The 72089-nt window shown below is 36.6% G+C and overlaps 2 protein-coding genes across 2 annotated transcripts; both read right to left on the reverse strand.

Annotated features, from left to right (window-relative positions):
• Positions 1 to 45904: 45904 nt before the first annotated feature.
• Positions 45905 to 50587, reverse strand: LOC25488855 (cyclin-dependent kinase C-2). The gene is made up of 11 exons (XM_013604009.3): positions 50342 to 50587; positions 50159 to 50240; positions 49942 to 50062; positions 48753 to 48862; positions 48602 to 48674; positions 48371 to 48491; positions 48125 to 48242; positions 47522 to 47661; positions 47321 to 47378; positions 46845 to 46915; positions 45905 to 46666 (listed from the first exon to the last, which is right to left on the reverse strand). Exons 1-11 carry the CDS (start codon positions 50449 to 50451, stop codon positions 46141 to 46143), a joined length of 1530 nt encoding a protein of 509 aa, XP_013459463.1. The 5' UTR covers positions 50452 to 50587; the 3' UTR covers positions 45905 to 46140.
• Positions 50588 to 52421: 1834 nt separating this feature from the next.
• LOC25488856 (RINT1-like protein MAG2L) lies at positions 52422 to 58286 on the reverse strand. The gene is made up of 5 exons (XM_024780004.2): positions 57916 to 58286; positions 57590 to 57688; positions 55214 to 55332; positions 52800 to 55116; positions 52422 to 52703 (listed from the first exon to the last, which is right to left on the reverse strand). Exons 1-4 carry the CDS (start codon positions 58229 to 58231, stop codon positions 53155 to 53157), a joined length of 2496 nt encoding a protein of 831 aa, XP_024635772.1. The 5' UTR covers positions 58232 to 58286; the 3' UTR covers positions 52422 to 52703; positions 52800 to 53154.
• Positions 58287 to 72089: the final 13803 nt, after the last annotated feature.

A 72089-nucleotide genomic window follows, 5' to 3' on the forward strand; every position in this document is an offset into this window, starting at 1 on the left:
TTCATCTAGTTCTGCACCTGTATCATCTTCAAACATGCAACAACAAGAGGCTCATGCCTACGAGATTAAAGGAAGAATCATGTCCTTGGAGGAATGGGATTTGAAAATTCAGTCAGAAAGTCCAGTAGATTTCAACTCATTGGCTGCTCACAACTGTGATGTTGGAAAATTCTACGAAGCTCAAGGTTTGGGGAGCTACTTCAACTTCTTGAACGGTCCAACTTATCAAACGCTGGTGCGTCACTTCTGGGTTAGAGCAAGCATCCATGATCGAGATGCTGCAAAGGTTGAAGAAGCTGAGAAAGTGCTTCTCAATCCAGAACTTGAAGGAAAATCTAGAATGGAAATGGGATTGGAACCATTTTCTCAGACTGAGATTAGGTCAAGCATCATGGGGATTCCAGTCCGCATTACTGAGGATGTAATTGCTTTCGTCCTCAGAAGGCCAGTAGAAGGAGAATACAAAGCTGGCATTACAAAAGTCAAGGAGAGCCCTTGGAATGACATTGTGAATCACACTCTCTTCAACAAAATCAAAAAATTTGCTTATTCTGATATGCCACCTCAAACCAAAATTATGCTAAAAATTCAGAACGAAAATCTACTACCAAAAGGTGGTGGTAATGATCAACCTTCACTGGAGCACAAGATTCTTCTACACTTCTTCATTACTAGTGTAAAGGCAAATGTGCCCAGATACATTTTTAGGCATATGGTTCAACAGCTCAGAGAGAGCCAGCTGAAAAATAGGTGGTGGGTGCCCTATGGGAGGCTTCTCTCTGAAATCTTCCACCAAGGAGGGATTATCAAACTACTGAAGGAAGTGGACTTATTCACTGATGAACAGTTCGGAACTGTTAGAGGGAAAATTATCAATGGAGAAACTCTGAGGTCCATGCGTCTGATTGATGTAAAGGATCTTAAGAAGCTGAGCACAGATTTGACAGAATCTGATGCTAAATCAGCTTTAATGCCTAACTTTCCCCCCATCTGCAAACAAGACCCTCTGGAGGTTCAGATGAACTTCATCAGAGAGCATTTTGAAAGGACCAAGGAGAAAATCAGCCTGAAGGATGTACCTGAGCAAATGTATGGAGGAGTTCTTCCTGTTGCCAAGAGCAGGAAAACAAAAAGCAAGGCCCTTTCAAAGGAAGAATACTTGGAAGAAGAAGCTCAAAGAAAACCTTCCAAGAGGTCAAGAAAAGCTTATCAGGTTGAGGTTGCAGCACCAAAACCCAAGAAAGTTAAATCAGCCAAAACTGAAAGCTCAAATGTTCCTGCTTCTGAAGAAGTTGTTCTGAAGAAAAGAAACAAAGAGCCTGAGGTTCAAGCTGATGCTACTAGAAGGAAAGCTGCTCTTGATGTAATCAGAAGCAAAAGAGCTAAGGGTGAGACAAGCATTCAGGAGCGTATCAAGGAAGCTGCTGAACAGCTAAGGAAAGAAGAAGCTGATCCTAGGCTAAAGAAGGCTCAGAAGCCTGTTTCTTTGGAATCACCTTGCTTCAGACTCACTCCTGAACAAGAGCAAGAAACTAGAGATTATGTTGCTGCTGAGATAGCAAGGAGGAAGGAAATGAGGAAACAGTATGAGAAGCAAAGAGATGAACAGCTCAAGGCAGCAGGGTATGAGCTTGCTCCTGAGAAAGCTGCAGAAATTTCTTCATTAGCTGCTGAAATTGCAGAAGAAATTGTCAAGGAAGGAGCAGCTTTGTTAAGACAAACTTTGAAAGGAAAGCATGCTTCAGGAGCTACTTCTTCAGAACCAGCTTCAGAAGCTGCTCAACCAGAAGCTCATTCTTCAGGTATTCCTTCTCAACCTAAAGCTAAAGTCAATATTCAGATTCCTGACCTTCCATCTTCACCCTCCTCATCATCTTCCACTAACTCGGATGATGTTCCTCTGAGTCAGCACCTTAGTAAATTCCTTACTGGCTTCAAACCTACCAAATCTAAAATTTCTGGTACTATAGACTTTGAGCAGACGCAAATCAATTTTTCTGAGCAGAGGATAAAAATCTGTGAAAATTTGAATTTGCCTGCTGATCATTTCTTTCAACCACCATTGATTGAACCTGTCAGTATCCAACATCCAGAAACCAACCCTGAAAACAACCCTGTAACAAACCCACAAAATAACCAAACCCCACAAAGAGCCTCTGAAGTTGTTTCAGAAGCAACTTCAGAAGACCGCCAACAACAAGAAACCTCCACGCTTCACAACCTAGAAAAACATTTAGGAGGAAAAATGCAACCAACTCCCACAAAGGCCTCTAAAACAGTCCCTGAAAACACTGTTTTGGAAAACCAACAAACAAACACCCAACAAGAAACTCAAACCGTCCCTGAGAAAATTGTTCCTGAACAAGTTGCTTCTGACCAAGAGCAAAGTGTTCCTGAACAAACTGTTCCTAAACACATTGTTTCTGACCAACCACACAACCAGAACAAGAACAACAACAAGAACAACAACCAGAATCACCAACCATCAATCTAACTTCTCCTGAACAACAAACAGCTTATGACCAACCTTCTTCATCTCAAACAACCATCCCTGAACCTACACCTATTCCAGACACCATCCTGGAATCTGAATATATTGATGAAGAGCTTATAAGGTTAAGTGATGAGATTTAGAGAGTGATTCTTCTCAGAACAGTTCCTATACCTCCAATTCACTATCTTGATCAATGGATGGATCTGAAGAAGGATTTTATTGAGTTGCTGGATCAACTTAGTAAAAATGCATCTCAACTCATTCTGATATACTGAAGAATATGCTGGATGAACTTCATGAAGCTGCAAGAGTAAAAGAACTTGATTATGTGCCTCTGTTAGCCAATACTCCTTTCTATCCAGAGAGTGACTACATCTCAAGGGCTGACAGAATTCGTGAAGGGCTGAGAAGAAGACTGAGAGCCAAGGAAGAAATGGTAAACAAGCAACAAGAAGAACTCAAGAAGCAGTCTAAGCAGATTAAGTACTTAATGGAACAAGTGTCTAAGCTAGCCAAACCTTAGTTGCACACCAATTTTGCTTGTTTAGATTTTGTTTTAAGTATTATATTGCTTTGACTTTGTACTTTGACTTGTCTATCATTACTTCTGAATCAATTGATAATTTCTCATGCTAATTACAATTTTTTGCTCTGATTATAATTGCTGTATTTTTTTTTATTTGTTTTTGCTCTGATACGTATGTTAATTACAGTTTTACACAAACTCTTTCTTTTGTTTTATTTACTTTTTGTTGATGACAAAAGGGGGAGTAGTTGTATAGTATTTTTAGGCTCTGAGCCCCATTAAATTAACGTAATTAAGTTAACTTTTTGATGAGCTTTGCTCTGAACCATTTTTGTGCTCTGAACCTTTTTTTAAATACTTCTGATATTTCATTATCTTGTGCGTATTTTATTGAAATTTAATTAATGAGTATAGAACTCAGGGGGAGCTTACAAACCTCACCTTAAAGATCTATTAGACTCAGGGGGAGAGCTTACAAACCTCTATCCCAGTAGTCAACTTATTAATTAGATCAACAACAATTGAACATTTTAAATACTATTGTTTGTCATCATCAAAAAGGGGGAGATTGTTGGAACAAAATGTGTTTCACAATAAACCTTAATAAGTTTTGATGATAACAAGGTATTAAAAATTGTCAATTGGTTATTGCTAATAATTGTTCAAGTGTACAGGACCAAAGGCAAGTCAATTAATTTCAATAGGTCTTCGAAGAACAATGGAGAGCAAAGGAATTTTAAAGCATCTGAAGAAAACTGCGTCTGAAGCTAAAGTGCTTCTGAAGTAATGACGTCATCAGAAGCAGAAGCTCACCAGAAGCAGAAGGTCATCAGAAGCAAGGTTTTCATCAGAAGCAAAATCATCACAAGAAGTTACATTTGAACAGTAAAATTCAAACTAAAGATTCAAAGTAGTTGTTAAACATTTCAACCTCGTCTAAGAAGAACGAAGAATTGAAAGGGAGGTATCAACGGTCATTTCGAGAGCACTGAGTACTTGTCCTTCGTTAACAGAGTTGACAAAGTACAAGTGTACAACCACTACCTCCACTACTCTGTTTTTGTCTACGCTACAAGACAAGACAACAGCCATGCCTGTAGAAATGTTCCTTCAAGATGGGAATAAATTTGAAGCTAATTCTTCAAAGGACTACACCCAAATCAGGAAAAGGATTACTGGTGGATGATCAAAGGAACTCAAAGACTCTTTAGACGTGCTAATCATCTCAACGTCTCTTTCACACCTCTATATAAAGAAGTGAAGACTTGAAGATTGTAGATAGAGATATACAAGTTAAAAAAAGCGCCAAAACTCTGTCAGTTTGATTCTAAAAAGCACATTGAATTTCTGCACTGATTTGATACATCTTAGAAATTCACAAGTCTAGAGTCTTTATTGTATTGTATTGTGAACACCACTGATTGTATATCAAGTGTTCAAGTCAAACATATTTTCCCTGTATTTTTTGTTTGATCAGAAGACTCTTGCCTGCGTGCTTGAGCATTTGAAGACTCTTGCTTAGTGCTTGAGCATTGGAAGACTCTTGCCTGTGTGCTTGAGCATTTTGAGAAGTCTCATACTTAGAGAGTATTCAGCATTTGTAATCTTTGTGATTATTGTAACGCCTACTTTCGTTTAATCGTTTATTTAATCGAGTTTAGGCGATTATATTATATTTATATAATATATGCATGATTTTGATATGTTTTTATGATTTGCGATGATTTTGGTGATTTGATGGATGACGTGATAAGTTATGAGCTTTGGAAGATTTGATAAGGATATGAGAATTATTTTATTGTTAAATAAAAATAAAGATTTGAAAATAATATAAAATATTTAGTTGAGGGCTGTTTTGATATTTTAGATAGTTTTGGGGGAGAAAGTGAGATAAGATAAGTTATTAGAAAGAGATATAAATAGGGAAGACCTAATATTTTTAGAAAAACTTTTGTACGTGAAAACTTTTGGAAAAAGGGAGAAAAGCTTAGAGAGGAGCAAGAGACCAAGAGTGCTGCGATTTTCTTCAAACAAGGTAAGGGTGAGACTAATGATTCAATAGCATTGATTGTTGTAATTCTGATGATTAAATGACAAAGTTAGGATTGATTTAGAAAAGTTTGGAAATTAGGTCAAAACCCTAAAAATTGATGATCAAACGGTAAAACTTGTTTAGATTGATGTAGAAACCATCCTTTAACCTTAGAACATGTTGAGGATGGATTATGGAATCAAAATTAGGCTTTGAACCATGTTGTTTGTTGGATTTTTGAGAAAAACCCTAGTCTGCCCGTGCTTCTGTTCATCGCTCGCCACGCGAGCCCTTTCCCTTCGCCTCGCGAGTTGTTTGGTGCAACTCGCCATGGCGAGCAACCCTTTCTCGCCTCGCGAGCTTAGGCAGAGTGCATGTCATATTTTGTGTTTCGACCTTTTTAGTTGGACCTTGGATGCCATAGAGTGCCTGAACATACCTAGTATTGATTAGGAATGAATGTAGGATCAGAGGGAACCCAGAACAACATTAGTTTGGGAGATGAGTGGTACTCGCCATGGCGAGTAAGAACTCTCGCCTCGCGAGTACAACCAGAATTTAGTTGCTTGAGTGTTTGTGCGATCTGTGTCGCACGTGTTGATCAAGAGCGAACCCCTAATTGGTATTGAGACCTAATGATGACGTTTAATGCAGTCTGTAGAGATGTTTAAGTTATGTTGTTATTAATTGAACATGAACTAATGTATTGTATATTCATGCAAGATATGAAAGTTTGATAATGATGCAATTTATGTGCTATTGATATAATAATATCATCTCATTTATGTGATCTGTTTATGCTGCTTCCGTTATTTAACTAACTGCATAAGTATATGATGAAGTTAGCTCCAAATTATTGGATGCATGTTGATATGTTGATTACGATGTTTTATTCATAAGTGTCCATGCATAGCATCTCATTGAGCTTAGTCCTCACCACGAATATTAGGAGCTTTGTCCTCCGCACGTTTTATAGGAGCTTTGTCCTCCGCACGATTAAAGTATATTAATACTTATGATGACGATTGGTACCACATGCATATAAGGAGTCTAAGAGCATTGTCGCATTGTCATGATTAAGATGCCTTGTTGATAATGATTGATTACGTGATTATGTGATAAGTGATTATCGAATATGTTATGTTGTTCATGATAATTGGATATATGATTATGTTATAATTGTTTAGCAATTATGCAATGTTATTTAAGGATGATTATGATGTTAATTTATGATTCGCAATTACATTGATTAATGTTATTTGATTATGAAATCTCACCCCTTCTGCTTGAAAATGTTGCCCTTCGTATGGGTAACTTGCAGGTGATCGTGCTTAGTGTGCAGTTTGCTTTCGTGAGTTGGCCTTGCCTTCACTGTGTCGTCTAGGTCGCTCTGATACGTAACGGGATGGGGTTTATGTTTAAGCATGCTTCATTCTCTTACGTGACTATTATGTTATTTTTATAATGTTATGGATTATGATATGAACTATTTGATGGGGCCTACGTGCCAAAACATTTTATGAATTATGAATTATGTTTATGATTTTCCGCTGCAATGTTTAAGATATTGGTTAAATTATTATTTAACTGTTGGATTACGTTATATGTGATATCCCGTTGTTTTGATGTTTACTCTGATAAATGTTATGTTTTAAGAATTTTTGAATATTGGGAAAATAGGGTGTTACAATTGGTATCAGAGCAGGTCGGTCCGTCCGGTCAATTAGAGAGTCGTGTCGAGTCTTAGTAATATTTATATTACTATCTTATGTTGTTGTTGCTACTTTTGTAGAATATCAGGAATGGCTGGAAGAGACGATGCTGCGTTAGCTGCTGCTCTACAAGCTGTTGCCCAAGCTGTGGGACAACAACCTAACGCGAATGCTGGTGCGAATGCTGAGGCTAGGATGTTGGAGACTTTCATGAAGAAGAACCCTCCGACTTTCAAAGGACGTTATGACCCTGATGGAGCCCAGACGTGGCTTAAGGAGATTGAGAGGATTTTCCGGGTTATGCAGTGCACTGAAGATCAGAAGGTACGGTTTGGTACTCATCAGCTAGCCGAGGAAGCTGACGACTGGTGGGTTGCTCTTCTGCCTACCCTTGGGCAGGAGGGAGCTGTTGTGACTTGGGCTGTTTTCAGGAGAGAGTTCCTGAAAAGATACTTTCTGGAAGATGTTCGCGGGAAGAAGGAGATCGAGTTCCTTGAGTTGAAGCAAGGAAACATGTCTGTGACAGAGTATGCTGCCAAGTTTGTGGAGCTGTCAAAGTTCTACCCGCACTATACTGCTGAGAATGCTGAGTTCTCGAGATGCATCAAGTTCGAGAACGGTTTGAGGCCCGACATCAAGAGGGCGATTGGATACCAACAGCTGAGAGTTTTTCAGGATTTGGTTAATAGCTGCAGGATCTACGAAGAGGATACGAAGGCTCACTACAAGGTAGTGAATGAGAGGAAGGGCAAGGGACAGCAGAGTCGTCCTAAGCCGTACAGTGCCCCCGCTGATAAAGGGAAACAGAGGATGGTCGATGATAGGCGGCCTAAGAAGAAGGATGCTACAGAGATTGTGTGTTTCAATTGTGGTGGGAAAGGCCACAAAAGCAACGTCTGCCCTGAAGAAATCAAGAAGTGTGTTCGGTGTGGCAAGAAAGGTCATATTGTAGCTGAATGCAAGCGTACGGACATCGTGTGTTTTAACTGCAATGGAGAGGGTCACATTAGTTCACAGTGTACTCAGCCTAAGAGGGCGCCGACTACTGGTAGAGTCTTTGCTTTGACTGGTACTCAGACAGAGAACGAGGATCGTTTGATCAGAGGTACTTGCTATATGAATAATACTCCTTTAGTTGCTATTATTGATACTGGTGCTACGCATTGTTTTATTGCTTTCGATTGTGTTTCTGCTTTGGGACTTGATTTGTCTGATATGAATGGAGAGATGGTTGTCGAAACTCCAGCTAAGGGTTCGGTGACTACCTCTCTCATATGTTTGAAATGTCCTTTGTCTATGTTTGGTCGTGATTTCGAAATGGATTTAGTTTGTCTACCTTTGAGCGGTATGGATGTGATTCTGGGTATGAACTGGTTAGAGTACAACCACGTTCTTATTAATTGTTTTAGCAAGTCAGTGCATTTCTCTTCCGTCGAAGAGGAAAGTGGTGTAGAGTTTTTATCTACTAAGCAGCTGAAGCAACTGGAACGCGACGGTATCTTGATGTTTTCGTTAATGGCTACTTTATCTTTTGAGAATCAAGCAGTGATTGATAGGTTACCAGTGGTGTGTGATTTTCCTGAAGTTTTTCCAGATGAGATTCCTGATGTGCCTCCAGAGAGAGAAGTTGATTTTTCTATTGATCTTGTTCCTGGAACGAAGCCGGTCTCGATGGCACCTTATCGTATGTCTGCTTCCGAGTTATCTGAGTTGAAGAAACAGTTGGAGGACTTGCTTGAGAAGAAGTTTGTTAGACCAAGTGTTTCACCTTGGGGAGCGCCGGTTTTGTTAGTAAAGAAGAAAGATGGTAGTATGCGGTTATGTATTGATTATCGGCAGTTGAACAAGGTAACTATCAAGAATAGGTATCCACTTCCGAGAATTGATGATTTGATGGATCAGTTAGTGGGTGCACGAGTTTTCAGCAAGATTGATTTGAGGTCAGGTTATCACCAGATTAAAGTGAAAGATGAAGATATGCAGAAGACAGCTTTCAGAACGCGTTATGGTCACTATGAATATAAAGTTATGGCTTTTGGTGTTACCAATGCACCGGGAGTGTTTATGGAGTATATGAATCGCATCTTCCATGCATTTTTGGATCGGTTTGTGGTTGTGTTTATCGACGATATTTTGATTTACTCCAAGACTGAAGAAGAACATGCTGAGCATCTGAAGATTGTTTTGCAAGTGTTGAAAGAGAAGAAACTTTATGCTAAATTGTCTAAGTGTGAATTCTGGTTGAAAGAAGTGAGTTTTCTTGGCCATGTTATTTCTGGTGATGGTATTGCAGTGGATCCGTCTAAAGTTGAAGCGGTATCACAGTGGGAGACTCCTAAGTTAGTTACTGAGATTAGAAGTTTCTTGGGTTTAGCTGGTTACTGTAGAAGGTTTATTGAAGGATTTTCCTAGTTAGCTCTTCCGCTTACGCAGTTGACTTGTAAAGGTAAAGTGGTAGCTTATGCTTCAAGACAGTTGAGAATTCATGAGAAGAATTATCCTACGCATGATCTCGAGTTAGCGGCCGTAGTCTTTGTATTGAAGATATGGAGACATTACTTGTATGGTTCGAGATTTGAGGTGTTTAGTGATCACAAGAGTTTGAAGTATTTGTTCGATCAGAAGGAACTGAATATGAGACAGCCAAGATGGCTAGAATTGTTGAAGGATTACGACTTTGGTTTGAATTATCATCCAGGTAAAGCTAATGTTGTTGCAGATGCCTTGAGTAGGAAGACATTGCATATGTCCGCTATGATGGTCAGAGAGTTCGAATTGCTTGAACAGTTTAGAGATATGAGTTTGGTTTGCGAATGGTCACCTCAGAGTGTGAAATTGGGTATGCTGAAGATTGATAGCGAATTCCTGAAAAGTATCAAGGAAGCACAGAAAGTTGATGTAAAGTTTGTGGACTTGTTGGTTGCTAGAGATCAGACTGAAGACAGTGATTTTAAAATCGACAATCAAGGTGTGTTGAGATTCCGAGGAAGAATTTGTATCCCAGACAATGAAGAGATTAAGAAGATGATTCTTGAAGAGAGTCATAGAAGTAGCTTGAGTATTCATCCGGGAGCTACGAAGATGTATCATGATTTGAAGAAGATTTTCTGGTGGTCTGGTTTGAAACGAGATGTGGCACAGTTTGTGTATTCCTGTTTAGTTTGCCAGAAGTCGAAAGTTGAGCATCAGAAACCTGCTGGAATGATGGCTTTAGATGTGCCAGAATGGAAATGGGATAGTATATCCATGGATTTTGTGACGAGTTTGCCAAATACTCCTAGAGGGAACGACGCGATTTGGGTTATTGTTGATAGATTGACGAAGTCGGCTCATTTTCTACCGATTAATATTAGTTTCCCTGTTGCCCAGTTGGCAGAGATTTATATCAAGGAGATTGTGAAGTTGCATGGTGTTCCTTCGAGCATTGTGTCAGATAGAGATCCAAGATTTACTTCTAGATTTTGGAAAAGTTTGCAAGAGGCTTTGGGTTCGAAGTTGAGGTTGAGTTCGGCGTATCATCCGCAGACAGATGGTCAGTCGGAAAGGACAATTCAGTCGCTAGAGGATTTGTTGAGAATTTGTGTTCTTGAGCAAGGAGGAACTTGGGATAGTCATCTTCCGTTGATCGAGTTCACATACAATAATAGTTATCATTCAAGTATTGGAATGGCACCTTTCGAGGCTTTATATGGTCGGAGATGCAGAACTCCGTTGTGCTGGTTTGAGTCAGGTGAAAGAGTGGTCTTAGGACCAGAGATTGTTCAGCAAACTACTGAGAAAGTTCAGATGATCCAAGAGAAAATGAAAGCGTCGCAGAGTCGACAAAAGAGTTATCATGATAAGCGTAGGAAAGATCTTGAGTTTCAAGAAGGAGACCACGTGTTTTTGAGAGTCACTCCTATGACTGGTGTAGGACGTGCCTTGAAGTCAAAGAAGTTGACCCCGAAGTTCATTGGTCCGTATCAGATATTGGAAAGAGTTGGAACGGTGGCTTACCGAGTGGGTTTACCGCCGCATCTTTCGAATTTGCACAACGTTTTCCATGTGTCGCAACTTCGAAAGTATGTTTCGGATCCATCTCATGTAATCCAAAGTGATGATGTGCAAGTTAGAGACAACCTTACGGTAGAAACTTTACCGGTGAGGATTGATGATCGTAAAGTGAAGACGTTGAGAGGCAAGGAGATACCTCTCGTAAGAGTCGTTTGGTCGGGAGCGACTGGTGAAAGCTTGACGTGGGAGCTTGAGAGTAAGATGCTGGAGTCTTATCCAGAGTTGTTTGCTTGAGGTAAAATTTTCGAGGACGAAAATCTTTTAAGTGGGGGAGAGTTGTAACGCCCACTTTCGTTTAATCGTTTATTTAATCGAGTTTAGGCGATTATATTATATTTATATAATATATGCATGATTTTGATATGTTTTGATGATTTGCGATGATTTTGGTGATTTGATGGATGACGTGATAAGTTATGAGCTTTGGAAGATTTGATAAGGATATGAGAATTATTTTATTGTTAAATAAAAATAAAGATTTGAAAATAATATAAAATATTTAGTTGAGGGCTGTTTTGATATTTTAGATAGTTTTGGGGGAGAAAGTGAGATAAGATAAGTTATTAGAAAGAGATATAAATAGGGAAGACCTAATATTTTTAGAAAAACTTTTGTACGTGAAAACTTTTGGAAAAAGGGAGAAAAGCTTAGAGAGGAGCAAGAGACCAAGAGTGCTGCGATTTTCTTCAAACAAGGTAAGGGTGAGACTAATGATTCAATAGCATTGATTGTTGTAATTCTGATGATTAAATGACAAAGTTAGGATTGATTTAGAAAAGTTTGGAAATTAGGTCAAAACCCTAAAAATTGATGATCAAACGGTAAAACTTGTTTAGATTGATGTAGAAACCATCCTTTAACCTTAGAACATGTTTAGGATGGATTATGGAATCAAAATTAGGCTTTGAACCATGTTGTTTGTTGGATTTTTGAGAAAAACCCTAGTCTGCCCGTGCTTCTGTTCATCGCTCGCCACGGCGAGTGATGATCCTCGCCTCGCGAGTGATGACCTTCATCGCTCGCCACGCGAGCCCTTTCCCTTCGCCTCGCGAGTTGTTTGGTGCAACTCGCCATGGCGAGCAACCCTTTCTCGCCTCGCGAGCTTAGGCAGAGTGCATGTCATATTTTGTGTTTCGACCTTTTTAGTTGGACCTTGGATGCCATAGAGTGCCTGAACATACCTAGTATTGATTAGGAATGAATGTAGGATCAGAGGGAACCCAGAACAACATTAGTTTGGGAGATGAGTGGTACTCGCCATGGCGAGTAAGAACTCTCGCCTCGCGAGTACAACCAGAATTTAGTTGCTTGAGTGTTTGTGCGATCTGTGTCGCACGTGTTGATCAAGAGCGAACCCCTAATTGGTATTGAGACCTAATGATGACGTTTAATGCAGTCTGTAGAGATGTTTAAGTTATGTTGTTATTAATTGAACATGAACTAATGTATTGTATATTCATGCAAGATATGAAAGTTTGATAATGATGCAATTTATGTGCTATTGATATAATAATATCATCTCGTTTATGTGATTTGTTTATGCTGCTTCCGTTATTTAACTAAGTGCATAAGTATATGATGAAGTTAGCTCCAAATTATTGGATGCATGTTGATATGTTGATTACGATGTTTTATTCATAAGTGTCCATGCATAGCATCTCATTGAGCTTAGTCCTCACCACGAATATTAGGAGCTTTGTCCTCCGCACGTTTTATAGGAGCTTTGTCCTCCGCACGATTAAAGTATATTAATACTTATGATGACGATTGGTACCACATGCATATAAGGAGTCTAAGAGCATTGTCGCACTGTCATGATTAAGATGCCTTGTTAATAATGATTGATTACGTGATTATGTGATAAGTGATTATCGAATATGTTATGTTGTTCATGATAATTGGATATATGATTATGTTATAATTGTTTAGCAATTATGCAATGTTATTTAAGGATGATTATGGTGTTAATTTATGATTCGCAATTACATTGATTAATGTTATTTGATTATGAAATCTCACCCCTTCTGCTTGAAAATGTTGCCCTTCGTATGGGTAACTTGCAGGTGATCGTGCTTAGTGTGCAGTTTGCTTTCGTGACTTGGCCTTGCCTTCACTGTGTCGTCTAGGTCGCTCTGATACGTAACGGGATGGGGTTTATGTTTAAGCATGCTTCATTCTCTTACGTGACTATTATGTTATTTTTATAATGTTATGGATTATGATATGAACTATTTGATGGGGCCTACGTGCCAAAACGTTTTATGAATTATGTTTATGATTTTCCGCTGCAATGTTTAAGATATTGGTTAAATTATTATTTAACTGTTGGATTACGTTATATGTGATATCCCGTTGTTTTGATGTTTACTCTGATAAATGTTATGTTTTAAGAATTTTTGAATATTGGGAAAACGGGGTGTTACAATTATAGTGAAATCTCCTTGGAAGTGCAAGGGGGACTGGACTACTTCCGATTAGTGGAAGGAACCAGGATAACTGCTTGTGTCTTATTCTTCTTTTCTCTACTTTGATCTTTTCCGCTGCATATCTGATTCTGGTCATTACATCAGAAGCATTCCCAAACTGCTTCTGAAGTATTATCAGAAGAAGTAATTTTTGCGAGAAAAAGAAAACACAATTCAACCCCCCCCCCCCCCCTTCTTGTGTTTTTCTCACCTTCAATTGGTATCAGAGCTTGTTCTGTTATCATAGCACTTAACCGTGTGACAGATCAAGATCCAAGAAGAACATGTCTGATGGAGAGGAATCAACTACTTCTATAAAATACAATAGTGTCAAACATGACTATGATACTGCTGAAAGGAAATCAGATTCTGGAAAAGCTCCAAAGTTCAATGGAGATCCAGAAGAGTTTTCATGGTGGAATACCAATATGTACAGCTATATCATGGGATTGGATGAAGAATTATGGGATATTCTTGAAGATGGAGTTGATGATTTGGATTTGGATGAAGAAGGAACTGCTATTGACAGAAAAATACACACTCCTGCTCAGAAGAAGCTTTATAAAAAGCATCACAAGATCAGAGGGATTATTGTTGCTTCTATTCCTCGTACTGAATACATGAAGATGAGTGATAAATCCACTGCTAAGGCAATGTTTGCATCACTCTGTGCCAACTACGAAGGAAGCAAGAAGGTTAGAGAAGCAAAGGCCCTAATGCTAGTTCATCAGTATGAGCTGTTCAAGATGAAGGATGATGAGAGTATAGAGGAGATGTACTCAAGATTTCAAACTTTTGTATCTGGACTGCAAATACTGAAGAAGAGCTATGTTACTTCTGATCATGTTAGCAAGATTCTGAGAAGCTTGCCTTCTAGATGGAGACCCAAAGTAACTGCTATTGAGGAAGCCAAGGATCTAAACACTTTGAGTGTTGAAGATCTTGTCAGTTCCCTCAAGGTACATGAAATGAGTCTGAATGAGCATGAGTCCTCTAAAAGGAGTACATCTATTGCTCTACCATCTAAAGGAAAGTCTTCTAAATCTTCCAAAGCTTACAAGGCCAGTGAATCTGAAGAAGAATCACCAGATGGAGATTCTGATGAAGATCATTCTGTGAAGATGGCTATGCTGTCCAACAAGCTTGAGTATCTGGCAAGGAAGCAGAAGAAGTTTTTGAGCAAGAGGGGTGGCTATAAGAACTCCAGGAAAGAAGATCAGAAGGGGTGCTTCAACTGTAAGAAGCCTGGTCATTTCATTGCTGATTGCCCTGATCTTCAGAAGGAGAAGTCTAAAAGCAGACCCAAGAAACCAAGCTTCAGCTCTAGCAAATTCAGAAAGCAAATCAAAAAGAGTTTGATGGCAACCTGGGAAGATCTGGACAGTGAATCTGGTTCTGATAAAGAAGAAGCAGATGATGATGCAAAAGCAGCCATGGGGTTAGTGGCAACAGTATCATCAGAAGCAGTATTAGAAGCTGAATCAGATTCAGAAGATGAAAATGAGGTATATTCCAAGATCCCCAGACAAGAACTTGTTGATTCTCTAAAAGAACTCTTATCACTATTTGAACACAGAACCAATGAGTTGTCTGATTTAAAAGAAAAATATGTTGATTTAATGAAACAACAAAAAACAACTCTATTGGAACTGAAAGCTTATGAAGAAGAACTCAAAGGGTTTAACTTCATATCAACAACATATGAAGACAGACTCAAGATTCTTTGTCATAAGCTACAAGAAAAATGTGATAAAGGTTCAGGCAATAAACATGAAATTTCCTTGGATGATTTTATTATGGCTGGCATAGACAGAAGCAAAGTAGCTTCTATGATCTACAGCACATACAAGAACAATGGCAAAGGGATTGGATATTCTGAGGAGAAATCCAAAGAATATAGTCTCAAGAGCTACTGTGATTGTATCAAGGATGGATTGAAATCCACCTTTGTGCCTGAAGGTACTGATGATGTAACTACTGTTCAGTCAGAACCTGAAGCTTCTGGTTCTAAGGCTAAGATTACATCAAAGCCAGAAAACCTCAAGTCTAAGGTTATGACAAAATCTGATCCTAAGACCTCAAAGATTAAAATTCTGAAAAGATCAGAACATGTTCCTCAGAGTCTGATTAAACCAGAATCTAAAATCCTAAAGCCAAAGGATCAGAAGAACAAAGCAGTTACTGCTTCTGAGAAAACAATACCCAAAGGTGTTAAACCTAAAGTATTAAATGATCAAAAGCTACTCAGCACTCACCCCAAGGTACAAGGGAGGAAAAGTAAAACCTCCAGAACTAACCCAAAAGGACCCATGAAGATATGGGTACCTAAATCTGAATTGATTAAAACTGCAGGTGTGCCTAAGGGCAAGAGAGAAACAAAGGTCATGGTACCTAGACAGCGGGTGTTCAAGGCATATGACAGGAGAGAAAGCTTTGTTCCTTACCCTTACCATGAAAGATGGAGGAGAAGTGAAGTTTGGTGGCAACCAAACTGGAGAAATAATTGGTACAGGTACTATTGGTAATTCCTCCATCTCAATAAATAATGTGTGGCTTGTAGATGGTCTGAAGCATAACCTATTGAGCATTAGTCAATTTTGTGACAATGGGTATGATGTCATGTTCATTAAGACCAACTGCACACTAGTTAACAAGGATGACAAATCCATTACATTTAAGAGAAAGAGAGTTGAGAATGTCTATAAGATTAATTTCTCTGATCTGGCTGATGAGAAGGTAGTTTGCCTTCTGTCAATGAATGATAAAAAGTGGGTATGGCATAGAAGGTTGGGACATGCTAATTGGAGATTAATTTCTAAAATTAGCAAGTTACAACTTGTCAAAGGATTGCCTAACATTGATTATCATTCAGATGCACTTTGTGGTGCATGTCAGAAAGGGAAAATTGTGAAAAGTACTTTCAAACCCAAAGACATTGTATCAACCTCCAGACCCTTAGAATTACTCCATATTGATCTTTTTGGACTAGTTAACACTGCATCCTTATATGGAAGTAAATATGGATTAGTCGTTGTTGATGATTACAGCAGATGGACTTGGGTAAAATTCATTAAAAGTAAAGATTATGCATGTGAAGTCTTTAGTAGCTTCTGCACTCAAATACAATCTGAAAAAGAATTAAAAATTTTGAGAGTCAGAAGTGATCATGGTGGAGAATTTGAAAATGAGCCATTTGAATCTTTTTGTGAAAAACATGGGATTCTCCATGAATTTTCTTCTCCTAGAACTCCACAACAAAATGGGGTTGTAGAGAGAAAGAACAGAACTTTACAAGAAATGGCCAGAACCATGATCCATGAAAACAATTTAGCTAAACATTTCTGGGCAGAAGCAGTTAATACTTCGTGTTATATTCAAAATAGGATCTATATCAGACCTATGTTGGAGAAAACTGCATATGAACTCTTTAAAGGAAGAAGACCCAATATCTCTTACTTTCATCAGTTTGGATGTACTTGTTACATTCTAAACACTAAAGACTATCTGAAGAAATTTGATGCCAAGGCTCAAAGAGGAATCTTTTTAGGTTACTCTGAAAGGTCAAAAGCATACAGAGTGTATAATTCAGAAACACATTGTGTGGAAGAATCCATGCACGTTAAATTTGATGATAGAGAACCTGGAAGTAAAACTCCAGAGCAAAGTGAAAGTAATGCAGGTACAACTGATTCTGAAGATGCATCAGAATCTGATCAACCTTCTGATACTGAAAAGAATTCAGAAGCTGAATCAAGTCTAGAAGCTGAACCTATTCCAGAAGCTGAGTCAATTTCAGAAGCAGAACCTAGTCCAGTAGTACAGAATGAAAATGCTTCTGAGGACATTCAAGATAACACTCAGCATGTGGTTCAACCAAAATTCAAACACAAATATTCACATCCTGAGGAGCTAATCATTGGAAGCAAGGACAGTCCTAGGAGAACAAGATCTCACTTCAGACAAGAAGAATCTGTGATAGGATTGCTTTAAATAATTGAGCCTAAAACTGTTGAAGAAGCTCTCTCAGATGATGGATGGATACTAGCTATGCAAGAAGAGTTAAATCAGTTTCAAAGGAATGATGTGTGGGATCTGGTACACAAACCTTATCAGAAGAACATTATTGGAACAAAATGGGTATTCAGAAACAAGCTGAATGAACAAGGAGAGGTAACCAGAAACAAAGCTAGACTTGTTGCACAAGGATACAGTCAACAAGAAGGCATTGATTATACTGAAACATTTGCTCCAGTTGCAAGATTGGAAGCAATCAGGTTACTTATATCCTACGCAGTTAATCATGGCATAATATTATATCAAATGGATGTCAAGAGTGCTTTTCTTAATGGTGTCATTGAAGAAGAAGTGTATGTCAAACAACCTCCTGGATTTGAGGATCTTAAGCATCCTGATCATGTTTATAAACTTAAGAAATCACTATATGGCTTGAAACAAGCTACCAGAGCTTGGTATCATAGACTAAGTAATTTCTTAATTAAAAATGATTTTAAAAGAGGACAAGTTGACACAACACTCTTCATAAGGACTCTTAAGAAAGACATTCTGATTGTGCAAATATATGTTGATGATATAATATTTGGTTCTACTAATGCATCTCTTTGCAAGGAATTTTCTAAGTTAATGCAGGATGAATTTGAAATGAGCATGATGGGAGAATTAAAGTTCTTTCTTTTAATTCAAATCAACCAAAGCAAAGAAGGAGTATATGTTCATCAAACAAAATATACAAAGGAGCTTCTGAAGAAGTTCAAGCTAGAAGATTGTAAAGTGATGAACACTCCAATGCATCCAACCTGCACCTTAAGCAAAGAAGATACTGGAACTATAGTAGACCAGAAGCTATACAAAGGTATGATTGGTTCTCTGTTATACCTCACTGCATCTAGACCTGATATTTTATTCAGTGTATGCTTGTGTGCAAGATTTCAATCAGATCCTAGAGAATCTCATTTAACTGCAGTTAAAAGAATCTTCAGGTATCTAAAAGGAACAACTAATCTTGGACTCCTGTATAGGAAATCCCTATATTACAAGTTGATTAAATTCTGTGATGCTGATTATGCTGGTGATAGGATTGAAAGAAAATCAACCAGTGGAAATTGTCAATTCCTGGGAGAGAATCTGATATCCTGGGCAAGCAAAAGACAAGCAACTATTGCTATGTCTACAGCAGAAGCAGAATACATTTCAGCTGCAAGTTGTTGTACACAACTACTTTGGATGAAACATCAGTTGGAAGATTATCAGATTAATGCTAACAGTATTCCCATTTTTTGTGATAATACTGCTGCTATTTGTTTGTCAAAGAATCCAATTCTACATTCTAGAGCCAAGCATATTGAGATCAAACATCACTTTATCAGAGACTATGTTCAAAAAGGAATTTTAGATATACAATTCATTGATACTGAGCATCAATGGGCTGATATATTTACAAAGCCTTTATCTGTTGAAAGATTTGATTTTATAAAGAAAAATTTGAACATGCACTTTGTGTCTGATTAAAAAATTTGCTTGTCTCTGAATAAGAAGTTTTGGTTCTGAAGTCTATTCAGAAGCATCTGGTCCATCAGAAGTTCTTAACTGAGGTTCTGAGGAAAATGAGCTTCTGAAGATGACGTCATCACTAAAACTTCAGAAGCTGTATTCTTTACTTCTGAATAGCAAGGCTAGTGGGATCGTTGGCAGTTACTTTTAGTAACAGCTGTCCCATTAACCAAAGGTTAGTTTTCTGAAAAGTTTCTGACGTGGTCTATTTGTATTGGAGTATAACAAAAAGAGCAATGATGTTTTATATGCTTTTAACCATACTAACACGCGCCCCCAATTTGTCATTAATGCTATGTTTGTTTGTCTCTTTTGAATTGCAAACGTTTTGATAAAAACACTTAAACAAACACACACAACTCACTTCACAACTCACACTTTCATTTCAACTTAACCTTCTCTGCTAAGAAACTCTAAAACCCTAGAAACCCTTTTCGTCTTCAATCAATCAAATGACTTCATCTAGTTCTGCACCTGGATCATCTTCAAACATGCAACAACAAGAGGCTCCTGCCTACGAGATTAAAGGAAGAACCATGTCCTTGGAGGAATGGGATTTGAAAATTCAGTCAGAAAGTCCAGTAGATTTCAACTCATTGGCTGCTCACAAATGTGATGTTGGAAAATTCTACGAAGCTCAAGGTTTGGGGAGTGATGAGTCATTTATTGACTATTTTAATATGCTTTTTAGTTTAGTTTTATTTAGATTTTATTTTATTTTATGTTAGTATTATTTCCTTTTTAGGATAGTTTAATTTAAATTGCATATTATCTTATTTCAGGAATGAATATTGGATGGATTGAGTCTTGGAGCAAAAGAAAGGGACTTGGAGCCGATTGGATGCAAAAATATGAAGATTGAGAGACAAAAACATGTCTCCCCCATGCCAGAAGCTTGGCACGGCCCGTGCTAACCTTGGCACGGCCGTGCCACCCTCCAGTGTCACTTTTGCTGCTTTTGCTTAGATTTTAAGCTACTCTATTTTTAGCCCGAATGTAATAGCTTAGATTTTAAGTCGAACAAATGCTATAAATAGAGTGGCCATCCATCACAAATATTCATCTTTACTTGGAATTCAATAAGTGACAATTGCTTTTCTAATTAAAGTTCTTTTCTTTTCCTTTATTTTCTTGTCATTTACTTTTATGCTTTCTCTCTTCTCCCCCATGTAACACCCCGTTTTCCCAACAACATAAATATAAAAGTAAATCAGAGTTTAACACCTGACGGGCATGCTACACTGCTTTTCAAAAATCCATAAATAGAATAAAGTACTACTTATTAAAATCAACTTTGATAAAATATCAGTTCATTGCAGCGGAAAGTATTTTTCAACGTTAAACAACTTTCAATAAAACCTTGGCACACGACCTCAACAAAATATCTGTAAAGATTAAATTCAACATCAACAGTTTCATAATGATACATAAGGAATGAAAACACGACAACAATTTCCCATCCCGTTACGTATTAGAGCCATAAGACACTTGAGCCACCACTTCTAATAAGCTTTAATACCTGCAAGTTACTCATACGAAGGGCAACAATTCCAAGCAGAAGGGGTGAGATTCACAAACAATAATAGTAGATATATAAATCATCAACTTAATTAAATAACATAATTAGCATCATATATTCAACAATAATATTCATACTTCTTCATCCTTAAAAACACTTACTAAATCAACTAACGACGACAACAACAACTCAATCAACAACAACAACAATAACTCACTCAACGACAACCACAATTACAACAACTCCATCTACAACAACGACAACAACACAATCAATCGACAACGACATCAACTACGACAAATTCTCCATCAACAACAACGACAACAACAACATCAAGGTAGCACCAATTCCATCGTGTTGAATGACTAAGCATTCCGTGGCATAAGCCCCCAACAATTTGAATGACAAGACATTCCAGGGCATAAGCCCTCAACGGTTGAATGATTAACATTCCAGGGCATGAGCCCTCAACAATTTGAATGACAAGGCATTCCAGGGCATAAGCCCTCAACAGTTGAATGATTAACATTCCAGGGCATGAGCCCTCAACAGTTGAATGACAAAGCATTCCAGGGCATGAGCCCTCAACGGTTTCCTAATCATGAAAGGACTCAACTTGTGTATATCAGCATACAACTCAACTACGACAGCAACAACATAGGCAACGACAACGATCGTGCATAATAACTCACTCACTCCCCAACTTGGTCAACATCAACAACCTATGACTCCGTTACTTAGAAACGACAACTCGCCACTTACAACTCGAACCAACACATTGTACATTCTAATTGAATGCAGTTAAGTATAAACCAACGATCATTAACAATCATAATCAATAAACAGCAACACAAACAGTATACAGACAGCGTGATATAACAATATCTTTGCAATTCAACACTATCTAAAATTCCCACATAATCCAAGTAATGCGTATGCAATTATATCATATTAAAAATAACCTCAATTCATCACAATCAGCTTCACACATCATCCTTAATATCCTATACAACTTTCATTGCTATCCCAAAGTTCAACTCACAACATGGATTAAATACTCGTAAACACCTTAATTGAACTCATAGTACTTCTAGTTTTGAGCCTTGGAATTATCCCATAAGTTTTGGATTAACTTAGAAATGGTTGTGCTGAATTTTCATAAGATTTCACTAAGACCTCCTTGGAGTATTTTCATCATAACTCCTAAACCAAATATCGTTTTCGAGTCAAACCAAAGCCACTGGAAAGCTAGCAAAATTATCTACAACTTTCATGTTTACACCAAATGGCAATTCAAAACAGAAACGTGTGAAAAAGACGCAAGAACGCGAAATAGGTGATGCTGTCACTGTGCAGCTCGCGAGGCGAGTAAGTTTACTCGCTGTGGCGAGTTGCGACGAACAACTCTACGGGAACAGACCAGTTTTCAGCCAAAAACTCAATTTTTCATCCACCCAAACCCCAAATTTGATAGGAAACTCAACCTATGTTTATTCTACAACCTGAACATCGATTCTTAACACAATTGCCATGGTTTCTACACTTTTCAATTCAAGAATCATACTCCCAAAACCTAACCCCCAATTCCCAATTCACCAAATTTATTCATAACTTTTGCCAAACAGAATCAGAATTATATAAACTAAAATCATTGCAAGTTAGCCTCACCCTTACCTTAATTCAGATGAACAAAGCTCTACAAATCTGATTCTCTTCACCTGGCTCTCCCTTGGTTCTCTTGCTTTCTCTTGTTTTCTCCCAAAACTGATGTACGTGAAAAACAGTTTCTCTCTACTTCTCCCTTTTTCTTAACTCCCCACTTATTTCAATTTTAACTCCCCAATTAATTCTATTAATTATTAATTAACCCCACAACTCCAATAATTACTAATTCCCACTTATTCTATTAAATAGTAAAATAACTCATTTAATAAAATACCCACACCACAAAATCAACATAAATCATTTAAAAATCATATAAAGGACTTTAAATCAACTAAAAATTATTAAATAAAATTGGGGCGTTACACCCCATGTCTACGATGAACATGAGTGAGTAGACTTCTCCTTGTCTTGGGATTGTTGGATAAGTCTAAATGACATAATCCTAATCAAACCAAGCTCTAAGCCTTAATCTTATGTAACCCTAATTTCTTATCTGAATTCGCCGCTTTAACATGGATCAACCATTATCAAACTGTGGAAACGAAAGTGGAGGGTTTGATAATTGTTTATCCATTATTCCAAATATCAATTCATAAAACGAAAGTGGAGCTTTGATATTCGAACAAGTGAATTCAGACAAGGATTGCAAAGTCAGCGAAATAGGCTTTGCAATCTTTGAGACATATAGTTTCGATCTTCAAGGGAACTAATAACAATCAAGTCAGCGAAATAGGCTTGGTTGTTAGAGGAACCAAAATCTAATAGTAATCAAGTCAGCGAAATAGGCTTGGTTGCTAGAGGAACATAAGAGAAACTGTCTTGAGAAATTAGGTCTAACGTAACATTATAAGCTTATAGTTTTGGTTTGAGAAGGACTTGTCATTTAGAGGAAACCAACGATCCCAAGGCCCTTTTTATTATTATCTTTCAAACGCTTGAAAACCCCCAACTTACAATTCTCTTCTCTCTTCTAATCATTCCTAAAGGTTAATTAAATTGAACTACTCCCTGTCGGAACGATACTCTTTTATACTACTTCGGTAAGACCGTGCACTTGCGGTTTTATCTCATCAGGGAGCTACTTCAACTTCTTGAACGGTCCAAGTTATCAAACGCTGGTGCGTCACTTCTGGGTTAGAGCAAGCATCCATGATCGAGAAGCTGCAAAGGTTGAAGAAGCTGAGAAAGTGCTTCTCAATCCAGAACTTAAAGGAAAATCCAGAATGGAAATGGGATTGGAACCATTTTTTCAAACTGAGATTAGGTCAAGCATCATGGGGATACCAGTCCACATTACTGAGGATGTAATTGCTTTCGTCCTCAGAAGGCCAGTAGAAGGAGAATACAAAGCTGGCATTACAAAAGTCAAGGAGAGCCCTTGGAATGCAATTGTGAATCACACTCTCTTCAACAAAATCAAAAAATTTGCTTATTCTGATATGTCACCTCAAACCAAAATTATGCTAAAAATTCAGAACGAAAATCTACTACCAAAAGGTGGTGGTAATGATCAACCTTCACTGGAGCACAAGATTCTTCTACACTTCTTCATAACTGGTGTAAGGGCAAATGTGCCCAGATACATTTTTAGGCATATGGTTCAACAGCTCAGAGAGAGCCAGCTGAAAAATAGGTGTTGGGTGCCCTATGGGAGGCTTCTCTCCGAAATCTTCCACCAAGGAGGGATTATCAAACTACTGAAGGAAGTGGACTTCTTCACTGATGAACAGTTGGGAACTGTTAGAGGGAAAATCATCAATGGAGAAACTCTGAGGTCCATGCGTCTGATTGATGTAAAGGATCTTAAGAAGCTGAGCACAGATTTGACAGAATCTGATGCTAAATCAACTTTAATGCCTAACTTTCCCCCCATCTGCAAACAAGACCCTCTGGAGGTTCAGATGAACTTCATCAGAGAGCATTTTGAAAGGACCAAGGAGAAAATCAGCCTGAAGGATGTACCTGAGCAAATGTATGGAGGAGTTCTTCCTGTTGCCAAGAGCAGGAAAACAAAAAGCAAGGCCCTTTCAAAGGAAGAATACTTGGAAGAAGAAGAAGCTCAAAGAAAACCTTCCAAGAGGTCAAGAAAAGCTAATCAGGTTGAGGTTGTAGCACCAAAACCCAAGAAAATTAAATCTGCCAAAACTGAAAGCTCAAATGTTCCTGCTTCTGAAGAAGTTGTTCTGAAGAAAAGAAACAAAGAGCCTGAGGTTCAAGCTGATGTTACTAGAAGGAAAGCTGCTCTTGATGGAATCAGAAGCAAAAGAGCTAAGGGTGAGACAAGCATTCAGGAGCGTATCAAGGAAGCTGCTAAACAGCTAAGGAAAGAAGAAGCTGATCCTAGGCTAAAGAAGGCTCAGAAGCCTGTTTCTTTGGAATCACCTTGCTTCAGACTCACTCCTGAACAAGAGCAAGAAACTAGAGATTATGTTGCTGCTGAGATAGCAAGGTGGAAGGAAATGAGGAAACAGTATGAGAAGCAAAGAGATGAACAGCTCAAGGCAGCAGGGTATGAGCTTGCTCCTGAGAAAGCTGCAGAAATTTCTTCATTAGCTGCTGAAATTGCAGAAGAAACTGTCAAGGAAGGAGCAGCTTTGTTAAGACAAACTTTGAAAGGAAAGCATGCTTCAGGAGCTACTTCTTCAGAACCAGCTTCAGAAGCTACTCAACCAGAAGCTCATTCTTCAGGTATTCCTTCTCAACCTAAAGCTAAAGTCAATATTCAGATTCCTGACCTTCCATCTTCACCCTCCTCATCATCTTCCACTGACTCGGATGATGTTCCTCTGAGTCAGCACCTTAGTAAATTCCTTACTGGCTTCAAACCTACCAAATCTAAAATTTCTGGTACTATAGACTTTGAGCAGACGCAAATCAATTTTTCTGAGCAGAGGATAAAAATCTGTGAAAAATTGAATTTGCCTGCTGATCATTTCTTTCAACCACCATTGATTGAACCTGTCAGTATCCAACATCCAGAAACCAACCCTGAAAACAACCCTGTAACAAACCCACAAAATAACCAAACCCCAGAAAGAGCCTCTGAAGTTGTTTCAGAAGCAACTTCAGAAGACCCCCAACAACAAGAAACCTCCACGCTTCACAACCTAGAAAAACATTTAGGAGGAGAAATGCAACCAACTCCCACAAAGGCCTCTAAAACAGTCCCTGAAAACACTGTTTTGGAAAACCAACAAACAAACACCCAACAAGAAACTCAAACCGTCCCTGAGAAAATTGTTCCTGAACCTACTGTTCCTGAACAAGTTGCTTCTGACCAAGAGCAAAGTGTTCCTGAACAAACTGTTCCTGAACACATTGTTTCTGACCAACCACAACAACCAGAACAAGAACAACAACAAGAACAACAACCAGAATCACCAACCATCAATCTAACTTCTCCTGAACAACAAACAGCTTCTGACCAACCTTCTTCATCTCAAACAACCATCCCTGAACCTACACCTATCCAGACACCATCCTGGAATCTGAATATATTGATGAAGAGCTTATAAGGTTAAGTGATGAGATTTAGAGAGTGATTCTTCTCAGAACAGTTCCTGTACCTCCAATTCACTATCTTGATCAATGGATGGATCTGAAGAAGGATTTTAATGAGTTTCTGGATCAACTTAGTACAAAATGCATCTCAACTCATTCTGATATGCTGAAGAATATGCTGGATGAACTTCATGAAGCTGCAAGAGTAAAAGAACTTGATTATGTGCCTCTGTTAGCCGATACTCCTTTCTATCCAGAGAGTGACTACATCTCAAGGGCTGACAGAATTCGTGAAGGGCTGAGAAGAAGACTGAGAGCCAAGGAAGAAATGGTAAACAAGCAACAAGAAGAACTCAAGAAGTAGTCTGAGCAGATTAAGTACTTAATGGAACAAGTGTCTAAGCTAGCCAAAGCTTAGTTGCACAGCAATTTTGCTTGTTTAGATTTTGTTTTAAGTATTATATTGCTTTGACTTTGTACCTTGACTTGTCTATCATTACTTCTGAATCAATTGATAATTTCTCATGCTAATTACAATTTTTTGCTCTGATTATAATTGCTGTATTTTTTTATTTGTTTTTGCTCTGATGCGTATGTTAATTACAGTTTTACACAAACTCTTTCTTTTGTTTTATTTACTTTTTGTTGATGACAAAAGGGGGAGTAGTTGTATAGTATCTTTAGGCTCTAAGCCCCATTAAATTAACTTAATTAAGTTAACTTTTTGATGAGCTTTGCTCTGAACCATATTTGTGCTCTGAACCTTTTTTTAAATACTTCTGATATTTCATTATCTTGTGCGTATTTTATTGAAATTTAATTAATGAGTATAGAACTCAGGGGGAGCTTACAAACCTCACCTTAAAGATCTATTAGACTCAGGGGGAGAGCTTACAAACCTCTATCCCAGTAGTCATCTTATTAATTAGATCAACAACAATTGAACATTTTAAATACTATGGTTTGTCATCATCAAAAAGGGGGAGATTGTTGGAACAAAATGTGTTTCACAATAAACCTTAATAAGTTTTGATGATAACAAGGTATTAAAAATTGTCAATTGGTTATTGCTAATAATTGTTCAAGTGTACAGGACCAAAGGCAAGTCAATTAACTTCAATAGGTCTTGGAAGAACAATGGAGAGCAAAGGAATTTTAAAGCATCTGAAGAAAACTGCGTCTGAAGCTAAAGTGCTTCTGAAGCTGAAGTGCTTCTGAAGTAATGACGTCATCAGAACCAGAAGCTCACCAGAAGCAGAAGGTCATCAGAAGCAAGGTTTTCATCAGAAGCAAAATCATCACCAGAAGTTACATTTGAACAGTAAAATTCAAACTAAAGATTCAAAGTAGCTGTTTAACATTTCAACCTCGTCTAAGAAGAACGAAGGATTGAAAGGGAGGTATCAACGGTCATTTGGAGAGCACTGAGTACTTGTCCTTCGTTAACAGAGTTGACAAAGTACAAGTGTACAACCACTACCTCCACTACTCTGTTTTTGTCTACGCTACAAGACAAGACAACAGCCATGCCTGTAGAAACGTTCCTTCAAGATGGGAATAAATTTGAAGCTAATTCTTCAAAGGACTACACCCAAATCAGGCAAAGGATTACTGGTGGATGATCAAAGGAACTCAACGACTCTTTAGACATGCTAATCATCTCAACGTCTCTTTCACACCTCTATATAAAGAAGTGAAGACTTGAAGATTGTAGATAGAGATATACAAGTTAAAAAAAGCGCCAAAACTCTGTCAATTTGATTCTAAAAAGCACATTGAATTTTTGCACTGATTTGATACATCTTAGAAATTCACAAGTCTAGAGTCTTTATTGTATTGTATTGTGAACACCACTGATTGTATATCAAGTGTTCAAGTCAAACATATTTTCCCTGTATTTTTTGTTTGATCAGAAGACTCTTGCCTGCGTGCTTGAGCATTAGAAGACTCCTGCTTAGTGCTTGAGCATTGGAAGACTCTTGCCTGTGTGCTTGAGCATTTTGAGAAGTCTCATACTTAGAGAGTATTCAGCATTTGTAATCTTTGTGATTATAGTGAAATCTCCTTGGAAGTGCAAGGGGGACTGGACTACTTCCGATTTGTGCAAGGAACCAGGATAACTGCTTGTGTCTTATTCTTCTTTTCTCTGCTTTGATCTTTTCCGCTGCATATCTGATTCTGGTCATTACATCAAAATTATTCCCAAACTGCTTCTGAAGTATTATCAGAAGAAGTAATTTTTGAGAGAAAAAGAAAACACAAGATCAGAGGGATTATTGTTGCTTCTATTCCTCGTACTGAATACATGAAGATGAGTGATAAATCCACTGCTAAGGCAATGTTTGCATCACTCTGTGCCAACTACGAAGGAAGCAAGAAGGTTAGAGAAGCAAAGGCCCTAATGCTAGTTCATCAGTATGCGCTGTTCAAGATGAAGGATGATGAGAGTATAGAGGAGATGTACTCAAGATTTCAAACTTTAGTATCTGGACTGCAAATATTGAAGAAGAGCTATGTTACTTCTGATCATGTTAGCAAGATTCTGAGAAGCTTTCCTTCTAGATGGAGACCCAAAGTAAGTGCTATTGAGGAAGCCAAGGATCTAAACACTTTGAGTGTTGAAGATCTTGTCAGTTACCTCAAGGTACATGAAATGAGTCTGAATGAGCATGAGTCCTCTAAAAGGAGTACATCTATTGCTCTACCATCTAAAGGAAAGTCTTCTAAATCTTCCAAAGCTTACAAGGCCAGTGAATCTGAAGAAGAATCACCAGATGGAGATTCTGATGAAGATCATTCTGTGAAGATGGCTATGCTGTCCAACAAGCTTGAGTATCTGGCAAGGAAGCAGAAGAAGTTTTTGAGCAAGAGGGGTGGCTATAAGAACTCCAGGAAAGAAGATCAGAAGGGGTGCTTCAACTGTAAGAAGCCTGGTCATTTCATTGCTGATTGCCCTGATCTTCAGAAGGAGAAGTCTAAAAGCAGACCCAAGAAACCAAGCTTCAGCTCTAGCAAATTCAGAAAGCAAATCAAAAAGAGTTTGATGGCAACTTGGGAAGATCTGGACAGTAAATCTGGTTCTGATAAAGAAGAAGCAGATGATGATGCAAAAGCAGCCATGGGGTTAGTGGCAACAGTATCATCAGAAGCAATATCAGAAGCTGAATCAGATTCAGAAGATGAAAATGAGGTATATTCCAAGATCCCCAGACAAGAACTTGTTGATTCTCTAAAAGAACTCTTATCACTATTTGAACACAGAACCAATGAGTTGTCTGATTTAAAAGAAAAATATGTTGATTTAATGAAACAACAAAAAACAACTCTATTGGAACTGAAAGCTTCTGAAGAAGAACTCAAAGGGTTTAACTTCATATCAACAACATATGAAGACAGACTCAAGATTCTTTGTCATAAGCTACAAGAAAAATGTGATAAAGGTTCAGGCAATAAACATGAAATTTCCTTGGATGATTTTATTATGGCTGGCATAGACAGAAGCAAAGTAGCTTCTATGATCTACAGCACATACAAGAACAATGGCAAAGGGATTGGATATTCTGAGGAGAAATCCAAAGAATATAGTCTCAAGAGCTACTGTGATTGTATCAAGGATGGATTGAAATTCACCTTTGTGCCTGAAGGTACTGATGCTGTAACTACTGTTCAGTCAGAACCAGAAGCTTCTGGTTCTAAGGCTAAGATTACATCAAAGCCAGAAAACCTCGAGTCTAAGGTTATGACAAAATCTGATCCTAAGACCTCAAAGATTAAAATTCTGAAAAGATCAGAACATGTTCCTCAGAGTCTGATTAAACCAGAATCTAAAATCCTAAAGCCAAAGGATCAGAAGAACAAAGCAGTTACTGCTTCTGAGAAAACAATACCCAAAGGTGTTAAACCTAAAGTATTAAATGATCAAAAGCTACTCAGCACTCACCCCAAGGTACAAGGGAGGAAAAGTAAAACCTCCAGAACTAACCCAAAAGGACCCATGAAGATATGGGTACCTAAATCTGAATTGATTAAAACTGCAGGTGTGCCTAAGGGCAAGAGAGAAACAAATGTCATGGTACCTAGACAGCGGGTGTTCAAGGCATATGACAGGAGAGAAAGCTTTGTTCCTTACCCTTACCATGAAAGATGGAGGAGAAGTGAAGTTTGGTGGCAACCAAACTGGAAAAATCATTGGTACAGGTACTATTGGTAATTCCTCCATCTCAATAAATAATGTGTGGCTTGTAGATGGTCTGAAGCATAACCTATTGAGCATTAGTCAATTTTGTGACAATGGGTATGATGTCATGTTCAGTAAGACCAACTGCACACTAGTTAACAAGGATGACAAATCCATTACATTTAAGGGAAAGAGAGTTGAGAATGTCTATAAGATTAATTTCTCTGATCTGGCTGATGAGAAGGTAGTTTGCCTTCTGTCAATGAATGATAAAAAGTGGGTATGGCATAGAAGGTTGGGACATGCTAATTGGAGATTAATTTCTAAAATTAGCAAGTTACAACTTGTCAAAGGATTGCCTAACATTGATTATCATTCAGATGCACTTTGTGCTGCATGTCAGAAAGGGAAAATTGTGAAAAGTACTTTCAAACCCAAAGACATTGTATCAACCTCCAGACCCTTAGAATTACTCCATATTGATCTTTTTGGACTAGTTAACACTGCATCCTTATATGGAAGTAAATATGGATTAGTCGTTGTTGATGATTACAGCAGATGGACTTGGGTAAAATTCATTAAAAGTAAAGATTATGCATGTGAAGTGTTTAGTAGCTTCTACACTCAAATACAATCTGAAAAAGAATTAAAAATTTTGAGAGTCAGAAGTGATCATGGTGGAGAATTTGAAAATGAGCCATTTGAATCTTTTTGTGAAAAACATTGGATTCTCCATGAATTTTCTTCTCCTAGAACTCCACAACAAAATGGGGTTGTAGAGAGAAAGAACAGAACTTTACAAGAAATGGCCAGAACCATGATCCATGAAAACAATTTAGCTAAACATTTCTGGGCAGAAGCAGTTAATACTTCGTGTTATATTCAAAATAGGATCTATATCAGACCTATGTTGGAGAAAACTGCATATGAACTCTTTAAAGGAAGAAGACCCAATATCTCTTACTTTCATCAGTTTGGATGTACTTGTTACATTCTAAACACTAAAGACTATCTGAAGAAATTTGATGCCAAGGCTCAAAGAGGAATCTTTTTAGGTTACTCTGAAAGGTCAAAAGCATACAGAGTGTATAATTCAGAAACACATTGTGTGGAAGAATCCATGCACGTTAAATTTGATGATAGAGAACCTGGAAGTAAAACTCCAGAGCAAAGTGAAAGTAATGCAGGTACAACTGATTCTGAAGATGCATCAGAATCTGATCAACCTTCTGATACTGAAAAGAATTCAGAAGCTGAATCAAGTCTAGAAGCTGAACCTATTCCAGAAGCTGAGTCAATTTCAGAAGCAGAACCTAGTCCAGTAGTACAGAATGAAAATGCTTCTGAGGACATTCAAGATAACACTCAGCATGTGGTTCAACCAAAATTCAAACACAAATCTTCACATCCTGAGGAGCTAATCATTGGAAGCAAGGACAGTCCTAGGAGAACAAGATCTCACTTCAGACAAGAAGAATCTGTGATAGGATTGCTTTCAATAATTGAGCCTAAAACTGTTGAAGAAGCTCTCTCAGATGATGGATGGATACTAGCTATGCAAGAAGAGTTAAATCAGTTTCAAAGGAATGATGTGTGGGATCTGGTACCCAAACCTTATCAGAAGAACATTATTGGAACAAAATGGGTATTCAGAAACAAGCTGAATGAACAAGGAGAGGTAACCAGAAACAAAGCTAGACTTGTTGCACAAGGATCCAGTCAACAAGAAGGCATTGATTATACGGAAACATTTGCTCCAGTTGCAAGATTGGAAGCAATCAGGCTACTTATATCCTACGTAGTTAATCATGGCATAATATTATATCAAATGGATGTCAAGAGTGCTTTTCTTAATGGTGTCATTGAAGAAGAAGTGTATGTCAAACAACCTCCTGGATTTGAGGATCTTAAGCATCCTGGTCATGTTTATAAACTTAAGAAATCATTATATGGCTTGAAACAAGCTCCCAGAGCTTAGTATCATAGACTAAGTAATTTCTTAATTAAAAATGATTTTAAAAGAGGACAAGTTGACACAACACTCTTCATAAGGACTCTTAAGAAAGACATTCTGATTGTGCAAATATATGTTGATGATATAATATTTGGTTCTACTAATGCATCTCTTTGCAAGGAATTTTCTAAGTTAATGCAGGATGAATTTGAAATGAGCATGATGGGAGAATTAAAGTTCTTTCTTGGAATTCAAATCAACCAAAGCAAAGAAGGAGTATATGTTCATCAAACAAAATATACAAAGGAGCTTCTGAAGAAGTTCAAGCTAGAAGATTGTAAAGTGATGAACACTCCAATGCATCCAACCTGCACCTTAAGCAAAGAAGATACTGGAACTATAGTAGACCAAAAGCTATACAGAGGTATGATTGGTTCTCTGTTATACCTCACTGCATCTAGACCTGATATTTTATTCAGTGTATGCTTGTATGCAAGATTTCAATCAGATCCTAGAGAATCTCATTTAACTGCAGTTAAAAGAATCTTCAGGTATCTGAAAGGAACAACTAATCTTGGACTCCTTTATAGGAAATCCCTATATTACAAGTTGATTGGATTCTGTGATGCTGATTATGCTGGTGACAGGATTGAAAGAAAATCAACCAGTAGAAATTGTCAATTCCTGGGAGAGAATCTGATATCCTGGGCAAGCAAAAGACAAGCAACTATTGCTATGTCTACAGCAGAAGCAGAATACATTTCAGCTGCAAGTTGTTGTACACAACTACTTTGGATGAAACATCAGTTGGAAGATTATCAGATTAATGCTAACAGTATTCCCATTTTTTGTGATAATACTGCTGCTATTTGTTTGTCAAAGAATCCAATTCTACATTCTAGAGCCAAGCATATTTGAGATCAAACATCACTTTATCATAGACTATGTTCAAAAAGGAATTTTAGATATACAATTCATTGATACTGAGCATCAATGGGCTGATATATTTACAAAGCCTTTATCTGTTGAAAGATTTGATTTTATAAAGAAAAATTTGAACATGCACTTTGTGTCTGATTAAAAAATTTGCTTGTCTCTAAATAAGAAGTTTTGGTTCTGAAGTCTATTCAGAAGCATCTGGTCCATCAGAAGCTCTTAACTGAGGTTCTGAGGAAAATGAGCTTCTGAAGATGACGTCATCACTAAAACTTCAGAAGCTGTATTCTTTACTTCTGAATAGCAAGGCTAGTGGGATCGTTGGCAGTTACTTTTAGTAACAGCTGTCCCATTAACCAAAGGTTAGTTTTCTGAAAAGTTTCTGACGTGGTCTATTTGTATTGGAGTATAACAAAAAGGGCAATGATGTTTTATATGCTTTTAACCATACTAACACGTGCCCCTAATTTGTCATTAATGCTATGTTTGTTTGTCTCTTTTGAATTGCAAACGTTTTGATAAAAACACTTAAACAAACACACACAACTCACTTCACAACTCACACTTTCATTTCAACTTAACCTTCTCTGCTAAGAAACTCTAAAACCCTAGAAACCCTTTTCGTCTTCAATCAATCAAATGGCTTCATCTAGTTCTGCACCTGGATCATCTTCAAACATGCAACAACAAGAGGCTCATGCCTACGAGATTAAAGGAAGAATCATGTCCTTGGAGGAATGGGATTTGAAAATTCAGTCAGAAAGTCCAGTAGATTTCAACTCATTGGCTGCTCACAACTGTGATGTTGGAAAATTCTACGAAGCTCAAGGTTTGGGGAGCTACTTCAACTTCTTGAACGGTCCAACTTATCAAACGCTGGTGCGTCACTTCTGGGTTAGAGCAAGCATCCATGATCGAGATGCTGCAAAGGTTGAAGAAGCTGAGAAAGTTCTTCTCAATCCAGAACTTAAAGGAAAATCCAGAATGGAAATGGGATTGGAACCATTTTCTCAGACTGAGATTAAGTCAAGCATCATGGGGATTCCAGTCCGCATTACTGAGGATGTAATTGCTTTCGTCCTCAGAAGGCCAGTAGAAGGAGAATACAAAGCTGGCATTACAAAAGTCAAGGAGAGCCCTTGGAATGACATTGTGAATCACACTCTCTTCAACAAAATCAAAAAATTTGCTTATTCTGATATGCCACCTCAAACCAAAATTATGCTAAAAATTCAGAACGAAAATCTACTACCAAAAGGTGGTGGTAATGATCAACCTTCACTGGAGCACAAGATTCTTCTACACTTCTTCATTACTAGTGTAAAGGCAAATGTGCCCAGATACATTTTTAGGCATATGGTTCAATAGCTCAGAGAGAGCCAGCTGAAAAATAGATGTTGGGTGCCCTATGGGAGGCTTCTTTCTGAAATCTTCCACCAAGGAGGGATTATCAAACTACTGAAGGAAGTGGACTTATTTACTGATGAACAGTTCGGAACTGTTAGAGGGAAAATCATCAATGGAGAAACTCTGAGGTCCATGCGTCTGATTGATGTAAAGGATCTTAAGAAGCTGAGCACAGATTTGACAGAATCTGATGCTAAATCAGCTTTAATGCCTAACTTTCCCCCCATCTGCAAACAAGACCCTCTCGAGGTTCAGATGAACTTCATTAGAGAGCATTTTGAAAGGACCAGGGAGAAAATCAGCCTGAAGGATGTACCTGAGCAAATGTATGGAGGAGTTCTTCCTGTTGCCAAGAGCAGGAAAACAAAAAGCAAGGCCCTTTCAAAGGAAGAATACTTGGAAGAAGAAGCTCAAAGAAAACCTTCCAAGAGGTCAAGAAAAGCTTATCAGGTTGAGGTTGCAGCACCAAAACCCAAGAAAGTTAAATCTGCCAAAATTGAAAGCTCAAATGTTCCTGCTTCTGAAGAAGTTGTTCTGAAGAAAAGAAACAAAGAGCCTGAGGTTCAAGCTGATGCTACTAGAAGGAAAGCTGCTCTTGATGTAATCAGAAGCAAAAGAGCTAAGGGTGAGACAAGCATTCAGGAGCGTATCAAGGAAGCTGTTAAACAGCTAAGGAAAGAAGAAGCTGATCCTAGGCTAAAGAAGGCTCAGAAGCCTGTTTCTTTGGAATCACCTTGCTTCAGACTCACTCCTGAACAAGAGCAAGAAACTAGAGATTATGTTGCTGCTGAGATAGCAAGGAGGAAGGAAATGAGGAAACAGTATGAGAAGCAAAGAGATGAACAGCTCAAGGCAGCAGGGTATGAGCTTGCTCCTGAGAAAGCTGCAGAAATTTCTTCATTAGCTGCTGAAATTGCAGAAGAAACTGTCAAGGAAGGAGCAGCTTTGTTAAGACAAACTTTGAAAGGAAAGCATGCTTCAGGAGCTACTTCTTCAGAACCAGCTTCAGAAGCTACTCAACCAGAAGCTCATTCTTCAGGTATTCCTTCTCAACCTAAAGCTAAAGTCAATATTCAGATTCCTGACCTTCCATCTTCACCCTCCTCATCATCTTCCACTGACTCGGATGATGTTCCTCTGAGTCAGCACCTTAGTAAATTCCTTACTGGCTTCAAACCTACCAAATCTAAAATTTTTGGTACTATAGACTTTGAGCAGACGCAAATCAATTTTTCTGAGCAGAGGATAAAAATCTGTGAAAAATTGAATTTGCCTGCTGATCATTTCTTTCAACCACCATTGATTGAACCTGTCAGTATCCAACATCCAGAAACCAACCCTGAAAACAACCATGTAACAAACCCACAAAATAACCAAACCCCACAAAGAGCCTCTGAAGTTGTTTCAGAAGCAACTTCAGCAGACCCCCAACAACAAGAAACCTCCACGCTTCACAACCTAGAAAAACATTTAGGAGGAGAAATGCAACCAACTCCCACAAAGGCCTCTAAAACAGTCCCTGAAAACACTGTTTTGGAAAACCAACAAACAAACACCCAACAAGAAACTCAAACCGTCCCTGAGCAAATTGTTCCTGAACCTACTGTTCCTGAACAAGTTACTTCTGACCAAGAGCAAAGTGTTCCTGAACAAACTGTTCCTGAACACATTGTTTCCGACCAACCACACAACCAGAACAAGAACAACAATAAGAACAACAACTAGAATCACCAACCATCAATCTAACTTCTCCTGAACAACAAACAGCTTCTGACCAACCTTCTTCATCTCAAACAACCATCCCTGAACCTACACCTATTCCAGACACCATCCTGGAATCTGAATATATTGATGAAGAGCTTATAAGGTTAAGTGATGAGATTTAGAGAGTGATTCTTCTCAGAACAGTTCCTGTACCTCCAATTCACTATCTTGATCAATGGATGGATCTGAAGAAGGATTTTAATGAGTTGCTGGATCAACTTAGTAAAAATGCATCTCAACTCATTCTGATATACTGAAGAATATGCTGGATGAACTTCATGAAGCTGCAAGAGTAAAAGAACTTGATTATGTGCCTCTATTAGCCAATACTCCTTTCTATCCAGAGAGTGACTACATCTCAAGGGCTGACAGAATTCGTGAAGGGCTGAGAAGAAGACTGAGAGCCAAGGAAGAAATGGTAAACAAGCAACAAGAAGAACTCAAGAAGCAGTCTGAGCAGATTAAGTACTTAATGGAACAAGTGTCTAAGCTAGCCAAACCTTAGTTGCACACCAATTTTGCTTGTTTAGATTTTGTTTTAAGTATTATATTGCTTTGACTTTGTACTTTGACTTGTCTATCATTACTTCTGAATCAATTGATAATTTCTCATGCTAATTACAATTTTTTGCTCTGATTATAATTGCTTCATTTTTTTTATTTGTTTTTGCTCTGATACGTATGTTAATTACAGTTTTACACAAACTCTTTCTTTTGTTTTATTTACTTTTTGTTGATGACAAAAGGGGGAGTAGTTGTATAGTATTTTTAGGCTCTGAGCCCCATTAAATTAACTTAATTAAGTTAACTTTTTGATGAGCTTTGCTCTGAACCATTTTTGTGCTCTGAACCTTTTTTTAAATACTTCTGATATTTCATTATCTTGTGCGTATTTTATTGAAATTTAATTAATGAGTATAGAACTCAGGGGGAGCTTACAAACCTCACCTTAAAGATCTATTAGACTCAGGGGGAGAGCTTACAAACCTCTATCCCAGTAGTCAACTTATTAATTAGATCAACAACAATTGAACATTTTAAATACTATTGTTTGTCATCATCAAAAAGGGGGAGATTGTTGGAACAAAATGTGTTTCACAATAAACCTTAATAAGTTTTGATGATAACAAGGTATTAAAAATTGTCAATTGGTTATTGCTAATAATTGTTCAAGTGTACAGGACCAAAGGCAAGTCAATTAATTTCAATAGGTCTTGGAAGAACAATGGAGAGCAAAGGAATTTTAAAGCATCTGAAGAAAACTGCGTCTGAAGCTAAAGTGCTTCTGAAGTAATGACGTCATCAGAAGCAGAAGCTCACCAGAAGCAGAAGGTCATCAGAAGCAAGGTTTTCATCAGAAGCAAAATCATCACCAGAAGTTACATTTGAACAGTAAAATTCAAACTGAAGATTCAAAGTAGCTGTTTAACATTTCAACCTCGTCTAAGAAGAACGAAGAATTGAAAGGGAGGTATCAACGGTCATTTGGAGAGCACTGAGTACTTGTCCTTCGTTAACAGAGTTGACAAAGTACAAGTATACAACCACTACCTCCACTACTCTGTTTTTGTCTACGCTACAAGACAAGACAACAGCCATGCCTGCAGAAATGTTCCTTCAAGATGGGAATAAATTTGAAGCTAATTCTTCAAAGGACTACACCCAAATCAGGCAAAGGATTACTGGTGGATGATCAAAGGAACTCAACGACTCTTTAGACGTGCTAATCATCTCAACGTCTCTTTCACACCTCTATATAAAGAAGTGAAGACTTGAAGATTGTAGATAGAGATATACAAGTTAAAAAAAGCGCCAAAACTCTGTCAGTTTGATTCTAAAAAGCACATTGAATTTCTGCACTGATTTGATACATCTTAGAAAGTCACAAGTCTAGAGTCTTTATTGTATTGTATTGTGAACACCACTGATTGTATATCAAGTGTTCAAGTCAAAGATATTTTCCCTGTATTTTTTGTTTGATCAGAAGACTCTTGCCTGCGTGCTTGAGCATTAGAAGACTCCTGCTTAGTGCTTGAGCATTGGAAGACTCTTGCCTGTGTGCTTGAGCATTTTGAGAAGTCTCATACTTAGAGAGTATTCAGCATTTGTAATCTTTGTGATTATAGTGAAATCTCCTTGGAAGTGCAAGGGGGACTGGACTACTTCCGATTTGTGGAAGGAACAAGGATAACTGCTTATGTCTTATTCTTCTTTTCTCTGCTTTGATCTTTTCCGCTGCATATCTGATTCTGGTCATTACATCAGAAGCATTCCCAAACTGCTTCTGAAGTATTATCAGAAGAAGTAATTTTTGAGAGAAAAAGAAAACACAATTCAAATCTCAACAACGGAAAACAAAATCATGAATATCTCTGCAACATGTAACAAATCTCAACAACCATGTCTCAGGTCTCATAATACATCACCAAAAATATCTCAAATCTCATACATAATAGACAACAAGTCTCATCAATAATATAAATACATAACATAAATGCAAAATTCACAACATTTCCTAATTAGAGCCCTATCTAGATTCCAAGTTAAAGATAAAGAGGTAGCTCCAAGCTAGTCCTCGAGTACTCATAAGAAATAAGAACTCAATCATATACGCCGTCTACACCATCCTAGAATACTAACCTCATGTAAATATTATCTTCAATTCAACCATAAAACATCCATTCACAATTCCACATCATAAATCAAGTAAACATATTCATAATCATTTCAATATCAAGAGGACATCACAATTTCCACAATAAATTCATTGTATTTATACTTTGTCATGTATAAGCATCAAATCATATCTTAACATAAAAAAATTAAAAAAATTAAAAATTAAAAACTCATCAACATATATCACAATTTCAATTAGGCATATTAGCTCATAATGCAGTATTCCATTTCACCTCGTTAAATAATATATCATTACCTAAATAATCATCATAAAATAAAATCACCAAGTGTACAAGCATCACAAAAAATAACAAACATCACCATTGTACTTGCAGGAGTACAATAATTGTATCTAGGGTTTAGACTATTTTTGAGATGCCTTAAGAATTATCCCAAGGATGGTATTTATAGCCTTCTATGGGCTCTGTTCTCACGTAACTTGTGCCCTAAGTAAGCTAGGCTTTTGGTCTTTTATCCGGCTTCTAGATATATCTAGAAGCTAGCTAAGGTGACGCCTACTGAAGGGCGCACCTAAGGCCCAGGGAGCCTTCTGGAGGGCGTCCTGGCCCTTCTGGAGGATTCTTTGTATCTTTTGGAGGTTTCCTAGGTCCTTAGGAATACCTTTACGGTCTACATCCCCCCAAGCACGAGTCTTGGGACAAGGTAAAGTGATGATTATAGCTTCTGGAGACTCTCTTGAGAGGGAACATCTAGGCCTCAGGAGTCTTTATGTAAGGCGTTTAAGCCTTCCTAGAGCGTTCTTAGACCCTTAAGAATATCTTGATGGTCCACAGCCCTCCCAAGCACAAGCCTTGACACAAGGCGAAGTGATGATTTATGCAGGATGGGCGGTCGCCCTGGCAATCATGAAATTTGGTGAGGTGATTATTTGTCTAGAATATTTCGACAGTTCAGATCTGGTGACTTTTCTTTGGTATCCACGTGTTCATATCTCGATGTTTTTTCCACGTGCCCCCAAACATGGCCTAGGTCAGTGCATCTTTTGAGGTGGCTTTTAATACTCAAGCTATAAATGGTTTTCCTCATTTTCCTTTTCTCGTTTCATCTTCTCCAGTACTCTTCGGCGTTTCTAGTCTTCTATCTCAGTTGTTTTCATAAAATATGGTTTTTTTTTTAGTTCTTCCTTTCCTTCGAAGTTTTATTCTTCCTCAATCAGGTATTCCTTCTCTTCTTCAATTCCTTTTTTTCGATTCATGCTTCCTTAGTTATGGTTATAATATGGGAATATGACGAAATGGGTAGGGGGGTTTTCGTTCGGATCCTGAAGAAAAAGAGAAATTGAGGAGGGATTGTTTGAGACATGCCTCTCGTCTGAATGGTGCGATTGATTGGGAAGCTTATGAGTTAGGTTATTTTGGTCATAGGATTATAGAGGAACTGTCAAGTAATAGCGATAACAATAATAGGGATAGTTCTGATAGTAATGATGATAGTGATTGTGTTTTTATTTATTCCACTTCAGGAAACACGCGTACGGGAGAGAATATTGTTTATTCTCCCCCTATAGGTGTTCATAGAAAGGAGATTTCTTTTTTATGTTCTTAGTCTTCCTTCGAAATGGAAGTTTTTGCGGACGATGTTCAGAAGTACGGGACCTTGTATACGGAGAAGGCTCACATCATTTTTTTACGGAGTAAGCTGCAGTCTCTTCCATACGGCGAGAAGAGGACATCGTCTTAGAACCATGTTCTTCTGAAGAGAAGGTTTGCCTTCAGCTCCCTAAGGGCGTTCTAGAAATCTTTCATATGTACGTCGTCGTGCTGGAAGAGTTTGGGGTGAAGGTCCCCTTTACCCGTTTCGAGATGGACGTTCTCAAATTTTTGAACGTGGCACCTTCTCAAATTCAACCCAATAGTTGGGCTTTTATTAAATGCTTCGAGATTTTGTGTGAGGCGTTAGGGGTGGAGTCGTCGGTTGGCGTGTTCTTTCATTTCTACGGCACCAAAGGCGTAGATAAATTATCTTGCGTTTCGATAAGTGCGCATCCCGGTAAGAAATTGTTTCCTACCTACGCTTCTAGTTTTAAGAAGGACTAGAGAGTAACTTTTGTTCAGGTGCAAGCTGCAAAGAACTCAACTGTTGTCGTGGCGAGTGGTAATGGTGAGTTGAGATTTCCTTTATGTTGGACGAGTAACCAAGTGCTTGTTCTTGGTTATGGTTTGGAGAAGATGAATTTGTATGAACGGGGCATTGTCGAGTTCTTACACAGTATGTCGCTTACTGACATTCATCAGTTGTGGAATAAGGAAGGGGACTCTGAGAGCTTAGAGCTTTATTTGTGTGAGTACTGTGATGATTTCTAGATTGGTTAGATGTTTTTCCTTAACTCATGATTAACTATTAACCATTGTTTTGTTCTGTCTTTGTAGTACCAATGTTGCCCATGACCAGAGCGGAGAGGAGGAAGTACTTTGCTTATTTGAAGGCTAAAAAAGAGATTACAGGTTATGTCACTAGTGACCCCGCCGGGGCTATAGCCTCCTATGGGCACAATTCTCACGTAAATTGTGCCTTAAGTAAGCTGGGATTTTGGTCTTTTATCTGGCTTCTAAAGGTATCTAGAAGCTAGCTAAGGCGGCACCTACTGAAGGGTGCGCCTTAGGCCCAGGGAGCCTTATGGAGGGCGTCCTGGCCTTTCTAGAGGGTTTTTTGTATCTTTTGGAGGGTTCCTACGTCCTTAGGAATATCTTGATGGTCCAATCATGTACACATTTCCACAAAAATTCACATTATTCACCAATCACATAAATCACCAAGTGACATAATTCACCAAATCACAAAGTCACAAAATTCATGTAATTCAGCAAAGGGTTAATATCTCTTTTCGTCCCTGTAATATTAGCGAATTCCGGTTTTAGTCCTTGTAAAAAAAAATATTTAGATTTTGTCCCTGTAATTTCAGATTCTTCCACTTTTGGTCCCTTATTCCACCACATCAGCAGAATCTGCATACATGGCACGTAAAATGAGGGACCAAAAGTGGAGGAATTTGAAATTACAGGGATCAAAAGTGGAAGGAATCTAAAATTACAGGGACGTAATTTATGCAGATTCTGCTGACGTGATGAAAGGAGGGACTAAAAGTGGAACAATATGAAATTACAGGGACAAAATCTAAATCTTTTTTTTTACAGGGACTAAAACCGGAATTCGCTAATATTACAGGGACGAAAAGAGGTATTTACCCTTCAACAAATCACATCATCACATAACTTGTATGCATGCAATGTTCTAGACACTTCTACATGCATGCGGTTCTGTTTGGATGTTGGAGGTAATTTTACCGATTTATCCATCACCACTTGGATATCTCCACATGGATGTTAGAAGTAATATCTCTGAGGGATCCTAACAATAACACTCATGAATGCATGAACATATGACTCATCAAATGCATACGTTCATACAAGACATCACCATTATTAACACCATCAAGGATATACATGCATTCATCATTAAGTTATACACATATATAATCATCACCAAATTATCAGTCAAGCATGAGCATCATCAACAAGTGCCTAGCACAACCAAGAAATAACACTACACCATGAAACACAATTTGCATAATAGAAGGACAATCACTCACATCATGATAACCAACATATTGTACACCCATAAATCATTTATTCATTTTTATTTCATCATATTATCATGAATATAAGTCATTTGTAAGTTATCAAATCATAATTCCTCATTTTGACAAAGTTCGTCTATTTTTACAAAAACCGTCTATTTTCAAATATCTCAACAAAAGTAGGATAATAATCTTTTACATAACAACAAAACATTCCTACATGTCATCTAACACATCAGTAATTCAATCATAACATCTTTATTTAACAAAGTCCATTTATTTCTCAAAATTTCCAAAGTTCGTCTATTTTTCGCCTTTTTATCAAATATCAAGTTACATGCTTTTATAGTCCTTCATCAAACCTACATATTTCATCTAAGTCCATTATCACAATAAGAAATTCATAACATCATCATTTCACTTCAGAAAAGTCATTATTCGATTATTTCAAAATCAAGTTCGTCTCTTATTTCAAAGTTCGTCTCCATTTTAACAAAACCAATATAACTCCAAGCAAATTATGTTTCAGCAACTACTTTAATCAAAACAGAAAATTAATACCCTTAGAAGATCACGTAGGAACTATACACATCATCCCCCAAGCATAACGACATCATTTCATCAAAATCAAGAATTCAACATCATGTGTCAATCAAGTAATCACATCTTTAATTTATACACTATCTTCACACATTAGATATCACAAGTTCATGATTACATACTCATTTATTCATTCTAAATACTTCCTTAAAATCAATATTAATTTTGAGAGTGTTTCATGGTTCATTGAAAAAGTTATAATAAAGTTTCACGTAAAATGCTATGTGACCTATGTAGTAATTTGACCATAACTCAAGTTCTAGAAATCATAATGGAGTCAAACCAAACCCCAAAGAAAGCTAACATCCATAGATACAAATTTAATGTTTACACCAATACCCAATTAGAAAAGCAAATGGGTGAAAAACATCCATTAGTAGACGTTGGGCGCCAGGTATGAGGTTTAAGCGCCAGCACAATCGCTGGTTCTCAAGAAGTGGGCGCTTAGCGCCCCCAACCCAAGCGCCAGACTTAAAGTGTCTTTTTGAGTGTTTTGGCGTCGGACTTTCATAAAAAATTCCCTTAAAGTGCTTATTGTGATCCCCCTTTCACCCAAAAGCATTAAAGTCATATTCCAAGGCTCAAACACATCAAACAAGCTCTTTTCACAACACTGAAAACAACTTATGCAACAATTCAACTAGTTTTCACTTAAAACACCAAAGTTGCAACAACAACAACTTAATTCATCCAAACACAATACAAAACAACAACAACAACTTGAACTTATCATTTTCATAAAGCCCATCACTCAACTAGAACATACATAATGAATTCAACAACATTATCATTTTCACCAATTTAAGCTAGAATCTCAAAGTCATCAATTCATCATATGTCAACAACGAAATTCATGCATCAACAAAAAGTTTTCAACAATTTTCACATACTCAAATTCACCACTTAATTTCAAGCACGAAAATTAGACATATAATCATAAATTTTCACCAATCAATCAAAACAAATATGACCCATATGCTAAAAATATGATTATAGATTATTAGGTAGAACAAACCTATCTCATTTACCTTGATTCCTCTTAAGCTTAAGCTAATTTACCAAAATCTTCACTCCCTCTGTGAATTCTAGCTTTCCTCTTCTCTTTTCTTCACTTAGGTTCTCTTCATTTTCTTCTATCTTCACTTCTCTCTATCTTTCTCTAGCCATCCTTTTTGTGTGAATGTGTGAAATGAATAATTAACCCTTACTCTCCTCATAAGTTATCCTTATATACTCCAACTAATGGGCTAAGTCATCTCATCTCATATTGGCCCTAGTAACTCTTACTACCAATTAAAAGGGTTCTGCTCTTTACTCAACATATTTTGCTCGCGCCTAACTAAAATACCGAAAATACCCCTACGTGAGATAACTCACACAATTGTTAAAATCTGCACTACTTAACATGTGATGCGCAACTTAATTCACGCTGCATGAGTTAACTCACGCAGCGTGCAGTTTTATAGACAAACAAAATCTCATTTCCTCATTTCTCATCTAAAATCTCCAAAATCTCTCTCAAATCACCCAAATCAAAAATTCCTTCAAGTTCAAATCTAACAACACTCCATTAACAAGTAAGTTTTCATAATCAAACACCGTTAAGCTTTTATGTTTATATGTTAGATTTTTTCTCTTAAATTAGATTTTTTTTTAGATTTAGGGTTTGTTTAAATTTTGGTTTTTTTTGTAAGAAATCATACAATGTGTACATGAAAATGACCTGTGTTGCTTAAATGTTTAGATGTTTTCATGTTTATGTTGTAGTTATGAGTTTTAGGGTTTATGTATAATTTGCACTCCAAGTATTTGATGAAATGTTTGAATGAGTTTTTCATGGATTGTTTTTAATTTCTTATTGTGTAGATTTGAAGCAATGGTTGATATGTTCGACGTTCAAGCAAAATTCAACGGCGGAGAACCTCAGAGGTTGAAGGTTCGGTACCTTGGTGTCATGTTAAGTGGTCTTAAGGATCAACTGAATGAATTCAACCAAGGAGTCAACCCCAGAGACACAAGGAAGGTGGAATACGTTCGGTATAAACATCCAACGTTCGACGATGGGTGAATATCATTCAGTTGGATGAAATTAAGGAACGACGACGTGACGAACATGTTTTGGGACCACAACATGTTACCGTGGATCGATTTGTGTGTAACGTTACTGAGATTAACTAAAGATATTCTCCAGAGTTTGATTCCGCCTGAAGATCGTGATTAGGTAGGGATTGCACTTTCCAACTACATCAATTGTCTTACCTCCGTCATATAAGATGAGTGTCACGAAATGGACCTCATTCTTTATGTAATGACTCGTCTTATTTGAGGGAATTCGATGTGATAACATATATAGTTGATTCTGCATAATACATGTTGTTTTGAAGTGAACAATATATTAATATTTATTTTTTCTATAATAAAGATTGTTGTTGATGTCATTAAAAAAAAGAATTTAGATTATATATTTTTGTTATATTGTGTTATTGAAGTAGATAATTATGTTGAATTTGGTTTGTTATAATTAAAAAGCAACAAACATTTATATTTTTAGTTTTAATTAAAATCAAAATTTCATTAAAAAAAACACGGTTCATAATTAAATGCCAGCGCAATAAAAAGAGCGGAAAGACGGACACGTGAGTGCCCTTCTTTTTGCTAGTATAATAATAATAATTTATACTATATATAAAAAAAATTACCCCTTTTAGCTTTTTTGGGTTGGATTTTTCTTTCTAAAAATGTCAACAATTTTCAATACAAATAACATATGTAACAAATAGATAAAAATAAATTTAAATATTAAAATAAAAGTGTAACAAACATAAATGTTCAATTTTTTACTTTATCATTTAAAAAGTGTAACAACTTAGATGAGTGTATCTATACTTACTTTTTTATTATCTCAATTATACCCTTGAAAACAAATTTTTCTATAATAAAAATTGTTGCTGGTGTCATTAAAAGGGCAAAGGGCAACCCAGTGCACTAAAGCTCCCGCATACGCAGGGTTCAGGAAGGGTCCCACCAAAATTTAGATTAATTTTTTTTGTTATATTGTTGATTTCATTGAAATAGATAATCATAATTAGTTTGATTTGTTATAATTTGAAAGCAATAAACAGTTATATTTTTTCTTTTTCTTTTTCTTTTAATCAATATTAAAATTTCATAAAAAAACAATGTTATAACTTGTTCAATTGTCCAGTTTTTGATGGAATGAGTTTTATTATATTTTTTTTTATAGATTACTGAAACAATGGAATAAAATCTCCGTTTCGTTTTGTTCCCCTTCATTTTATCACAAAGGCTTCCATACAGATAAGTAATAATCATACTGTAATATAAACAATCTAAAATCCACAAAGAACATATAATTTTCCCAAATACTATTCAATCCATCATCTCTCATCCTACTATCACTCCTTATCATAAACCATCTCATGGAGCATCACCATATTACAATAATATTAACTGTCTGTGATAAGAAAATGTTCTACTGCTGCCAACCATACTGTTGGTTGCGATTCCCACGACCAGCAGCCGATCCACCATATGGAGGACCACCTTGAGGATAATTTGGAGCTCCAAAGCCACCTCCACCACGAGGACCACCACCAGTTCCTGCAGGCATACCACTAGACCCATAAGGTGCCCCCCGCCCTTGAGGAGGATATGGTCCACTGCCATAACCGGCACCCCCTCCTTGACCCCCACGATTTGGATGATTGTATCCCCCACTAGGGTTCCCACCCGGAGGATACCTTCCTGGACCACCTGAGGGACCTCGAGGCTTCCCATAATGATGGCTAGGTCCTGCAGCACCTGCTGGTTGAGAGCCATGAATAAGGTGGTTAGGACCTTGCCGCATTTGGGCATGTCCACCCTGCTGAATCGGAGGAAGACGGGTATGCTGCTGTGGATGCTGCATTTTAAGACGCTTGGCATTTTCTTCATTTTGCCGTTGCTGCTGACGCTTTTTCTTGGTCTGAAACTCATGTGATGACTCGTACTTGGGTAAACTAAGGATAACATATGAGGGTAGTAATGAGTTGAAGAAGCAGAGTAGAAAATAATTTATTGATGGATACAAAAATCTTGGGAGATGAAGGAAATAATGGACATTCATCACATGAAGATCAGAAAAGTAAACTTATTTATATTTTGAAAATGAAAAACTCAAGTGCATGGGAGGTCTACCTCTTGGGATCACATGGTAATGGATCAGTCCAGAAGTACTCAGCATCAAGTGCGTCTTTGGCAGGAATTCTCTATGGCAAAGAAATTAAATGAACAAATCAAGAAATTAATTATTCATCATAAAAGCATGCTCGATATTATTGCCATCGGATACACCTAAAAAGAACACAACCCAATTCATTCTTATGTGTCACCAACATTATGTTATCAACTAGTTATCAGATTTTGATCACATTACAAAAGTCACTCAACCAAACTAGATGTATAGCATTTTATCATAAGCTCAAAACGCAAGTTGGCAACAAGGTGCATAATACTGAAATGGTAGACAAACTACTGATAAACATGATCAAATTAAAGAGGTTGAATAAATTAAGATAAACTGTAATAGCATGGACCCGTAACCATGTAAAATAACAAGTATACATTTAATTAGCAATTAATATATAGGACCCACAGTTGATGAAGTGATATACCTGAGCTGGATCAAGTGTGAGCATCTTCTCCAACAATTCCAATGCATGGCGATCAAAACTAGAATTCAAGTCACAGACAAAAGCCATTCAGATTAATTAATCAGTTAAAACTAAAAGATAGTGAAAGAGAATACAACATTTCATTAATTTTAGCATAAAAAATGCATATATGAATAATGATGCTCATAATCAGATACTTACTGTCTGAAAACTTCCCTCAGACGCCTTTTCATCGGTCTTGATGGCTTAAACTGATTGTACCAAGGAGTCTTGGTAACTCCAGGCCAGTTCACCTCATCCGGTGCTCCACACAACTCAAAAATCTTGTTCAATTGCTCTGGCTACAATAGTTACAAAGAAAACAGGCATTACCCTCAAGTTGTATTAAAGATAATTATACACTGTAAACTTTCCACAGTAAAAATATTGAGTAGGTTAGATCTAGCAATCATGCCAGACATTGTAATTATTATGCCATCTAGCCCTGTGAGAAATATATAAATCACATCACCAGTTGGTTTAAGCATATAATGGAAAAACATACATCATTTATCTACTTAATAAAATGAACATTTTCAGACGTAAACTAGTATTCAGATTGGCACCATAACTACAAAGCCACTAAGATAAAGACAGAAAGGCTGAGAAAGTGATATTAAAAATCTCTTCCATATAATGCATTGCTGAAGTGAGTTCTGAAAATGTAAAGGATTACACCAAACCTGGCCAAAATAAATTTTCAAGACAATCATTGAACACTTTACCCCTATCTCTGCTCAAGATTATATATGAAGTATCGCTAACCTCATCTTTTCCAGGAAAGATGGGCTTCCCGTGCAGAAGCTCAGCGAAAATGCACCCAACAGACCACATATCAACAGCTGGCCCGTACCTTGTTGTCCCCAATAGTAACTCAGGGGGTCTAAATACATGATGAAATAAATCAATGTGTGCCTTTGGCCATTTCATAACACCGCCCTCCCAAATTAACTTAGGCAATACTAATATTAAACCCAGCACTAGAGACATGATATAATCAGGATAAATTACCTGTACCATAAAGTGATGACTCGATTTGTAAGGTTTGCATTATGCTCATTTGAAAATGACCTTGCCAATCCAAAATCTGCCAGCTTCAGATTACCTTCGTTATCTATGAGAAGATTTGAGCCTGCAGAGAAACAAAATAAATCACATGCGAGTAACAGATTTGGCAAGACCTAAAATAAAAATCAAGATCTTGGACATGTAACACTTTGGAAGAAATCAACAAAAGATAACCTTTGATATCACGATGAAGCACTTGATTGACATGACAATAGTGAAGTCCCGTCAAAAGCTGCCTCATGTAACACTTTGAAAGAAAATAATAACTCAAGAATCAATATAATATTAATTATTAGTATATAAATTTACATTTCAACTGGCATACCTTAATCTGGGGGACAGTAAATCTCATGCCAGGCCGGTCCGCAAGACCTGTTAAATCATGGTCCATATATTCGAAGACCATATATATGCCCCCTTTGTATTTGTTTCCATCTGCGCAATCTCAAAACCAAATGATAAACAAAAAATGAGGCAGGAAGTTATAAAAAATAAAATAATCCAAAGGCAAGTAGTGGGTATGTATAATATTATGAGTAGCGCTATATAGCACGACTCCTTTGCCGACGAATTTCGACAAATGCATGTGTACTCTACTCCTTTTCTACTCCTTTTCCTAAGTGTGGGTTTATTTGTTTCTCACAATATAAATGGTAAGAAAATATTATATCTTTTTACAAAGAAAACTTATGTCTACCATTGACCATATGAGTTTTGCAAGCACCACAATCTGTTGCGAGACTTGTTCCATTGCTAAGCTTGTCGCTATTTCTATCTCATCAATTGGTTTCCATCAACCAATTTCATTTGAAAATATATTTCAAGCAAGAAAGAATTGGCCTCAAGTATCACCATATGACGGAACAACAGACTCCACACCAATTTCTCATGCAACGGCCTCAACAAATAAAGGGAAGTTGGAGAGGGTATGAGGAAGACGAAAGTGACATGATGGACCGTGTGATTGGATTTGAGAATAGGGAGAGTGAAAAGACAAAAAAGGTCACCGCAAATAACAGGGATGAACGCAAGCAAGGTTGTTATGTTTATGTTATGCAGTTTGTGACAAAGATGTTTTGTTTAAAGAGATAATGAAAAGGGAAGATGAGAGAGATAGAAGGTGAGTGAATTTGTGACCCACCGAGTAATGAAACAAGCAAGGCTATTGTGACTCGCTATTTGCTTTATGACAGTTGGATTTGACGCATCATATTTATATTAACGGTTAATTAATATAACAGTGGAGAGTTTGTAGCAGTTAGGATCCAGTGCCGTTTTGATATTTGTGGGGTTAGTGCAAAAATGATTAGCCCACCTAAATTACCTAAATTGACATCGGGGAGAATCAAACCTAAGATCTTGGGGAGGAGCACTCCAACGTCTCAAACCAACACCATCAGGCCAACCCAATTGGGTTTTAGCATTTTCCATATATTATATAGTCGAAACAGTATAGCACAATATGCGACTGTAAAATAAAGCAATTGATTAACATATGAAAAAGAATAACTTGCCTGGCCTTCCTTGGTCATCTTTCTCGGGGCCTGGAGACGTAACGATTTCCTTCAACTTGATAACATTTTCATGATGTAGTTTCTTTAGAATTTTGATTTCGCGTATAGCAGTAATAGGAAACTACAATGACAAACATAAGTTACAGTATAATTAATTAATTACACAGAATTGCACATCGGAATGAAATGTTTGAAAATACATAATTCATATTCATACCCCTTCTCTTTCATTATCCATACGTATTTTCTTGAGAGCAACAATTTCACCAGTTTCGATCTCTCGAGCCATATAAACCATACTGCAAGTGGTTTTTAAATACATAAGATTGTTCTTTTTCTTCTTCCGATGAGTGAATACAGAAACAAATCAAAAAAAGAGAATTGAATGAAGAAAAAGTACCCATAAGTGCCTTCGCCGATTTGCTCCAATTTCTCAAAGCAATCGACGCTACGAGATCCACGCGAAGGTGATTCAATCACGTTCAATTGCCCTGGACCCGCCATTGTCATTACCACAAACTCACTCAACAAACCCTAAAATTGATGATTGATCGATCAATGATGGATGGGTTTTCTCTTTGATTCTGTTAGGTTAGGTTACCTTCAATTCAATCTTCCATATACTATGCTTTTTATTTTTCAGGAGAATCTGCCCTAAATATATCCCATATATTCCACATATATTCATTTATTTTTTATTTTTTATATTTTTTAAGCATCTTTTAATAAGTCAAATCAAATGAACTTGTCATTCATCATTTGAGTAAAGTGTAAGGTAAAAAAATCAAGGGTTACTCTAAATAAATTGATGATTTGTTATGAGATATCTACATTATCTACTTTTGCCTTATTAATTAACAATTGATATTATCCCAGATCGTGTCTATTCTGTCATGAAACTTTTAAAGAAAAGTTTTTGGAAATGAACTAATTGTTACTCGAAGCTTCTTTTCGAGCTCTTACTCAAAGACCTAATCTATAGGTTAAGGCTTTGTTTGCGAGTTTGGAAGGAAAGAGAGATGATGATTTTGGAAAAAATGAACGAGCAAGTAAAAGAAATAAATGACATTAGAAGGGAAGGACTTTGTGGGTTTATTTTGCTTCATAATACAAAATTCTCTTTATTTTGAAGAACTAAAAAATTGTATTAGATGAGGATTTTGGAAGGTTTATTTGAATCTTTAAAATTTATTTATTATTTTTTTTGTCAGATAGTCTAATGGCTAGAATTCACCTTATAAGATGAATAAATGAGGTGTCCGGGGTTCGAACTCCGGCCCCTGCATATAATATGCTCACGGGACTCTTTTAAATTTAATTTATGTTATTATAATATATTTTTTTTACAAAATGTTGTATTAATATTCTTAAAAAAAAAATTTACCACTTCAAAAAAAAAATCTTAAAATTAAAAAGTTTATTAATCACAAACATTAATTTATCATTCTCTTAAAAAATATAAATATTTCTCCATATTTTTCACCCTCTAAAGCCCTCTCTTCCCTTCCCCTCCATACTCTCAAACAAAAGCCTAAAGATCTTTCTTGCTCAAAGAAGTGCTGGCAAAGAAGCATCTCACTTGAGAAGTTGTACATACTCTAATAAACTTTTTGACATGTTACGTGTTCTAGTAAATATGCAACAATATGATTTACATTAAAATTGTTTGAATAAGTTGTTACTGATATGAAAAATATGTTCTACTAAAAACCAAATTTAAGAAGGTTTATGAAAAGAGAGTTCTTAGAAGAACAACCGTGCGGAAAAACAATATCCCAAAAAATACCGAGAAAAAAACTTTAAAATCATCAAAACCAACAGCATCATCTGAATTATTAAAGACCGTTTTATGCACCTCCCCCATAATGATATTTTAGTGCGTATAACATTATCTACCTCTGGATTAATATAATTATTAGCTCTGTTGCACAGACACATGATTGAAGGTGTATCCCGATGTTCGACACGTGTCGTATCCAACACCAGCACTTATGATTATATAGTAATACGTCATTTTCTCAAAATTTTAATGAAGTCAACATATCTGTATTAATGTCGTGTCCGGTGTACGTGCTTCATACATTATTAGCACTGCCAAATATAATGCATTATCAACACACCACTATAAGTTTTCAAGATAGATATATGCTTTGTTACATTTCTAATTAAATTTTCTGCTGGGAGAATTTGGTATTCCTAATTCCTATCACCTTGAAAATCCAACACCAGATCAAGGTCCATATTACCTCATTCAATATCTTCCTGCACGTTTTAATCAACATCTCCAAAAACAGTTTGATTCCAATCTTTCATTTTAAGCTTCAAAGCTTTTCAATTTTTGAGATAAGATGACCATTGAACAGCCAACAAAAGTAGAATTCTGAGCATCAAGTACCAACTTACAGCACTCAGGATGAGGGGCCTAAGCTCTTAAAAGAATTGATATGCTTATGAAAAAATCTTAATAAATTGAAGCAAAATAGAAAAATGATTAGATTTTGATTTAGACAGTATAACAGGAGATATTTACCAAAATTGAACCCAAGCATCAACAAACACTCATGTCTAACCTTTTGCACTCTTAAATGAAAAAAAAAAAAATCAAGCAAAAGAGGTATTCAATTAATAATTCCAGTTGTTTGAACAATGCTTCAAAACTAGACAGTCTCCTAACTCACAGATGTGTGATATAGACTCAGTTTTCACATTTTTTGCATCAGGAAATTCTTCATTCAATACCCTTTGAAATTTACCAATCTCATCTGCAATTTCCAAAATTAAAACAAGTCAGAAATCATGACAAATACTTCAAACAAGATGGAAAATTAAAGGAAAAAAAGAAAATATAATTTACCGACATTTAGAAACTAAGCTGAGATTTTGCAGCTGGTAGTTGAGTTCCAGCAAGTTTGCTTTGCATTTAAGCCAATGCAGCACACAGTTCCATACATTTTCTCTCGTCAACAAATGACTGTATGCAAGGTGTTGTTTGTCAAAAAACTTTACATGTTGTGGGGAGAGCTCAATACATCACAATTCCAACAACTTTCCATACAGTCATTTGTGGGGAGAGCTCAATACATCACAATTCCAACAACTTTCCATACAGCCAGTAATGACTTCTGTATTTGCTTATTTCATATGCATATTCTATTAGAATTTGCTTATTTGGCCAAGATTTCTGCAACAACTTGATACCATAAATCAAGTGACTCAGTTTCGGTATCTAAGAACTTGAAGAACTTGGTTAACTGATAGATGACGAATTCCACGAAGATGCAAACATTTACGTCCACTTTCCTCACTGGATAGTAACCCTTTAATTATATTTGCCTCTTCTTCTTTTAGCTTCAAAAGCTTAAGAATCTCATTAATACAAGGGAAAAATGCATGCGGCCGAGCACAATAAGGCTGGAAAATGAATATCAAAGCTTGCATATCAGCATCAAATTGATTGATCCCAATCTTAGAGAACCGAATCTCGCTTGTTGAAATGCTGCTTGAAATGTAATGATCTAGTCCTTCCGCAATGCTTCTCCATAAATCTAAGAAATCTTTTTTGTTGAGATTTTTCTTCACAATATTGAGCCAACTTTTTAAAGCATCTAAAGCTTCAACAAAATCATTGGAGACAACTAAATCGATTGAATCTCTTGAAGCACCTAGGTTACTATAATCTTGATCTTCCTCAAAGCTATATTTGTTTTGAACATATTCCCAAGAAAGTATTTCAAATTGTCGAAGAATAACCGCAATAATTTCCACAAGCCAGTTGGTTTCCATTTCAGACAAGCTTCTTATCTCTTCATCAAAAAAGCAGTCACTATCCATCCTATCATCTAGTTTTTTCTTGCTAGAATCATTTTCCGCGATTTTCATCTCCAAAAAATCCACAGCGTCACTCCATTCTTGAAGTTTAATAGAAATATACCTGGATGCATTAATTAACCCGCATGCTCTAACTATGGAACCATCATCAAAATTATGAGGAGATAATTCAGTTGCCTTGAACCGCAAAAGCAATATCTTAAAGAAATACCAAATGAATCTTCCTGCTGCAGATCTAATAAATTGTGCACGCGGTAAAAGGGACGGCATAGTTTGGCAGCGTTCAATCATTTCCCATATAACTTTAAGGAAGAAGTCTGCAATTGGCGGAGCTTTGAGATCTTCTGTAGTGGATAACAGATGTTCCTGATCAGTGTCAATCCCAGATTTACATGTGCCAGAAACAACCCACATTTTCTCCTCTTTCAACTCTGTATTAAGTTTCGTCCAGGCATTTTTAAATTCTAATTTTGCCCAGATCTTCAGCCAATCATGCCTATCACAGAATATCGATAAAACTGACATACCTCTTGAGGGCCCTTCAAAATTTCCGGACTCCACCAAGAAACAAGTATCTAGATTGACAAGACATTGCATCTTTTTGTCAAAAGCAATGATAAGGTCTACGAGGTGAAGCCATGAAGATAACACATCAGATTTCAAATGCTTTGCGTTGTATCGTTCAGCAAGCAAAGCGATAACTTTCTTTTCTAGAAAGCCAGAAAGCACTTGAACCATCGCATAGACCCACGCCTCCTTTGCACTACAACTGATAAGCCCCGCCTTATCAATAATAGGCTGCAAGACATCGTCTACTCCTGTAATAAAACCCCGGGTAACTTTATATGTCAGAGCAAACATATATTCTGGCTGCTCAGTCCATTTTCCGAAATGGTATTCCATCCTCGATGAAATAGGAGAAACTAGTTCATCAATAGACCAAAGCCGTAAATTGCGCTTCTCACTTTTCTTAAGATTATTATTCTGTCTCTCTTCCCTTTTATCTTGTAGATGCTGTAAAGCACAAAGAGCTATAAAACTTTGAGAGTAATTTCTTCTTTTATCTTCCAGCATTAGAACTAGTGGATTAGGAAGGTCTGTGATTTGTTCGCTTCCGTTTTCTGATTGCAGCAGTTTTGGTGGCCACCCAAGAGAAGCAAGAAGAGCTCGATGATCTGCAAAAACTTTTGGCCGAAGAGCAGCCAAGATTTTATCCACTCTAACATCCACAGACCTCAGAAGACACAGCCATTGAGAATGGAATTTCACAATGACGACCAACACTTGCTCAATGTCATTCATGGATTTTATGGCCTGAAGCAACTTGTCATGCTTTCTTGCATTATCCTGCAGCACGTTCATGCATAACATAAAAACCAATGATGAGTACTTAACTCATCATTCCAACACACGTTTACTAACTCAAAATGGGAATAATATTTACATCAGAAATTGATGAAACTGAGAGCTTTGATGAAAACATATTGCCAGTGTGACAGGCCATGACATAGAGAGCAGCATCTTCAAGATCTCCAACCGAAGCTTCTAGCTGTACAGCAGTCTCTGAGACAAAATAATGAAAGGCAAATTTTCAGGTAGCTAAATCAAAATAGTAGTGCCTAATGAAATGCATTTCTTTACACACAGCATAGATTACGATCGTCAAGCATGGCTCAACTATACCATGAAATTTTTCTATAATCAAACATATTTGAAGGAAATGCTCGACGGTCAGCCAGTTATGCTATAATTTCAAAGAAATCAACAGAAAAGGATAGTAAAATAAGAACCATTATTACATGAAACAGTAGTTTAATGAAACCTATGATAGGGACACGGGTTGAATCCAATCAACAATTTAGTTCCTGAAATTGTAACAGTTCGTCTTTGATACTTAAAATTCACAAAATTTCAAAACAGTACCTTAAAGAAAGACAAGTGTGATCAAAATTTTCAATTTCAGTGACTATTTTTAAACAGAAATGTTAAAAGTATTGGTGCCTCAACTAGAAGCTGTTACATCTTAAAATCAAACTAAAACAGTATTGGAGCAGCCTAACCAAAATTGAAGTCCTAACAAAACTTAAAACTAATGGTGGTGTTGGTGGCATCATAACTGTGAACCAATTTGGAACGATAGAGGTATGGAAATCACTGTAACCAGAGGCAGCAAAACAAGGTGTCAAAACCTGAGCAGCAGAAACAAAGAAAATAGAGATTGTTGTAAATAGTAACACAATGATCAGGAGGCGGATGGCGACACTAATCGAGTGATTCAATCAAACAAACAACCCCTAGAATGAACCGATGAAGCACCGTCGAGTAGAACAATACTGATAACATTGCAATCAGAGGTTCAGAGATTGGCATGTGTGTGGAACGCGCTGAAAATATTTCTTGCTGGAGGTAGTATAAGCCTCTGGAAAATTCTCAGGCGGCAGCGGATGACGGTAAAGAGGCCAAGAAATATTATACATGTTGCAGAAACCGGTTGAAACAAAGAATAAAAAGGAAAATGTTCAATTGAATAACATTCTAAATACAAGGACGTATCCTGTAGAGACAGCTCCCAACCAGGACCAGGAAGGGGATAGAAACTGGAACCAAAATACAAATTAATATTAATAATACAATAGATTCCCGTGAAATTTGAGAGTCTTGGTTCTCTCTCCTCCGGGAATTCAAGAACTTGGTCTCTCCTCCCAACTAACCACTTTCTACTTTTCAGAATAACCCACAACAGCCTGTGGTTTCCTTTTTATTCACACACAATTTATAACTAACTCAATAACTACTTGTTACCTAATAACTTACACAATAACTGCTATTATAAAATATAATACTTATTTGCCCCCGCTTATAAACATGTATTCAGGCCATCTCTCAACCGACGTGAGACTCTTTAACAGAAACTCAGGTAGCAGATTAGTGACATGTCAGGTTACGAAGGATTGAACCACACTCCATGTCCATGAGATGAGTTTTAGATAAAAGGAGGAACGAAATAATAAGAGTTTGAATGCTATTGAAAATAACTGTAATTGGATACAAAAGACTAAATACATATCCCTACTCATAGGGATAGAAGACTCATAGTCGTAAATAAATTTTAGAAATCAAGAAAAAGTAGTAATATTAAACTAATCCTAAGAGATAATCTAAAAACTCTAAAACTATAAGCTGATCTAACAAGATAAACTAAGAAACTACAATATAATATAAAAATATTATAAGGATGCTCCAAAACAAACTAAAAAACTACAATATAATAGAAATTTCAATGGATGATTAATGAGTTGTGATATATTATGTATCTATTAACCAAATCTAACACATCATTAACCACATATATGAACTTCGTTAACCATTTAAAAAGTTGAGTTTAGGTGTTCCAGATGTGTCAAATTGATGTTTAAGTTTTTTGTATTTTTATGTTGTCAATTGCAAATTCCAGAAAATTGCGGTTTGTTCAAATTCCGCCCTGCAACATTGCTATAGTGCCTATAGTCGGTACTTCACAATATTCGGTACTAAACAGGGTACTGAATAACGTATAGCGGAACAATAGAAATGGGTTCAAATTCCACTATGCAAAAGCACTATAGCCAACATCTAACAACATTTTCTTGTGTGTGTGGCAAACATCCCCTGAAACTCATACACACAACTACGAGGTCGTGAAGGTGTCCAGCATTGCTAATTGAGCTAAGCCTTACGGATAAATAACTTGAGTCAACCAAAAAAAAAATGATACCAACCTACAATTTCAGCATCAATTTTGAAAATTGAAAAAATAAATAAAACAGAAACAGAGACTAACCAAGATAGCTACGAACTGACTCAACTCGGTTCAATTCTTTCGCCAATCGTGGAAGCTCGTCACTCAAAACCCATCGAAATCTCTTAGAACCAACTCCATCTATAGAAAGAAAAGAAAAAAAATCAAAATTTATCAGAATTAACAATAAAAAATTACACTCTCTCCTATATATAAAAAGAAGTTGAGTTGACAAAAATTAATGTATATTTCGTATACAATACATAAGGTTTTATATTTACGAAATACATCAGCTTTTGTCGACTCAACTCAACAAAGTATTAAATAATAATAAAAAAATAAAAAAGATGGCAGTAGGGAGTACGGACGGGGAGAAGTGAGGAGAGAGAGATTTTGAAGTGAGAGAGTGAGTTGATGAAAAGAGGAATTAGCTTTGAAGGAGCGAGAAATCCATGAAACGGTGCGTTTAGTGATGCGGTTAAGGAGATAAGATTGGATTTGAGAGCATTGTTTAGTGAGTGAAGAAGAGATGAGAAATTGAGTGGATTCGATAAACAGGTCTTGTTTGGTTTTCAAATTTTGATCTAGAAACCCTATTATTTCGTCTATGTTGTGTTGTTTTGTTGTTAGGTCATTCATTTTTGGTAAAGTAACAAGAGGTGGTGGTGGTGGTGGTGACTCCATTGTTGGTGTTTGTAACTCACTGTGCCCACTGTTTTTGTTTCTAATTTATGAACAAAACTGTCTCAGCTCTTACTCATTCGGTTTTATTTCTTTTATTTTTGAGACAAAAAAAAAAAAAAAAATTCTAATTACACCCCGTTTAATCCTGGTTGCACCCTAAAATGACAAAATTACTTTTCCATAAAATTTAATTTTCAAAAAGCATGTTCATTTTTTCTTGGTTACACCCTAAAATCCCTCTTCAGTTTAAGTAGGTCATGTAAACTTAGTTTTAGTAGGTCATGTCAACTGAATTTAAATGTACATTTAAAAGTTCAACCTTGTTCAATGATTCTACGTAATCTCAGTTTAAGTATGTATATATAAACTTATTTTAAGTAGGTCATGTAAACTAAGTTTAAGTGTACATACTTAAACTCAGTTTAAGTAGGTAATGTAAATCGTGTTTAAGTGTATATTTAAAAGTTCAACCTTGTTCAATGATTCTAAGTAATCTCAGTTTAAGTATATATATGTAAACTTATTTTAAGTAAATCATGTAAACTAAGTTTAAGTGTACATACTTAAACTCAGTTTAAGTAGATCATGTAAACTTAGTTTAAGTAGCTCATGTAAACTGAGTTTTAGTATACATACTTAAACTCAGTTTAAGTAGGTCATGTAAACTCAGTTTAAGTAGGTTATGTAAACTGAGTTTAAGTGTACATCTAAAAGTTCAACCTTGTTCAATGATTATACGTAATATCAGTTTAAGTATGTACATGTAAACTTAGTTTAAGTAGGTCATGTAAACTAAGTTTAAGTGTAAATACTTAAACTCAGTTTAAGTAGATCATGTAAACTTAGTTTAAGTAGCTCATGTAAACTGAGTTTTAGTATACATACTTAAACTGAATTTAAGTTAACCTCAACAATGTAAAACTGAAACTGTCGTACAGTGCAGTTGAACAAGAACAAGAAAATTGAAACCAGCGTTATTGAAAAAGAAGAAAAAATTCACTTATTTATATGCAATCGAGTATGAATGAAAGATGTTTTGATTCACTCTTTAATCTTTCATAGAAATTAATTGAACATCATGATTGTTTGATCGTTGGTGGGTGAAAGATAGTGGAATTTTAGAGTGACAACGAAAGAAATCAAGATTTTCAAAAAATTTATATAAAAGGACAATTTTGATATTATCAAAAAATTAAAAAAAAAATTGGATGTAACCAGAAATATACAGGGTGTGAATAGAAAAACTCAAAAAAAAAATTGAATGAATTGAGCCGAAACCGTAAGAAGTGAAACAGTTTTATTTCTAATTTGTAATTCATTTAGTTTCATTTATAATTTGTAATTTTGCATGTTTCTGACAACTAGATTATCCCTAACGAAAGACACAGAGAAATTTTATTTTTGAAAGAAAAGATACATAGAAGTTATTTAACTTTCCTTAAAAAAAAAAAAGAATTATTTAACTGAGATTTTTTTTTACAGACCAAAATAATTAATTTGTTTCAAAAAAAATTGTATTAAATTATACATCGTTTTACGATACCAATAAAACATTAATGTTATTTTTCACATTTTGTTTTTTGAAACAGTAAATATTATTAAACAATCAGATCTTTGCTCAAGACGAACAAAGATCGATGAAACTGATAATACAAATTAAAGGCGCCGTATATAGGCGGAACACCCGAAAGTAAACACTCTGAAAATATCCTGAGGACAACACCCACTAAAATACACGTCACCACCTAAAACAGTGGAAAACAACTCATAATATATACTGGTTCTCCTACAATCCAAGAGTAGTTTAGTCCCCGTGCACTTTCAATGGATTTTCACTATAATCACAACTGATTACAAATTGTTCAAAGACACAACCAAAAGACTTATAATGCTCAAGCACACAAGCAAGAGACTTCCAAATGTTCAATCACAACCGAAAGAGACTTCTAAAAGATTACAAATAAAATATTTATCTTAAGCAATTCACCATTGCATTGCTCCAATGGAATTATGGTCGTCGATCCTAATATTCTTCATCTAAGATATGGTATAAAACAAATATATACGAATTAAATCAGAATTTAAATTATAAACTGAATAAAAACTTTATTAATAGAATCCAACAAATAAGAAGGGGTTCATCGTGGAACCTTAATCAAAGAGGTTTAGTTGCTTATGGCAACCGACACCATTACAAAGCAATAGAAAAACATACCCTAGAGAGAACAAGAGGAGGATGTAGATCCTCTTGAAGTCTCTAGGTTTTGATGATGTTATCTTATACTCTCCTGAATAGTAGTCATTAGTATTGTTTGTTATTTGTTCTAAAGCTGTGCATTTAGAATTTGTTAAAGCACATTAGCTTGCGTGTCTCTCAAGAAATATACATGGTATATATCAAAAAATTGTTTTTGCTCTGCATGAATCGACTCACTTATGCCTGAATTGTATCACAAAAAGCCTCAGACTTGATGTGAAACGATTCAAGGTATCTATGGATCGATTCATGTTGAACCGTCTCGATTATCTATGAGTAGTATCACAAATTGTCTCTGACTCTCTCTGAATCAATTCACACCAACTCTGAATCGTTTCAACCTTCATTCTGGGCAGTTTGAATTGTTTCAAATATCACATGACACACATCAATCTTCATAGCTTCTCTCTCTTTTTCCGTTTTGTCGTTTAGTTGTTTGAGTCGACTCACTAGTTTAGTGAATCGACTCATGTATTTGATTTTATGCAAAAATTTACACTTGCTCACCTTTTCTATAAATACTCTCCTCCTCATAACTTCTACTTCATTGAATCACTTGCAACTATTCTCTTTAAGTCTCAAAAACTCATTGCACATAAATTCTTCAAGATTAAACATTTTTTCTTAGAATCACTTTGTTCTTTGAGTCACATTGATTTGCTAGGGTGCTAGTAGAGATTGTAAGTTGGTTCTTTCAAGAAGATTGATTGGGCTTAATCAAGGCTTCAAAGTGATTTGAATAATCTCATTCCACCTCCAAAGGTCTTGGGGGTCTTTCTAACCGTTCTTGAAGTCGAAGGGGATTCGGTTACCGGACATAGCATCGAAGACTTGAGTGAAGAGTTCGAAGGGGTGCACGGGTAATCAAGGATTCGAAGATTCAAGGAACACCAAATTCAAAGGTTATTTGAAGTTTGGGGGAGTGTTTACATAAGGGTTGAAGAATTAGGTTTAATTTCCAGGAACTCTTTGAACACATTGTTTTCAACATTTGTTACTTAGTGGATGACCTTGGTGAAGGTGTACTTCATCAAGAAGAGTAGACGTAGCTCTAACGAGGACGAGAAAGAGCAAACTACTATAAAAATATCGGTGTTATCTCTCTTCCCTATCCTCTTCACTTTTTACTATTGCATGTGATTAATTCAATAATTGTTAGGTTAATTGCTAGTGCTGATCTAAATTATTTTTCATCAAAAGATAATCTAATTCATTGAATTAAGTTTTAACTAATTTTCTTAGATCAATTGATTGGAACATCTATTCAATTCTTCAATTTCATATGCATTGTTGTCATACCCCATTTTTTGACATAAGGTCACACTCTCACACACCCTTTGACCCGCAATATTCTTTGACTTTTCAAAGAAAATTTCGGTAGAGAGGTATTTTAAAATACCTCATTTTTTGTTCCGATTTCGGACCCTCTTTTTATTTTATTTTATCTTTATTTTTTATTTTCCATCTTTTATTTTTATTTTATTCTATTTCTTTACTTTTAGCTTTAGGTTATATTTACTTTTTTTAATTAGAGTAAGTCCAAAATAATTTGTCAGGGTCCGATTCATTTTTTTTCCTTCTTTCTCAATACCACAATCCCCGACAAAGTTCAAGAGTAAGCTTTTTTTTTCCTCTTTCTTTTTTCCAAACGCGTTCCCAAATCATCAAAGCCTTTTTAATCACAATTAATTTCCTTTAACTGAATTTCCTTTTTCTGAAAATGCATTGACATTTAAAACAAAAACAAATCAGAATCAAAGAGGGAGACAAAAAAAAACCTGCAACAACACAGAGAAAAATGACAACACAATAACCAAATTCATCAAAACAACATTACACACAAATCAACACAGCCTCAAAGCTAACATCACAAAAATCCGATCGAAACCCTCACCAACATACATCCTCCGTAATCAAAAACCAATCACCTGTGAGCCATACCCAAACCGATCAAAACCATAACCAAAAATCATAAACCAACACAAAACCTAGTACCACAACTTTACCCAAACCGTAACGAGAAAACAACCAACACAGTCAACAATCAAACCACACAAACCGATCGGTACCAAACCCTTAACCAACCGAACCATCAAACAACACAGAAGCCCTCACAAACCTACTCATAAAAAAAAAACCAATTGAACCGAACAGCAAAGCTTTAAAACTGAAATCAAACACAAAAGTTTCTTTTCTCGTTTTGGAAAAAGGAAATAGGAGGAAAAAAGATTTAAGAAAAGTGAAAATAAAAATAAAAAAAGGGACTTTTTTTAAGTCCGACGCCGTGGCGGCGCTACCCTTGGCCGGCCGTGTAACGCCCTAATTCTATTAAAGCAATTAAACATGCGAATAATTCATATATTCAAGAAATAGACGCTACTTTCACCAAATCAAAAGAAATCAAAATCGAATCAACGGTCAACATGCATGTATATAAAACCTCATCAGTCGCAGCGGATATAAATTCTCATACATCAAGCATACATGTCAAACGATCTCAAAAATGCATACGCATAAAATCTCCAAGTCCGACACATGGACAAAATCTCAAAGTATATAAAAATAATCCAACAAGATCTAGAGCTAACAACAAAACCCTAGATCAGAGTCAACTCTACTCTAAGACCCGATAGTGGAGAAAGCTCCCACTATCCACCAACATCAGGAACTCACCAAGCTACTACTCCTGCACAACGTCTACTCACCCATACAGGCAAGTAGGCGGTTAAAACCACTATGGGTGAGTATTACATCAACATAATCAATAATACAGATAAGCAGGAATAACATAGTCCAATATCATGTAATGAATCAAAATAGATAAATTCCATACATGCATTATCACACAATCCAAGTCTCACCATCATATATTCAACGAACACATCATCATCAATAAACATTATTCACAATTCCACTACTTCCATGAGTTTATCAATTCACATAATTAATCATAACATGACACAACAATCCATCAAGTACAAACATCACCATTAATCACTTACAACCACAAGTACATCAAGTAATTTCACAACTAGGACTCATGTCACCTCATGATATGATCCTAGACACAACACCTATATGCATGCGGTACCGGTCATCACCAATATTTAGGCCGTCGCCCATCATCACCAAATGGATATATAAACATATCTAGTCATCACCAAATATGCATGCATGAACATATGACTCAATAATAATGCATATGTCGACACAAGAACTCACCATATCATCACCAATATTTATTTGCATTTATGCAATCACACCAATAATTCATCACCACATTCACAATCAACATCATATCATAATAAACAATGTATATGGACTCACCAATATCATCACAACATTACAATATTTCTCATATACCAAGTAAGAGAACATACAACACCTCATGTTAATATCATATTCAACATATCATAATTAATCCATACATCTCCATGTTCAAAATAAAACCAAGTAAAGTTCAAAGGAACCAATCTCATGCATTTCTGGAAATTCAATAATCATTAAACAATATTAATCCCATTCCATTTCTCAAGAGAAGTCACATTCCGAAAAAATCGACATTCTAAGTAATTTTCCAAATTAAGTTTCAATTTCACAAACCAAGTTTTAAATACTCTAAAACCTTTATTGAACTTATAATAAACAGACTTTGAAGTTTGGAAACAATCCATAAGGTTTGGGTTGACTTAGAAACAATTGTGCGGAATTTTCGTAAAGTTTTATTAAAACCTCCGTAGAGTATTTTATTCATAACTCAAAAACAAAACATTATTTTCAAGTCAAACCAAGGCCAATGGAATTCCAACTCAATTGTCTAAAACTTTCATGTTAAAATCAAAAGCCAAAACAAAACGGAAACGAATGAAAACGACGCAAAACGCGAAAACATGGGATGTTGCAACTGGGCAGCTCGCCTGGAGAGGAAGGTTGCTTGCAAAATCCCAATTTTTGACTTCCCATTACCCAAATTCGATCCCAAAGTGCATCCAAACGTTTCTCAACATAAAAAGACACCCAATTTCATAAAACCACTTGAATCAAACATCATTTTAAACCAAAATCGCCATTTGACCCATTTTTGCAAAACAACCAACAACATCTTAATTCTCACCAACATTCATGATATATGAACACCCAAGTCATAAATCATAAACAACAACATATCTGAGCAACAACAACATCAATTGAAACTTGATTCTCACCTCAATTCAACAACAACATGTCATAATTCATCAATTAAGCATATTTTCACAACTACCCATTTTCATACACTATGAACATGTTATTTCATCACCAACAATTCATTTATCATTCAATTAACATACTCAAACTTATCACCAAAACAAGAGCACGAAATTCAAGGGTTGGGTTCATATAAATACTTACTCAATTAAGCACTATTTCATACAAACCAAGAAAATTGCAAACAAAACAATTATGATTATGATGAAGACTAACCCCCTTACCTTAGATAATGATTAATCCAAACTTAGACTTCACTTTAGCTCCTAATTCTTCAATCTTCAAGTTTCCCCCTTTCTCTAACCCTTGTTCTTCCTTTCTCCCACTTTCTCTCTCTACCTCTCTCTAACTTTGTGAAATGAAAAGGAATGAATGAATTTCTCTCCAAGTTTTAGGTTTAGATATGCTCCAATTCAATTGGGCTCAATTCTAGACCCTAGTGGGCTTAACCCATTCTAACATAATTCTAAAAAGTTTCTATACACTCAACGGTAAATTACTAACAACGGTAAAATATAACCAACGGTCACTAAACGGTAAAAACTAATTACTACACTGGTAACTTAGTAAAATAATGGTTCTCACTAAACACTAAAAATAATTCTCACCAAAATTACTATTTTACCCTTACTCGCTAAATGACCGAAATACCCTTCTAATACGGAAATCCATGAAAATGCACCCAATGATGAATAATCACACACAAACACAAATAATCACATAATAAATAATTAAAATAAATCTAGCTAAAAATCGGGCTGTTAGACATTAATCCAATTTGAAAGTTCTCAAGCAACCTTAATCAATCTTGTAGTCATGGGTTTAAGCCGCCTCCGGACCATTAGACATTAATCCAAGAATAACTTAAGTTCGTACAAAAAAACCCAATTTCACAATCTTTCACATTCCTACCCGAAATATCACTTTTTGACATGATTAAGATGTTTGACTACTCTTACAAGTCTTACCTAAGTCTATATGAGCTGTAGGTTCAATTTGTAAGTTCCATTGTTTGCAAAAGTTTGTTTTCGACAAAAGTCTAGAATTCCCAAAAACTCCCAAGTTAAGACTCAAATGGAAAATTTCATGTTTAGGCAAGCTAATCGTGTTCCAGTAGGTTTAGGGAATTAAACAGTAGTTAAACATGTTGGAATAATCATTTTACAAAGCTCGGATTGGCTCCCTAAGACCTGGAACAAAAGATTAAAGTGGCTGAAACTAGGCTTGTTCGCTTAAGCGAACGAGTTCTAGTAGCCCCCATAAGTGTACGCTTTCTGGTCGCTAACCAGTTCGCTTAAGCGACCACATGGTTCGCTTAAGCGAACGAGTTCCAGAAGCTACCAGAAAGTACGCTTACCAGCTCGATCGCAGGGCGCTTAAGCGACCTGAACCCAGAAAATACTATGAATGTTCGCTTACCAGTCGCTTAAGCGAACCCTTAAACGAACGTTCACAGTTCTGCAAAAATTGTTACGGGTTTCAACCCCTTTTCACCCAAAATCCCCAATTTTGATCCCTCAATGCCCAAATATGTTTCCAAATGATGTTTACAGGTCAATATGACTAAAAAGACTCACAAAGACTCTTCATGTCACGTTTTAAAATCACCATGAGTCTCAGAAAAACGCAAATGCTTATGAGCACTAAAAAATTGAAAGGCTCGAGGCAGAAGGAAGCGCATTGATGGAAAACCTAGAGTTACGAGAATTGGATCAACTGTCCAAGAGAAAGACGTATCTTACAAGTTTTCAAGGGGACATGAAAAGACTATGTCTAAATGCAATGATAGCTATGACGTCATGTGTAACACCCTATTTCTATTAAAGCAATAAAACATGCGAATAATACATTTATTCAAGAAATAGACGCTACGTGATCATTCAAAATTCAAACTCAACATGCATGCATATAAATCTCAACAGTCGCAGCGGAATATAAACCAGAATACTTCGAGGCATACATGTCATAAATCAATTATTACATCAACATAGATGAAGCTCCCAATCCCAACAGTGGGTAAATCTCTAAACATAAATAATAATCCAAAGAAATAATATAGACAACAATAGACGCCTAGATCAGAGCCATCCTAGACTCTACAACACCGATACAGGAGATAGCTCCCGATATCCACCAAGCACAAAGAACTCACCAGAGCAACTAATCCTGCACAAAGTCTACCCATCCATAGAGACAGGTAGGCGGTCAAAACCACTAGGGGTAAGTATTACATCATCATAATCCACATAACAATTAACATGAATAGTTCAATTTAAACATCATGTACTTGATCAATAATAACGTTCACATATATATATACTTATACCATGATTCCAATACCTCACATCAATTAATCAACAATCACATGTGTCATGAACAATCATCAATTCACAGTTATTCATACAAAATCACCAATCACATTTCAAAATAAGACTCATGTCATGATGTGTACCTAGTTCGACACATATATGCATGTGGTACCATTTCACTTCAAGGTCGTCACCTATATCTAGACCGTCAAAGGTCTCTGCAAGGTCGAAGCCCACAATCTAGATCACTAATGGATCTCTGCAAGACCGAAGTCCACAAAACTAGATCACTAAATGATCTTTGCTAGGCCGGAGCCCAATGATGCAACAAAAACATCATATAAAATCTCAACACGACTATGATGCATGGACATGTAACAAAGACTCGATAATGCGACATCAATCCACAATTTTCACCACAATATAGAGGTTGTAACGCCCTAGTCGTTATTTTATTTAATTATGATTGATTTAGAGTCTTTTATGTGATTTTAAATGATTTATGTTGGTTATGTGGTGTGTTATATTTTATTATATGATTTATTGTAGTATTAATTAGAATAAGTGGGAATTATTATTATTTTGGAGTTTGGGGATTAAATTAGAATTAATAGAATTAAGAGGGAGTTAATTGAAATAAAGGGGAGTTAAGAATAGGAGTTAGGAAAAAGGAGAAGTTAGAAGCAGTTTCACGTAAAACAAGTTTTGGGAGAAAAACCAAGAACAAGGGAGAAGAGCCAAGAGAAACAGATTTCTGTAGAATTTGTTCATCTGAATTAAGGTAAGGGTGAGGTTTACTCTCAATAGTATAGATTGTAATTCTGATTTTGGTTTAACATGTTTCTGGAAGAAATTGGGAATTTGGGTCTAGGTTTGATTCTTTGATTTTTGGGTGAATTGAGTGTAGGAATCTTTGTTTTAGTGTTAGAAATAAATTCTGGTTGCATACAACATTTCATTACACTTCTGTAAACTGTTTTGCGGAGTGAAATTGAGAAAATTGGGATTTTTGGGAAAAACTTGCATTCTGCCCGTACGGACATTCATCGCTCGCCCCGGCGAGTAGCCTGTCTCGCCTCGCGGGTGAGCAATCTTCATGGCTCGCCTCGCGAGCAGAACCACTCGCCATGGCGAGTTAGTGAGTGAGAATCTTGATTTTCAGATTGTTGTTATAAGGTATAAGTTGGATAGTTTTGAGTGCCTGAATGTTTTCAGAGAGGACTGAGACAATTTTCAGATTAAAAAGATGAATAGGGAACTTAAAAATGAAGATTTAGTGAGAAAAATGTCAAAACTCCCGAGAGTACCCTTTTTCTCGTTCGCCTCGTACTCGCCACGGGGAGTAACCCCTTTTCCTGAGTTCGCCATAGCGAGCAGATGTGCTCGCGAGGCGAGTTGCCTAGTTCCTGAAGCTGTTTGTTACGTAATTGAATAGAAATGAATGAACTTGATGTAGGAGCTTGATTATAATTTATTGTGTTATTTTCTGGAGCTATTGAATTAATTATGGTGATTTGTTGATGACTGTGATGTATGCTTGTATCTAAATAAATCATACATGTTGTTGAATTGTTGAGTTGTATGTAGATATACACAAGTTGAATCATTTGCATAAACATAAAGCGGTGAGGGCTCATGCCCTGGAACGCCTTGTCGTTCAAAGCGGTGAGGGCTCATGCCCTGGAACGCCTTGTCGTTCAAATTGGTGAGGGCTTATGCCCTGTGAATGCTTTAACCATTCAAATTCGGTGAGGGCTTATGCCCTGTAAAATGGTACCACATGCATGTGCATAGTCGCATTTGTTGAGGAGTCTTAGTGGTGTTGTCATGTCATTGCATGAGTCGTTGTTAGTGATTGAGTAATAATTCTTACTATTGATTGAAGAAGAATATGATGTTATTGATGTGATCATGAAATATATATATATATATATATATATATAATGATGTATTGATGATATTTAGAGTGTTAGATTCAATTGATGAATTATATATCTATTATTATTGTTTGTGAATCTCACCCCTTCTGCTTGGAAATGTTTCCCTTCCCATGGATAACTTGCAGGTGATGAAGAATAGTAGAGGGGTGGCTCAAGTGTCTAGGGCTCTGATACGTAACGGGATGGGAAATAATTGTTATAGTTTTCATTCCTTATGTATCAAATTTTGGAACATGTTGTGGAGCCTTTTATTGTTATTTGCAACAATATTTGATGAATAATTTTGATGAGGCCTAGGATTATGTTGGATGATGATGTTAAATATTTGAAAAATATTCCGCTGCAAATTATTGATGTTTTATAAAGGATGACGTTTATTAAATAATGTTTATTTCTATTTAGAGATTTGAAAAGCAGTGTGACATTCCCGTTGTTGTTGAACTCTGATTATTTTATTTATTATTTAATTGTTTGGGATAACGGTGTGTTACAATTGGTATCAGAGCAGGTTGGTCCGTCCGACCAAGTAGTGGAGTCGTGTTGAGCCACATAGGGTAGAGTGTCAACTTTAAGTTGTCTTTGTTGTTCTGATTGTTGTTTCTTATGTAGAAATTTTGAGATGGCTGGGAGAAATGATGATGCTCTTGCTGCTGCACTTGAGGTTGTAGCCCAAGCTGTACAACAACAACCCGAATGCTGGTGCTGGTAATGATGGTGTGAGGATGTTGGAGACCTTTCGGAGAAACCATCCACCAACATTCAAAGGGAGGTATGACCCTGATGGAGCTCAGGAGTGGCTCAAAGAGGTTGAGAGGATTTTCAGAGTCATGTAATGCAGTGAGGTTCAGAAGGTGCGGTTTGGTACGCACATGCTGGCTGAAGAAGCTGATGACTGGTGGGTGAGTCTGTTACCCATTCTTGAGCAGGATGGTGCTGCTGTGACCTGGGCTGTGTTCAGGAGAGAATTTCTGAACAAGTATTTTCCGAAGGATGTCCGAGGTAAGAAAGAGATTGAGTTTCTTGAATTGAAGCAGGGGGATATGTCGGTAACTGAGTATGCTGCTAAGTTTGTGGAGCTTGCAAAATTCTATCCACACTACACTGCGGAGACAGCTGAGTTCTCCAAATGCATCAAGTTTGAAAATGGCCTGAGAGCTGATATCAAGAGGGCTATTGGTTATCAAAAGATAAGAAATTTTTCTGAATTGGAAAGCAGTTGTAGAATCTATGAAGAGGATACCAAAGCTCATTATAAAGTGATGAGTGAGCGCAGAGGTAAGGGACAGCAGAGTCGTCCGAAACCGTATAGTGCTCCTGCTGACAAAGGTAAACAGAGGCTGAATGATGAGAGGAGGCCTAAGAGGAGAGATGCTCCTACTGAGATTATTTGCTTCAAGTGTGGTGAGAAAGGCCACAAGAGTAATGTGTGTGATTGAGATGAGAAGAAGTGCTTTAGGTGTGGACAGAAAGGACACACTTTAGCTGATTGTAAGCGTGGGGATGTTATTTGCTATAATTGTGATGAAGAGGGACATATTAGCTCGCAGTGCAAGAAGCCTAAGAAGGTTCGGACAGGTGGCAAGGTGTTTGCTTTGACTGGTACGCAAACCGTGAATGAGGACCGACTTATCAGAGGTACTTGTTTCTTTAATAGTACTCATTTAATTGCTATTATAGACACTAGTGCTACTCATTGTTTCATTGCTGTTGATTGTGCATATAAGTTGGGTCTGGTTATATCTGATATGAATGGAGAAATGGTTGTTGAAACTCCAGCTAAGGGTTCAGTAACTACTTCTCTTGTTTGTTTGAGTTGTCCGTTGTCTATGTTTGGTAGAGACTTTGAAGTCGATCTTGTATGTTTGCCGTTGTCGGGTATGGATGTGATTTTTGGGATGAACTGGTTAGAGTATAACCATGTTCATATTAATTGCTTTAGTAAGACGGTGCATTTTTCTCTTGTTGAAGAAGAGAGTGAAGCTGAGTTCTTGACTACTAAACAATTGAAGCAGTTAGAACGTGATGGAATCTTAATGTTTTCTTTGATGGCATACTTGTCATTGGAGAATCAAGCTGTGATTGATAGATTTCCATTGGTGAATGAATTTCCAGAAGTTTTTCCTGATGAGATTCCAGATGTGCCACCAGATAGGGAGGTTGAATTTTCAATCGATCTTGTGCCCGGAACGAAGCCGGTGTCGATGGCACCTTATCGTATGTCGGCGTCCGAGATAGCTGAGTTAAAGAAACAGTTGGAAGATTTACTTGATAAGAAATTTGTAAGACCGAGTGTTTCACCGTGGGAAGCACCGGTGTTGTTGGTTAAGAAGAAGGATGGTAGCATGAGGTTGAGTATAGATTACCGTCAGCTGAATAAAGTGACGATAAAGAACAGGTATCCACTTCTGAGAATTGACGATTTAATGGATCAGTTAGTGGGTGCTTGTGTGTTCAGCAAAATTGATTTGAGGTCGGGTTACCATCAGATTAAGGTGAAGGATGAGGATATGCAGAAGACGGCCTTTAGGACACGTTTTGGTCACTATGAATATAAGATGATGCATTTCGGTGTTACTAATGCGCCTGGTGTGTTTATGTGCACCTAGTTCGACGCATATATGCATGTGGTACCATTTCACTTCAAGGTCGTCACCTATATCTAGACCGTCAAAGGTCTCTGCAAGGCCGAAGCCCACAATCTAGATCACTAATGGATCTCTGCAAGACCGAAGTCCACAAAACTAGATCACTAAATGATCTCTGCTAGGCCGGAGCCCAATGATGCAACAAAAACATTGTAACACCCTGTTTCCCAAAACTAATTAAATAATAATAATAACTCAACATCAGAGTAAAACCCAAACGGGCATGTCACACTACATTTTCAAAATTTTCTTAAATAGAATATAAAAATCTATTTAATTAAACATCCTCCAAAATTATCATTAAATCTGCAGCGGAATATTCTCATCAAAACAACAACAATAACTGTTTAAACCTCCATAATAAATTCTTGGCATAAAAGCCTTAACAACATAAAATTCAATAACAAAAGGGCTACATCAGCAACAATCAAAATATGATACATAAGGAATGAAACATAACTA

Source organism: Medicago truncatula, chromosome 3 (assembly GCF_003473485.1).
Source record: "Medicago truncatula cultivar Jemalong A17 chromosome 3, MtrunA17r5.0-ANR, whole genome shotgun sequence".
Classification (NCBI taxonomy): domain Eukaryota; kingdom Viridiplantae; phylum Streptophyta; class Magnoliopsida; order Fabales; family Fabaceae; genus Medicago; species Medicago truncatula.

What these genes read in the sequence shown, in the direction of transcription:
- LOC25488855 (XM_013604009.3), bottom strand. Translation starts at nt 50,451, where the DNA reads ATGACAATGGCGGGTCCAGGGCAATTGAACGTGATTGAATCACCTTCG. An exon ending in ATCGGCGAAGGCACTTATGG is followed by an intron (nt 50,241 to 50,341) that starts GTACTTTTTCTT and finishes AACCACTTGCAG; the next exon opens with TATGGTTTATATGGCTCGAG. An exon ending in TCACACTTGATCCAGCTCAG is followed by an intron (nt 46,916 to 47,320) that starts GTATATCACTTC and finishes TCTTTGCCATAG; the next exon opens with AGAATTCCTGCCAAAGACGC.
- LOC25488856 (XM_024780004.2), bottom strand. Translation starts at nt 58,231, where the DNA reads ATGGAGTCACCACCACCACCACCACCTCTTGTTACTTTACCAAAAATG. An exon ending in GTCAGTTCGTAGCTATCTTG is followed by an intron (nt 55,333 to 57,589) that starts GTTAGTCTCTGT and finishes ATTTTGTCTCAG; the next exon opens with AGACTGCTGTACAGCTAGAA. An exon ending in CAGTTTCATCAATTTCTGAT is followed by an intron (nt 55,117 to 55,213) that starts GTAAATATTATT and finishes AACGTGCTGCAG; the next exon opens with GATAATGCAAGAAAGCATGA.